This window comes from Triticum urartu, chromosome 1A (assembly GCF_056163025.1).
Source record: "Triticum urartu cultivar PI428250 chromosome 1A, HENAU_Tu73, whole genome shotgun sequence".
Classification (NCBI taxonomy): Eukaryota; Viridiplantae; Streptophyta; class Magnoliopsida; order Poales; family Poaceae; genus Triticum; species Triticum urartu.
In genome coordinates, this window is record NC_141873.1 from 117336102 (window position 1) to 117408190 (window position 72089).

Below are 72089 nucleotides of genomic sequence, written 5' to 3' on the forward strand. Positions count from 1 at the left end.
GAGAGTTGCACCATCCCGCATAGCAAGTTAGCGTCACTTCAGGCCCAGGGATTCCTCCCTCAGGCATGCATGGTCCCGGTCCGAGCCGGTCTCGCCACCTATAATGGCGGAAAACAAGCGGAGAACACCCCTAATCCTTCTAAAGGAGAGCGGGTGTGCCTCGTCCCCTATCTAATAAGGGGACTGGGATTTCCAATTCACCCATTTCTCCGCGGGCTTCTGGAGTTCTACGGAATCAATATGATACCCCCATTATCACCACGAGTATTCATATGCTAGACATATATCAAGTGCTCTCAAATCCATAAAAGTATTCAGCCCAATAACAACGAAATCTCAAAGGGAAAAACTCAATTCATCACAACAAGATAGAGAGGGGAAAACACCATATGACCCGACTATATTAACAAAGCCCGCGATACATCAAGATCGTGACATCTCAAGAACACGAGAGAGAGAGAGAGATTAAACAACTACCTACTGGTATAAACCCTCAACCCCGAGGGTGGACTACTCCCTCCTCATCGTGGTGGCCGCCGGGATGATGAAGATGGCCACCGGAGATGATTCCCCCCTCCGGCAGGGTGCCGAAACAGGTCTAGATTGGTTTTGGGTGGCTACAGAGCCTTGCGGCGATGGAACTTCTGATCTAGGTTAACCTCGAGGGTTTTCAGAATATTTTGGAATTTATAGGGTAAAGAGGGGTGCGGGAGGCCACCGAGGTGGGCACAACCCACCTGGGCGCACCTGGGCCCCTAGGCGCGCCCTGGTGGGTTGTGCCCCCCTCGGGGCACCCCCCAGGTGCTGCTCTGGCCCAAATGTGGTCTTCTGGTCCATAAAAAATCCACAAAAAGTTTCACGGTGTTTGGACTCCGTTTGATATTGATTTCCTGCAATGTAAAAAACAAGCAAAAAACAATAACCGACAATGGGCACTGGGTCAATAGGTTAGTCCCAAAAAATGGTATAAAGTTGCTATAAAATGATTGTAAAACATCCAAGAATGATAATATGTTAGCATGAATACTTCATAAATTATAGATACATTGGAGACGTATTAGCATCCCAAAGCTTAATTCCTACTCGTCCTCGAGTAGGTAAATGATAAAAGAAATAATTTATGAAGTGTGAATGCTAGCAAAGTGAACAAGTTGGATCAATGACAATTTCAATCACTTTTCCTAGCATATAACAACAATACTTTCTTATAAAACTTCTCATGTTAAAGTAGCAACCAAATCACATGTTTAGGTTCAAACAATGAATTCTCTTGAAACTCAACAACCAATGTTCTCAGTCACCAAGCAATTGTAATTCAAATTATTCAACATAGTTTAAGTAAGAGCTCCACATACTCAAACATCATATAGTCTTCTATGATTGCTAACACTCACCACATACACATGAGCAAAACGTTCCAACCGAACACATAGAAAGATAGGGGCTTATAATTTCGCCTCCCAACGTATTCACCTCAAGGGTGATGTCAACAATAATAACTCATGCTACCCATATACAACTGGATATATGTGCCTAGATCTTTCCTCATGACATGATGCTTGCCAAAAGAGAAAAATAAAAAGGAACAGAGAGAAGAACTTTGACTCTTGCATGAAAGTAAATACATAAAAGTAAAAGATAGGCCCTTCGCAGAGGGAAGCAGAGGTTTCCGTGAATTGCTTGTATGACCAATATTTTGATTGTCAAGCCTCAAAAGATTTCACTTTCTAAACCCAATGTGAAGCTACCACTAGGCATGGTATGATTTCAACTTCATGACATTCAATTTAGTCAACAATTTACTCATAGGATATAAGTGAAGCATAAGAGTAAATGACAAGCTACTCCAAAAATATATAAATGAAGATCATGAGCATAATATTTATTTCTCTCAAATTAATTTAAGTGAAGCAAGATATAATTTCTGCAAAAATACTAAAGCACACCGTGCTCAAAAAGATATAAGTGAAGCACTAGAGCAATTCCATAGAAAAGAGCTTCGTTGACGGGATGTGAATGCCGCTTACCTAGCCTCCCTGGCAACGATTTGAGGACTCTATTTTATTTAAAAACTTTCAGATCTAAGTATTTTATTAAAATAGAAAGCAAAATTAAAATAAAATGACATTCTAAGAATAGCACACATCATGTGAAGAAGCAAAAACTTAGGCTCAACTGATACTACCCGATAATTATTGAAGAAGAAAGGTGGGATGCCTAGCGGGGCATCCGCAAGCTTAGATGCTTGAGACTTCTTGAAATATTATATTGGGGTGCCTTGGGCATCCCAAAGCTTGAGCTTTTGTGTCTCCTTAATTCTTCTCATATTACGGTTTTCCTAAATCTCAAAAGCTTCATCCACACAAAACTCAACAAGAACTCGTGAGATAAGTTAGTATAAACCAATGCAAAAACCTTATCATTCTCTACTGTAGCAAATCACTAAAATTATTATTAAACATTGCATACTAAATGCCTCTGAATATTTAATACTCCTATACTCAAATAGAATCATTATACTCCTATCCTCAAATAGAATCATTAAACAAGCAAACATATGCAAACAATGCAAACATAACAGCAATCTGCCAAAACCATACAACATGTAAAGAATGCAAGAGTATCAATATTTCCATAACTCCAAAAGTTATGAAAATTTTCCACACTGTAGAAAAATTATCAGAACTCATTTTTCAAAAAGTTTCAACATTTTATCACATTCTGACTTTTCTAGGGAATTTTTGCAACAGCGGCAAACTTTCTGTTTTCAAACAGCAACATGTATACTTGCAAAATAAGCATGGCAAAGTCTATACTTGACATTTTTATTGAAATAAAAGATGCAAAAAATTATTCTAAATAACAACAGTCAAATACAAATAAAATAAAATGATGCTCCAAGCAAAACTCATATCATGTGACGCACGAAAACATAGCTCCAGGTGAGGTTACCGATAATGTTGGAGACGAAAGAGGGGATGCCTTCCGGGGCATCCCCAAGCTTAGTTGCTTGGATCTTCCTTGAATATTACCTTGGGGTGCCTTGGACATCCCCAAGCTTAGGGTCTTGTTACTCCTTATTCTCCTCATATCGAGATCTAACCCAAAACTTGAAAACTTCAATCACACAAAACTTAACGAAACTTTGTGAGATAGGTTAGTATGATAAAGAGCAAACCATTTCACTTTTGGTACTGTCAAAGACAAGATTCATAATTGTTCTCACACAATTCCTAATGTAGCACATCATTTCCACAATTTATATTGAGCAATATAAGCCATGGAAATTAGAAAACAAGCAAACTATGCATTGAAAATGGAATCTGTCAAAAACAGAACAGTCTGTAGTAATCTGTACTACAACCATACTTCTGCTACTCCAAAAATTCTGAAACAATAGAAAAACCTTGGAAATTTGTATATTAATCTTATGCAAAAAGAATCAGCATTTTATCACACTTCTGTTAAAAATGAGAATTGTTTTCCTGAGTGCAAAAGTTTCTGTTTTTTAGCAAGATCAAATCAACTATCACCGTAAGCCATCCCAAAGGTCTTACTTGGCACTTTATTGAAACAAAAGCAATGAAACATGATTACTACAGTAGCCTAATCACGTGAACACACAAAAATAGTAGGTAAATGAAGGAAATATGCCCTAGAGGCAATAATAAAGTTGTTATTTATATTTCCTTATATCATGATAAATGTTTATTATTCATGCTAGAATTGTATTAACCGGAAACTTAGTACATGTGTGAATACATAGACAAACAGAGTGTCACTAGTATGCCTCTACTTGACTAAATCATTAATCAAAGATGGTTAAGTTTCCTAACCATAGACATGAGTTGTCATTTGATAAACGAGATCACATCATTAGAGAATGATGTGATTGACATGACCCATCCGTTAGCTTAGCACTATGATCGTTTAGTTTATTGCTATTGCTTTATTCATAACTTATACATGTTCCTATGACTATGAGATTATGTAACTCCCGAATACCAGAGGAACACTTTGTGTGCTATCAAACGTCACAACGTAGCTGGGTGATTATAAAGATGCTCTATAGGTGTCTCTGATGGTGTTTGTTGAGTTGGCATAGATCGAGATTAGGATTTGTCACTCCGATTGTCGAAGAGGTATCTCTGGGCCCTCTCAGTAGTGCACATCACTATAAGCCTTGCAAGCAATATGACTAATGAGTTAGTTGCGGGACGTTGCATTGCGGAATGAGTAAAGAGACTTGCCGGTAACGAGATTGAACTAGGTATGATGATATCGACGATCGAATCTCGGGCAAGTAACATACCGTTGACAAAGGGAACAACGTATGTTGTTATGCGGTTTGACCGATAAAGATCTTCGTAGAATATGTAGGAACCAATATGAGCATCCAGGTTCCGATGTTGTTTATTGACCGGAGATGTGTCTCGGTCATGTCTACATAGTACTCAAACCCGTAGGGTCCGCACGCTTAATGTTCGACGACAATATGTATTGTGAGTTATGTGATTTGATGTACCGAAGGTTGTTTGGAGTCCCGGATATGATCACGGACATGACGAGGAGTCTCGAAATGGTCGAGACATAAAGATTGATATATTGGAAGGTTATGTTTGGACACCTAAAAGGTTTCAGATAGGTTTTGGCATTTTCCGGAGTACCGGGGGGTTACCGGAACCCCCCGGGGGGTTAATGGGCCTTCATGGGCTTTAGTGGAAGAGAGGAGGAGGCAGCCAAGAGGAGGGGCGCGCCCCCCCAAGCCCAATCCGAATTGGGAAGGGGGTCGGCCCCCCTTTCCTTCTCTCCCTCTTCCCTTTCCTTCCCCTCCTAGTTGGACTAGGAAAGGGGGGAACCTACTCCTAGTAGGAGTAGGATTCCCCCCCTTGGGGCGCACCCCATGAGGCCGGTCGGCCCCCTCCTCCACTCTTTTATATACGGTGGAGGGGGCACCCCATAGACACACAAGTTGATCTCTTAGCCGTGTATGGTGCCCCCTCCACAGATTTCCACCTCGGTCATATTGTCGTAGTGCTTAGGCGAAGCCCTGCATCAGTAACTTCATCATCACCGTCACCACGTCGTCATGCTGACAAAAATCTCCCTCGGCCTCAGCTAGATCTAGAGTTCAAGGGACGTCACCGAGCTGAACGTGTGCAAATCACGGAGGTGTCGTGCGTTCGGTACTTGATCGGTTGGATCGCGAAGACGTTCGACTACATCAACCGCGTTACTTAACGCTTCCACTTTCGGTCTACGAGGGTACGTAGACACACTCTCCCCTATCGTTGCTATGCATCTCCTAGATAGATCTTGCATGATCATAGGTAAATTTTTTGAAATACTGCGTTCCCCAACAGTAAAAGTGTTGGGTTGTCTCCCAACAAGCGCTTTTCTTTAATGCCTTTTAAGCTAGGCATGATGATTTCAATGATGCTCACATAAAAGTAGAAAATTGAAACATAACGAGAGCATCATGAAACACATGGCATGCACATTTAAGCCTAACACACTTCCTATGCATAGGGATTTTGTGATCAAACAGTTTATGGGAACAAGAATCAACTAGCATAGGAAGGCAAAACAAGCATAACTTCAAGATTTTCAACACATAGAGAGGAAACTTGATATTATTGCAATTCCTACAAGCATAAGTTCCTCCCTCATAATAATTTTCAGTAGCATCATGAAGAAATTCAACAATATAACCATCACATAAATCATTCTTTTCATGACACGAAAGCATAGAAAACTTATTACTCTCGACATAAGCAAATTTCTTCTCATCAATAGTAGTGGGAGCAAACTCAACAAAATAACTATCATGAGAGTGAAAATTATAATCATGATGGGAGTTTCATGGTTATCATTATTCTTTATAGCATACATGCCATCACCATAATCATCATAGATAGCAACTTTGTTATCATAGTCAATTGAAGCCTCATCCAAAATGGTGGATTCATCACTAAATAAAGTCATGACCTCTCCAAATCCACTTTCATCATTATAATCATCATAAATAGGAGGCATGCAATCATTATAGCAAATTTGCACATCAAATCTTGGGGGACTAAAAATATTATCTTCGTCAAACATAGCATCCCCAAGCTTATGGCATTGCATATCATTAGCATCATGGATATTCAAAGAATTCATACTAACAACATTGCAATCATGCTCATCATTTATACCAAACATTTTATTGAATTCTTCTTCTATCAATCAAGCACAATTTTCCTTTCCATCATTTTCACAAAATACATTATAAAGATGAATAATATGATGCAACCTCAATTTCATTTTTTTGTAGTTTTCTTTTATAAACCAAACTAGTGATAAAACAAAAAACTAAAAGATTTGATTGCAAAATCTAAAGATATACCTTCAAGCACTCACCTCCCCGGCAATGGCGCCAAAAAAGAGCTTGATGTCTACTACGCAACTTTATTCTTGTAGACGTGTGTTGGGCTTCCAAGCGCAGAGTTTTGTAGGACAGTAGCAATTTTCCCTCAAGTGGATGACCTAAGGTTTACCAATCTGTGGGAGGTGTAGCATGAATATGGTCTCTCTCAAGCAACCCTGCAATCAAATAACAAAGAGTCTCTTGTGTTCCCAGCACACCAAATACAATGGTAATTTGTATATGTGCACTAGTTCGGCAAAGAGATGGTGATACAGGTGCAATACTGATAGTAGATATTGATTTTTGTAATAAGAACAATAAAAAACAGCAAGGTAGCAATTGATAAAACGGAGCACAAACGGTATTGCAATGCTTGAAAATGAGGCCTAGGGTCCGTACTTTTGCTAGTGCAATCTCTCAACAATGCTAATATAATTGGATCATATAACCACCCCTCAAAGTGTGATGAAGAATCACTCCAAAGTTCCTATATAGTAGAGAACATATGAAGAAATCGTTTGTAGGGTACGAAACCACCTCGAAGCTATTCTTTCCGATCGATGTATCCAAGAGTTCGTACTAAAATAACACCAAATAATTTCAGATACATAATACTCAATCCAACACAAAGAACCTCAAAGAGTGCCCCAAGATTTCTACCGGAGAAACAAAAGACGAGAACGTGCATCAACCCCTATGCATAGATTACCCCAATGTCACCGCGGGAATCCGCGAATTGAATGCCAAAACACATATCAAGTGAATCAATATGATACCCCATTGTCACCAGGAGTGTTCATATGCAAGACACATATCAAGTGCTCTCACATCCATAAAAGTATTCAATCCAATAACAATGAAATCTCAAAGGGAAAAACTCAATTCATCACAACAAGATAGAGAGGGGAAAACACCATATGATCTGACTCTATTAACAAAGCCCGCGATACATCAAGATCATGACATCTCAAGAACACGAGAGAGAGATTAAACACATAGCTACTTGTACAAACCCTCAGCCTCGAGGGTGGACTACCCCCTCCTCATCGTGGTGGCTGTCGGGATGATGAAGATGGCCACCGGAGATGATTCCCCCCTCCGGCAGGGTGCCGGAACGGGTCTAGATTGGTTTTGGTGGCTACAAAACCTTGCGGCGGCGGAACTTCTGATCTAGGTTAACCCCAAGGGTTTTCGGAATATTTGGGAATTTATAGGGTAAAGAGGGGGTGCAGGAGGCCACCGAGGTGGGCACAACCCACCTGGGCGCGCATGGGCCCCCAGGCACGCCCTGGTGGGTTGTGCCCCCTCGGGGCACGCCCAGGTGCTACTCTGGACCAAAGGTGGTCTTCTGGTCCATAAAAATTCCACAAAAAGTTTTGTGGTGTTTGGACTCTGTTTGATATTGATTTCCTGCGATGTAAAAACAAGCAAAAATAGCAACTGGCACTGGGTCAATAGGTTAGTCCCAAAAAATGATACAAAGTTGCTATAAAATGATTGTAAAACATCCAAGAATGATAATATATTGGCATGAATACTTCATAAATTATAGATACGTTGGAGACGTATCACCGCTCACTGCTTGAAACCGCTGGCGAATCAATATGCCTGCTATAACTCCGGCTTGGACGTGGGGTTGAATGAATCCGTTCACGACCATATGAGTAAGCTACTTGTTGAGCCACCGCTGCCTGAAGAAGTTCTCCAGCCCTCCGTATTTCCATCGCGGCTGGAGGCTCGCCTTCAATGAGGAGAGCCGCCAATCGCGTAGCTACAGGAATCATATTATCCATAGGGTTAGAATAATGACACGACGGTGTTGGGACATGCTGAGGCGGAATCGGATTCAAACGAGGCAGGTCAACAGCACGTGGCTGAACCGGCGTTCCGGTCACAGGTGCCTCGACAACCCGGTTTACCACGGGCAGGCCATTGGTTCCTTAAGGAAATATGCCCTAGGGGCATAAGTTGTTATTTATATTTCCTTATATCATGATAAATGTTTATTATTCCTGCTAGAATTGTATTAACCGTAAACTTGATACATGTGTGAATACATAGACAAAACAAAGTGTCCCTAGTATGCCTCTACTTGACTAGCTCGTTAATCAAAGATGGTTAAGTTTCCTGACCATAGGCATGTGTTGTCATTTGATGAACGGGATCACATCATTAGGATAATGATGTGGTGGACAAGACCCATCCGTTAGCTTAGCATAATGATCATTAATTTTTATTGCTATTGCTCTCTTCATGACTTATACATATTCCTGTGACTATGAGATTATGCAACTCCCGAATACCGGAGGAACACATTGTATGCTATAAAACGTCACAACATAACTGGGTGATTATAAAGATGCTCTACAGGTGTCTCTGAAGGCGTTTGTTGGGTTTGCATAGATCAAGATTAGGATTTGTCACTCCGAGTATCGGAGAGGTATCTCTGGGCCCTCTCGGTAATGCACATCACTATAAGCCTTGCAAGCAATGTGACTAATGAGTTATTTGCTGGATGATGCATTACGGAAAGAGTAAAGAGACTTGCCGGTAACGAGATTGAACTAGGTATGAGGATACCGACGATCGAATCTCGGGCAAGTAACATATCGATGACAAAGGGAATAACGTATGTTGTTATTGCGGTTTGACCGATAAAGACCTTCGTAGAATATGTAGGAACCAATATGAGCATCCAGGTTCCGCTATTGGTTATTGACCGGAGATGTGTCTCGTTCATGTCTACATAGTTCTTGAACCCGCAGGGTCCTCACGCTTAACGTTCGATGACGATTTGTATTATGAGTTATGTGTTTTTGGTGACTGAAGTTTGTTCAGAGTCCTGGATGAGATCACATACATGACAAGGAGTCTCGAAATAGTCGAGAGGTAAAGATTGATATATTGGACGATGATATTCGGACACCGGAATGGTTTCAGAAAGGTTCGGATATATTTTGGAGTACCGAGGGGTTACCGGAACCCCCGGGGAAGTATTGGGCCTACATGGGCCTTAGGGGAAAGAGAGGGGAGCCCACAAGGGGTGGCCGCCCCTGCCCATCCATGGGAGTCCGAATTGGACTAGGGGAGGGGGGGCGCCCCCCTTTCCCTCTCCCTCTCCCTCTCCGTCCTTTTCCCCTCCGGTGAGAAAGGAAAAGGGGGGTGAATCCTACTAGGAGTGGAATCCTAGAAGGACTCCCCCCTGGCCCACCCCCTTTGGTGGCCGGCCTTCTCCTCCCCTCCTTTATATACGGGGGCATGGGGGCACCCCATAGCACATCAATTGTTCTCTTATCCGTGTGCGGTGCCCCCCTCCACATTTTACTCCTCCGATCATAGCGTCATAGTGCTTAGGCGAAGCCCTGCGCGGATCACATCACCATCACCGTCACCACTCCGTCGTGCTGACGAAACTCTCCCTTGACCCTCTGCTGGATCAAGAGTTTGAGGGACGTCATCGAGTTGAACATGTGCTGAACTCGGAGGTGTCGTACGTTCGATACTTGATTAGTTGGATCACGAAGACGTTCGACTACATCAACCGCATTAACCTAACACTTCCGCTTTCGGTCTACGAGGGTACGTGGACACACTCTCCTCCTCTCGTTGCTATGCACCTCCTAGATAGATCTTGCGTGATTGTAGGATTTTTTTTGAAATGGCATGCTACGTTCCCCAATAGTGGCATCCCCAGGTGTATTGAAGAGGTTCCTAGCCTCAAACTCTGTGGGTAGACGGGTCTGGTGCCTCCTCCTCATAACAGCGTTTGAAGTGTTCTGATCCAAGGTAAGCCGGAACGACTCTGCCCGAATCCGTTGTGTCTTAGCGTCCAAAGCGGCCCGTTCCGTTGCCATCCTAGCATTCTCAGCATTAAATTCCTCCTTGGCTTGAGCTACCTCATCTCGCAATTTCGCCACATCCACCTTATGTTGTGCTTGATTTTCTGGTGTCACCTCTGCAGCCAATAAGGCCGTCAAAGCCTCCAAGAGTTCGGATAACACTTAAGCTGGCGAGCACGCAGAGCTGCTCACCCCGGCCGTCGCTGCAGCCGATGAACTGGAGGTCATAGCCGCAACAGTCGTCGAATTAAGCATTGCTTGTGTGCCGGCCATGAAGATCGCAACTCCGTTCGGCGGCTTGTAGGGGTCCGGAATTCTGACGCCATCGAAACAGCCCCCAAGCCCACCATCTTGCAATTGATATATGGAATCCGTCTCGCTGGTTGAGGACTCATCACCAGAGTAGATGGCCGTCTCTCCACCAGACGCAGATCCTTCCTCAAGGTCCACTCCATGAGTAAAACCCATGAAAGCGTGCTTCATGGCGGGTTGAACCTTAGTGGTCATGCACGCTGAGCTGTCTCGACGATGTCGGTGTAGGTGTCCGGCTCAGGCTCCGACTCATCGATCTTGCCGATGAAGACGTGAATTCCACCGAAGGGGACCCAGTATCCGTACTCGATTGAGCCGGCTTCAGGGCCCCAGCCAGCATTGTCGATGTAGAGCTTGTCGCGACAGCTTTTAGTCATCCGGCCGATGGCGTATCCCTTGATCCCTGCGAAGCTGCCCTTCAAGAACTCGAAACCACCATGCATTGGCCCCACGGTGGGCACCAATTGTCGTGGACTTAGCACGGCAGATGCCCTAGCAAAAGGACTTAGGCGTGGAGCCATCGCAACTAGGTTAGCTTGAAGGGGTTAATCGGGACAAAGGACATAGAGAATTTACCCAGGTTCAGCCATTCTCAATGAGGTAAAAGCCTACTCCTGCTATAGGTTGTATTGCTTGGGTTTCGATTACCAGGGAGCGAATACACTTGACATAGTTCTCGATGAGTTGTTTCCTTGAGTCAACCTGCCGCCAGGTCACCCCTTTATATACAGGTTGATGCCCGGCGGCTTACAGAATCCCGACGGGCTCATACAAAACGTGTCCGGCTCGGTATCTAACTAAGCTTTCCTTACAACACAAGTTAAACATATGGCGGCTCATACCCGTGGGCCTCAAGTCGTCCCCGGGTCTTGGGCCTTCAATAAGCTTGCTCTATGAATCGCCATCTTCACTTCTTCTTGGACCTTATCGGGCCTCTTCGTCTTTAAGCCGCCAGTGGCATGACCCGGCCCCTCCTGGGCGGGTCATACCCAGTAGTTATATCCCCAACACACAGTGTCTCTGTGAACAGAGAACTAGGAGGGAGAAGGGGTTGGGTTGTGCCTGACATAGTAGGCAGTGGGCTTAGGTGCACAGGGGGTTTCCTCTATTTCTTTTTTAGTTTTCTTTTGTTTTGCTTTTCCTTTTCTGTTTATCTTTTATTTCTTTACTGTTTTCATTTAAAGTTTCTTTTATTTTAGTTTTATAAAATACCAAGTTAGCACCTAAATTAGTATTACTAATTAGGCCACTGCCACAATTATTTTGGCACACTACTAATTTAGTTATATTATTATAACTTTATAGAAGGCATTAAATTAATTGTTTTGCCCTTTGTTTTGGTTATTTTAGTGCATTTAAATATTGTAAGAAATGTTGGTTTCACCACTATTATTACTCATGAATTATTTGTCACATTTAGAACATTTTAGTTTTAATGTTTGAAAACTTTTATTGTTTAACTTTATTTTAAATTTGAATTCGGATGGGATTTGAGTCATCACGAGATTAACAATAGTAATCGTGGTGACGTGGCATCATTAGTAGAGGGTTACTCTGGATTAATTATCCGAGCGTTACACTTCCCCACTCCAATTTGGTCTCCCCTTAGCCTCCAAAAAGGCTAAGGGGTGCCACCTTTGTTACTCTCCACTACTTTGCCTTATTGTATTTTCTTAGGCCCTTTGATTTTTAAATAATTATAAAAGCCTCCTAATCATCATTAGGGCCTTTTATTATTAATTTAACATCTCCGAAAATATTTTCCACCTAAATATCAATACCAAGTAAACCCCGAAATGCTTCTAGTTCCTCTCGAAACTATTCTGAATATTAATGAAACTATTTCATAAATATTTTCCCATAACTCTTGCTCCACTAACACTCAGCAGATCGATTACCTTAAGCTTGTGACCCAGTAGGCTCGGTAAAACATAGACATGAACAAAACCCCTTTCGTTCAATGATCAATAGCGGAACCATGGACATCCATATCAATCCCTCTGAATACGCGAATGGCATTCAAGTGAAATCCGAGGTGAGATATATTTCATTTTGGAAGTTCAGTTATAGAGTGATCGGAAGTCATTATGTCAAGACCATACATGACTTGTCAGTGGCTGATCCCTTTGCAGAAATATTGAAGTGGCGAAACTAGTTGTAATAACAATTTGAACCCCTCATATGTTCATGTTCAGCTGATCAGCGCGGGCGTCTACAGCTGCATGACAAAGGTTCTGCATAAGCTAGATTTCATTTCTAATTATCAGTTTGAACCATGTAATCTTCAAATTTGAGCCTTGTAATTCTGGAATTTGAACCTTGTAATATTTCTGGCATTTGCGATACAATCATTGAAATGGCGTCATATGAGACTCATATATTGGTAGTACTATTTTGACTTTAATATGCAATGGACGATTAATATCTGGACCTTAATATGTAATTGACTTGATTTTATTTACCATTCTTGCATGTATTTCCCCTGTCGATCTCATCACAAACGATCTATATTGCGGCCTCGACAGTGATCTTCAACATTATTGCACACAATTGGCTTCTTTAACCATGTGCTCTATAGAGCACAGAATTATCGCACACGAGTGTCCCTGTTTACCCGTATGTGTAAGTTTTACCTCATCACACACGAGTAAACTTATTGTCGAATGAGTGTGCTGCTTTTAGTCATTCCACACACTTCATTTTTGCAAAGCTTTTGCAATAAACGCCCACAATTTGCCCCTCTTCGAGATGACGCATGGCCAAACGAGCCGGGCGGGAAACTTGCGCGGTTGCGTGCGGTAACCTACATGGTTGCACGGGAACAGACTCACCAACGATACATTGGCGCCTCTTCGAGCCCGCGCATGGCCAAATAAAACGTGTGTGAGGTGCTCAAGCGTGCACTGGAATCCTCCATCGGGAACGATGTGTCAAGACGTGCTAATTATAGGTCGTCCGGCCCCCATTTATTATAGTGGCCCTTTAACCCTTGTCTCTCTTCAACCTTTCGATCGCGCCCCAATATTGCAAGAAGCACACCCACGACGACAAATACAGAGAGAGTATCCTACACGGCTCCAATGATGCTCCGAGCGCCTGCCGATGACGAGCGCCAGTTCATCATGCGTGCCGTAGTGGACACCCAGAGAAGATTCACGGAGGTCTCAGTGGTGTACACCAATGACCCGATCTGGGTGGAGAACTCCATCCATACTATGGAGCTGTTGCTTGCTGCAGAAAAATACAAAGTGGTCAGATTCGACATCAAGTACACATCGCTCATGCTGGGTATGATCAAAAGGTCACCTTCATCCAGATGTGCGCTTGCAATCAGATCCTCATCTACCACTACAACATGGCCACAAGACCTTATGAGCGTTTTGCCAAGTTTGTCAACAACCATGACTACAGGTTCGCTACAATGGACACCACCAACGATTTAAAGGTGCTCAAGAAGTCGAGCATCGCCTGCCAGAATCTTGTCGACAACCAGAGCTAATACAGGATCTGGGGCAGCAAGAAGCAGAAGAAGGATTCACTAGTTCACCTCGCCAAGGCCATCATCGGCCCCTACTACAGAGACATGAAGGATGTCTTCAACAAGAACATGCTCCTGGATGGAGAAATTGGATGAAGATCACGTCGTGTACGGGGTCAAGGAGGCGTACACGAGCTACGGGATGTACAGGAGGATCGTTGACATGAGGAAGTGTCTCCTTCCCCAAGACAACGAGGGATCCGGCCAAAAGCAGAGCACTGGCAAGCGTCACAACAAAAAGTAGATGATCTGATGATCGTTTCTCCTAGTTTATTATGCATGTAATTGTTTACTTAGGTGTGCAAATGTTATCTGTAGTCAGTTATGTAATTGGATATTTATTTTGGTTATGCAATCATGTTGTTATAAGGATATATGTTGTTGTTCAGTAGACAGAGCATAGATATTGTGCAGACTGAGCAAATCACATCGCATACGGATTAAATGATGAAACATGTCAGTGATGATTTCATCGATCGCTGACTATTGTTTACCAGCAAGCATTTTTCCATAACACACACAACTTATTAGCAGGAATCGTCTAAGTTATTATCGGTCTTCCCACATAATTTTGATTACTCACCTGTTTGTCGGGTATCACACACATCTTGTTAAGCTGAATCGTTTGTGTTCTTATGGATCATCGCAAACAGGTCATCCAAGTGACCTGTATCCTGTCTATCGCACACATCTTGTCCTTGGTAATCGTTTGTGTTATTTTGGCTCATGCAAACAGTTCACCCGAGTGAACTATATGCCATTTATCGCACACATCTTAATCTAGGTAACCGTTTGTGTTTTTTGGCTCGTCACAAGTAGTTTGTATGGATCAACTGTATGCCACGATTTGACACACACAACTCTAATATGAATCGTGCTTGATGGATCAGCAATCGCAAACAGTTCATTTGTTGGCGATGATTTTATTATAGTACCGTTTTTGATTGATACATTGCACATAGTTTGATCGATTGGTTTCCTATACATGTGTCGTCTTAGGACCTTCCTGCAGTAATGTTAGATGCAATACTTATGGCACATCTGGATGTGCTTTAACAAAACTAAATTATTATTATACCAAACAAATTCACTCCCGTAATTTCTCACAAAAATATATTTGAATAATGATAGTGATGCTCACTACTGTTGATTGTTGAACATAATTCACCTTTAGAGTTTTTCCCGGGTGATCACTAGTAAGGCTAAGACACTGTTTACACTATTTTGACCAAAAAATTTGTATGATTCACCCTAAATTCAATGCTTGGTTTTGGTTGGCAGAAAATAACATACTGGTGCAAAAGAAAGTCAAGTTTATTCGATGACTTTTTGTAATTATTAATTATTTTTTCCAATTTCTGGGTGTATATACACACAGGAATTAAGGGGTATTTCCCCATTCTCGTGTCACTAAATTTGCCGTCGAAAATTTTCGGAGTTGCCACGTGCTCGTACCTAATGTTCGGTACTCCCTTCGTACGGATGCATAAGACATGTTACGTTGTGCATCGTGACTAAAGACGGAGAGGAAAACAAAAGTACTTAATATTTATTTGCTAATTAATAACATTGCATGCAATGAACTGACCACTGCATGTCATGTTAGGTAGTCATAAATCATTAAAAACATACACACCCCACATTTCTTATTGGTTGATTCCTTTATTAATTTCAAGAAATCAGAAACAAGGCGAGAGTTAATGCACCGCTTCTAAGTGTTTTGGGATTATTTGGTTTTCATAAGATAGACTTATGCACTGGTACGAAGGAAGTACAAAGTAGTATTTCAAAAATGAACACCAATGATTACTTGGGAATTTGCGGGAATACCAAGACTCGACACATCTCTAAACTCTTTTCCAGCGGCTTAATTTGCGGGTGTCTTGAGATTCAATAATTTTAGCTGTTCAACAGTACCTGTCGAGCTTGAACATTGTGGTCCATCAGCGATAAGTCAAGATTAGGGTACTAAAAACATCTCGCCGGTAGATGGCAGCGTTGTGGCTGGTAGGATACTAAGGAATCAGGACGTGTCAGTGGTGTTTGCGGCCTACCGCTTCCTGTTCCATTGCAACGAAGCGTTGGAGGCCGAGATTCACACGTTGATGCAAGGTATGACTGGTCATACAACACACTAACAAACCGGTCATTCAACACACTAACAAACTGGTTCTGGTTCAGTCTGACTCTTCTGAGGCACCATCCATTTTATCGGGGAATATGCTCACTCATATGGACATCTTGCTGAAGAAATAAAAGAGCTCATGGAGGTTAGGGAGTTTGTTAAACATAGGCTTAGAAGGGAACAAAATAGGGTTGCTGATCGGTTGGCTAGTTATAGCCGTACAGAGTACAGAGTCTACTACCGCTGTATGGATCCATAGAGGTCCTTGCATTGAGAACTTGTGCCTCTTGATTGTAACCCTGTTACATTGGAATAAAATTCCCTTTTCTCTCACAAAAAACATAATAAGTTCACATTTCTTCTCACCAATGCTGAATTTTGGTACTGATTCATGGCTTGGTCCATAACTGTAGTATAATAAGTTACAAATTGACCTCATAACATAATTACATCCACCACACAAATACAATTCTTGGACCATCAGCACCTAAACAAGCTCCCATCAGTACCAACCATAGCTGCCAGCTTAACATGATTGTTGAAGTTAATTTGCCAAGGAAATCGATGATAAGAGCTTGATATACAAATGAAACAACATATAACAACAACCAAAACTAATACATATGTGGAACATAAGAATTATACTATTTGTTTTTTACCTGGGGTACAACCATTATCACCAGAATGGCCACGAAGTGATTCCCGCTAGAAACCTTGAATATGTTCAGCTCATCTGTTTCATTGCATTGAACTCATCAAACACCTTAGAAAAGAAAGATGGCATGATATGTATGCCCAACTATGTTAACAACATATATTCTAATTCACATTCGATGAAACTATTAAATTACACCAGTACATCAGGAGGTAGTTACTCCTGAACTATAAAATTCAGAATTTAAGCTTCTAGTCCTGAATAAATGGATACAGTAAACATGTACAGAAATTGCCAAGTTATGTTCTCTATTGCCCAAACACTCGCCAAGACCGCCTCATCAAAGGATCAAGGAGATACTAGTAACTAGCCAAGTTAGGAGGAATGACAGCCATATCTTTCTTTGTTTCTTCAGATCCAAACGCACGCTAAAGGCCTTTCTTCCGGATAAAAACTAGTCTATCAAGCCCTAAAATAGTTACGCTGTACGTCAGATGTAGAAATACACATGTCACAATTGCAAGGACAAACATTACGGCTCCCCTCCTCGGTTTATGGCAAAAGATAAATTCCCTCTCTAATACATAATTAATTAATGGAGGCGGTATCCCAGAATAATCTCATACATAATGAAGATGCACTTGTGATGATTTATAAAATGGATTATGTTAACCTTTGAGTCCTTCATTTTCCATGTACATGGGATTTCCCACAATTTATGCAGGGGCTAAAATATCATACTGTTGAGCACCAGAATCAGCTCTTTCAGTCCTCAGTTTCACAGGAACAAGTTCATCTTATGACTACCGTAAAATTCAGTACATACTACTAACGCAAATTTCACTCTCCAACTAAGATTTTTAATGAGGCACTCTTCGCTACTAATATTATCAAGCATAATCAAATATCTCACAATATCAGCAGGCAATCAACAAGGTGGACCATCAACATGCATTTTTGGAACTAGAATGTGGCACAGAGAAATATGATCAACAACTAGGGAGTGGAAATTATGCTCTTCTATTACAAAGGGATAACAGTTAGTACTTAGTACTCCCTCCATAGTGATCTAAACACTCTTATATTTCTTTACAGAGGGAGTAGCATCTAAGGCCTAATATAAATAAAGGCTTGTGTGACTGACAGGCAAACAACAACCAATTAAAACAATATTTTTCTGCAAAACCTAAATATTGTACAAGGAACATCTTTACCTCTCGTGTGAAATAAACCCTACGCACACAAGGTTAGACAATTAAAAATACATAGATTATATTACCGGAAGTAAAAGGAATGCACCTTTAGTTTGAAATGGAATATCTCAAAAGCCTACCATACAGGGAGATTCAAAAGAATGATCATGGAACCTTGATTTAAATCTTTTCAACTTGCTGATTGCTGGACTATCAAGGAGATCAAGGAGAAGAGGGTTAACTCCTCTTGGTTTATGAGTTGAGTCGACCAAAAATTCAGCAAATATTGACAGTCGTTCTCATTGCAATGGAAATAAATCCATCTGGAAACTGCTAGGAGCCAAGCATTGCTCCAGACAACATGAAACACAGAACAAAAGTTAAATTACTCATGTCATCAGATGGATAATCACAATAATTTTACTTGTGACATTGGGGTAGAGGTGGGACGCAAATCCTCACAATGGCAAAGTGTTGGTATGGCACTAGCTAAGCATGTAATTACTGTTGCTCCCCAAAAGCTCGAGACATTGCCGTTCAAATAAATCCAAGTTGAATTCTGTGAAGTTGGCTAATGCCAACTAAACAAGAAAATTACGTGATGCACTGTAGCTGGACTTCTGGAGTGAGCAGAGATTTGGGAGCATTACTGAAGAATATATGTGATTCTAAAGAATGCACACGCAATGAAAAAGGGCTGAGAAAAACTCTGTCCTTGCCAGAATCTGTACCAGCCTCAAGGAGACACAGGCCTTCCACCAGCAGGAAGATACAATGCCCTAGGCCCGAATCCTCTGTAGTCGATTTCACACGCTGATGCCCACCCCGAATCAACCGAGAGCAGAAGCACAATAGTAGGGACGCTGTAATGTGTCGCGGCAAAGCCGAGGCCCCGATTCCTCCGCGGCTGAAGCCAAGCACCGACGAGGACACCCAACGCAAAACCGCCCGCTCGTGGCCGAAACCGATCGACCCTCGCCTCCGACCTCGATGTTGCTGGTAGTGGAGCTCGCGCTTCCCAGAAACTACAAGGAGGCTAGCTCGCAATACCCACGTCCAAAATTTCTTTTCCTCGCTACAACAACAACAAAACCTTTAGTCCCAAACAAGTTGGGGTAGGCTAGAGGTGAAACCCACAAGATCTTGCAACCAACTCATGGCTCTGGGACATGGATAGCAAGCTTCCACGCATCCCTGTCCATAGCTTGTTATTTGGTGATACTCCAATCCTTCAGGTCTCTCTTAACGGACTCCTCCCATGTCAAATTCGGTCTACCCCGACCTCTCTTGACATTCTCCGCACGCTGGCCCCCGATGTCATAACTCCCAGGGCCTCTGGAGCTTGAGTTTCACTTTCCCTCCATTTCCACCGCTGCCAGTCTCTCCACCTCTGTTGCCTTGTCTACCAGCTCTTTTCAGCAGTGGGATCATCGCCTTGGTTACTTGTGTTACTCTCGTCTCTCATCCTTAGTTCGGCATGGTCTTCTTGAAACTTGTGAGGCCTTAATGCTGCACTGACTCAAACCTTTACCCTCTGTGTTCACCTTAGGCACCCCTTGGTGATTGTCAACCGTATGTGGTCCTTTAGCTGATGCAAATCGCTTTGCTTTCCTCCAAAAGCTGAGTTGCGCTCCTCGCAACCTGGTCCTTGGGTCGTTATCGGTGACTCCAACTTGATCTAGCAGGCGGGGGCGGGTGAGAATAACGCTACCCTAGAAAGAAGATAGATGGGCAGATTTCACCGTTTCCTTGATGACCTTCGGCTTCGCGAGATCAACCTCATCAGGCGGCGCTACAGTTCGAGCAACGAGCGACGGTCACCAACGTTGGTGCAGCCAGACCAGTTGTTCTATTCAACGAATTGGGGGTAATGACATCCTAGTTGCTTTTCTGCGCGGATACTCCATGGCTTTAGATTTAGCCTGTACACCATGATTTTCACGCCTAGGGCTCACCAATCCCACTTCAAGGATATCTGGACAGATTTTGATGGCTTCCGCCAGGTGGTTGCTGATGCCTAGCATGTGTCGTTGCACCTTTGCCAACTCTAGCATATGGGTGTCTTGCTGAAGCATATGGACAACACATTGCAGTTGTGGAGCGACCGGCATATTGGCAGCATCAAGCTACAACAACTCATGGCTAAGGAAATCATTTTTTAGCTCAACACGGTGCAGGAGTCCCGACAGCTGTCCCAAAAGGAGTTTAATCTGCGCAAAGAGTTGAAGCTTAAGTTGCTTGGTTTGGCCTCCCTCAAGTGCATCATCCCCCACCAGCCCTCCGCTTCCACTAGCTAGCCGAGGAAGACGCAAACACGTGCTACTTCTACATCCATGTGTGCCACTGCCACTGCAAAAATCACATGGTTGCCATTTCCCGTTACAGTATTGTCGCCTTGACCCATGAGGATAAGGAGTAGACGTTGGCAGACTACTCGTCCATCATGGGTTGCGCTATCCCTCATAGAGTTGTTTTACCAACTCGCTTTGGAGATCTTCAAAGATGAGCTTGCCGTAGTCGTCCACCAGCTCTATTTGCTTATACCGGGCTGCCTCGTCAAGCCTAGCGATGCCCTCATTGTCTTGGTGCTAGAGAAGAAAAACTCAAACCATGTCGCACACTTCCACCTGATCTGTTTGCCGCATACCTTTGGTAGGCTTTTCTCCAAGCTGCTTTCTCTCCACGTCATGCCTCGGCTCCCAAAACTGATCAAGGAAAACCAGAGCTCCTTCATGCTCACCACTAAGGGCTTGCACATTAGACACATCGCAACCCTCATGCTCAAGGTTGACACTGTGAAGGCATTCGATTCAGTCTCATGGTCCTTCCTCCTATGGTCTCACGGCAAACCGGCACTGGCAGCTGATTCAACGAGTTGGTGTGGATGATTCTACCATAGACACCCTCAACAGGGTGCCCGAGAGGCATATTCTTCACCATCATAGCCTGTGGCAAGGTGACCCCCTTTTGTCTTTGTTGTTTCTTCTTTGTGCTGGAGGTGCTCAACGCCTTGTTTGTGCATGCGAAGAACATTGTCATGTTAGAGCCATCGTGCCAGCGTGGCGTCAAGCACCTCATGTTAGTGTACAATGCCGACATGGCCGTCGTCCTGTCTTCGACGTGCGGCAACCTGATCTTGGTGGCACGTCGAGCTTATGCACCAACTTCGACAAGTGTTCCTTTGCACCAATCTATTGTAGCATCGCCGAGATCTAAGTGATTAAGCTAAGCTTCGCATGTGCTTTCCCAGTGCTCCAGTGCACCTACCTTAGCCTCCCCTTATGCAAGATTCGCACGGTCCACATGTAGCCTCTTCTAGACAAAGTTCTCAACTGCATCCCCACTTGGATTGAGAATCTACTAAACATGGGAGGCTGGCTCATGCTTGTCAAATTAGTACTTCTCTCCATCCCAGTCTATCAAGCCATCGCCATGCAACTGCCTCTATGTTCACTTGCAGCGGTCGAGAAGTACATTCACGTTTTCCTTTAGAGCGGGACCAACATAGTCAGCGACGGGCAATGCATGGTGGCCTGGAGCAAGTTGTGCTTCATGTGGAACTCAGCGGCTTCAGGATCCTTAGGTACATCTCTCATTTGCTGGGTGGATTCCTTGTTGAGCAGGGGCACACTTCCTCAGTTCTCTTGTCCTGGTGCTCATGCTCAGAAGGGTGTTGCTGAGCGCAAGCAGCGTCACCTTCTTGAGGCGGTTCGTGCGTTGATGATTGTCGCCTCTCTTCCACCTCACTTTTGGGTTGAGGTAGCTTCTACCTCTACCTATCTCATCAACATTAATCCTTCCTCTAATCTATAGACTGACATTCCTCTTGAGCATCTTTTTGGTTGTTCTCTTGACCACTCAACACTTCATTTGTTTGGTTGCATTTGCTACATTCTTTTTGCCCCCCATGAATGCACAAAACTAACTACTCAGTCTGTTGAGTGTGTCTTCTTAGATTACAATGATGCAAGGGCTATCTGTGTTGGGATCCTGTCAGTCGTCGGATGCACATTTCTCGGGATGTGACTTTTGATGAGTCTCGTCCTTTATATCCCTATCCATCCTCTCCTTTGACCTCCCCCGTTGAGGATATTTATTTCCTCACTTTTTCAAATACACCTATCACTCAAGTATTGCCCTCGTCCACCCATCCCACCTTGTCTTCCCATACTACTGTTGTAGACCCCACACCTTTGTAACTTGTGGCTTCCCCACCTCGTTCATCACCTGAGGCTTCACCATTGATTCCCCCTCATCATCTTCTTTACTACACTGATCATCCGCATGTTGTGAATTCTTCTGATGAGCCACCTCCCTCGACTATTGTCTTCTTCTGTTGGCAATGCACCACCTCCAGCTTAGCCTACTTATGTCTTCCAAGCTCGCCCGCTTCTGCCTACTGACCACTATGGTTATTCTAGCACCGCTCTTCTCGAGACGACTTATCATGACGTTGTTACTCATCCTAAATGGCAGCATGTGATGGCATCGGAGATTGATGCTCTTTCACGCATTGGCGCGTGGGATCTCATTTCCCTTTCTCCTCGTGCTCGTCTCATCACTTGTATGTGGGTCTACAAGGTTAAGACTGATGGTTCTCTTGAGCATTACAAAGCTCGTCTAGTGGTGGGAACATGGTCATGACTACGATGAGACATTTGCCCCTATGGCCCACATGACCACTCTTCGCACACTTTTCACTACGGCTTCTCATCCTGATGACATGGTTTGTCGTCTTTGTCGCTCTCTATATGGCCTTAAGCAAACCCCTCGTGTTTGGTCTGAGCGTTTCATCTCAATAGTGATTGCGGCTGGTTTTTCAGCAAGTGCTCATGATCCTGCACTTTTTTCTACATTTCAACTCGTGGGCAAACTCTTCTTCTATATGTCGATCATCACCGACAACGATTCTAAGTACATTGCCTTTGTGAAGGCTCGTCATAGTGAGTTTCTTATGTCTGATCTTGGTCCTCTTCGCTACTTTGTTGAGATTGAGGTTTCTTCTACCTTTAATGGCTTTTTTATTTCCCAAGAGAAGTATATCTAGGATTTTCTTGCTCTTACTGATGAGCGCACTATAGGGCGTGTTCGGTAGTTGCCCATGGCTGCAAAATCCTCAACTCCACTGCCCAACTCCTGCAGCCAGCTTCCCATTTAAACTCCTGGAGCGATGGATCTGTTCGGTGCGGCAGCTTCTGGCAGCCAGCGATCGGCCAGGCCGAAAGGCCAAAAAGTGCATATTCGACCCGTTTTGGTTGGCCAGGCTTGGCATACGTGGGCTGCTTTCTACCGGGGAGACAGAGAATCGAAGCAGCCTGCGTGCTTCGGTGGTCGAGTCACGGCGGCGGAGCTTGATTCGCGACAGAGAAGGTGGTCGCTGACGGTGGCCGACGAGCTGGTAACCGACAGGGATGGAGGAGCTGGTCGGCGGCGGAGTAGACGAGAGGGCGAGCGGGGCGGGGATGGAGGAGCTGGTCGGCGACGGAGCAGACAAGGGTGAGCGGGGAGGGAATGGAGGAGCTGGTCGGCAACGGAGCAGATGAGGGCGACCGGGGCGGGGATGGATAGTTCATGGCCTGGGCTAGCGGCGGTGGTGAGCGCGGCCGCCGGCGGTCAAGGTGCTATGCGCCATCGCTGTTGCTGCTGCTTGCGGCGGCTAGGGTTCGAGAAGGGGGAAAATATGATGCGGTCGGGGTGACAAGGCGACTCGAGGGGAGTCCTGATCCGGTCGTTCTATCACTTGGCGGTGGCACATCCACGTAAATAATGTCAAACTCCTGCTTCCTAGTTTCCTCGGAGCCCCGTTTCCCCAACTCCGGGACTCCTTCGAATTTGCACTAGCGAATTAGCCAGCTTCTCAGTCCAAATGCCAGGAGTGAACGCGTTCGGCTGGACTCCACGCGTGGAGTCGAGGATTTGAGAAGCCAGGCGACTACTGAACACGCCCTAAGACTCCTATGATGCTCAAAGTCCACCTTTGTATCCACCTCCGCTCCCTACCAGTCCGGCTGGGCATCCATTGTCTGGTTGTGGGTTACTATGTGTGCTGCCTCGATCCCACATCTTGTCTTCCCTTATTAGGCAGCCACATCACCGCGCACTCGGGCACCACTATCGGCGAGCAGGAGCACGAGCAAGCGTCCTTTCGACCTTGTTCAGTCTGATGTCTAGGGTCCATCTCCCTTTGCCTTGGAAGGAGGTCATCACTAGTATATTATCTTTGTAGATGATTTCTCTGAACACACATGGATATATTTTATTTCTTCCAGGCCTGGGCCCATGGGCATGTAGTTCGTGCGACAGAACATGGCCAATTTCCAAGGGCCATGAAATTCCTAGCACAAGGCAGCCCATAGCAAGCAGCAGCCAGCAGGCCTGCTACTCAATATCCAGCATGGGCTCGTAAGCCGCCCCGCTAGCACTAGCATGTCTAGCCGTCCAGGCTGCATAGTCTCCCATGGAGCCCAGGCGTCGAGCAATCAAGGCATTGAGCCATCGAGGACATCAGGTCGAGTGGACGAGTCCTCTTCAACGCCGCCTCCTGCCCTCATCTCTTGTATGTTCGTCTCATCTCCTCTTTTTCCATTACGACGCTTGAAGCTCGGCGATCCTCCATCGGTCCACCCCCATCCAATTCAGCATGTGACGCTTCTACCAGCTGTCGGCCATCGATCCGTGAGTTCCGCAGATCGCATTCCATCTAGCAATTTTGATTTATGCCAATAGCTTGTTGTTAGTTCTGTTATTTTACATCTTTTCTAAACATTTTTCTAGATCCAAGTCATGTCTTCTCATGATAAAGAACATGAAACCGGTTACCAAAAGCGTTTGAAAAAAAACCTAGAGAAGTTGGGTCGATTACAGAAAGGAGCCATGGATAAGTTTGTTGCAGAAGAACCACGCGTGTCCTCTAATAATCAGTCATAGGATCAAGGCCTCATGGTTGATAATAATGTTGACCCTAATGTTGACAATGATCATAGAGATGAACAAGCAGAGAAAGAAGATAATGATGAGGTTGATGATGATCTTATTGGTAACACAAACATTGATATGGATAATAATGGTGATGACATCGGGACAATTGGTATTGATGTTAACTCAAATACTTCACCTGTTACAGATGTCGGTGCTTCTTTTCATGTTGATATATTTGATCCAAGAAATTGGGGTTCTCTTGATCCTAAGCAGATTGACATTTTAGCACAAAAGGGCCCTAAAAGAGACTCACAATTTCAGAAAGGTCCTAAGGATAGATATTCTAGCAGGTTTTCTGCACTATTCTATACTAGAATTATGCCAAATAGGGAGCATTGTGATAGAGATTGGCTTGTCTATTCTAAGGACCTCAATAGACTATTTTGCTTTGGTTGTAAATTATTTACAAAAGAGCATAGAAAAGGTCAGTTGGCAAACGAGGGGTGTGATGATTGAATACATCTTGGCAGTACACTTAAAGAGCATGAGACAAGTGTAGATCATGTTTTGAATATGACCACTTGGTATGAGCTCTGTACTACTAGATTGCAAAAGCAACAAACTATTGATAAAGATGCTCAAGGACAACTTGAGAATGAAAAGGAGCACTGGAGAAAAAATTTGTTCGAAATTGTTTGCATTATTAAATTTCTTGCCAAGCATAATTTAGCCTTTCGTGCTAGTAACGGCAAACTGTATGAAGACAACAATGGGAATTTCTTGGGTCTGGTAGAGATGTTGGCTGAATTTAACACAGTTATTCAAGAGCATGATTGTCGTATTATAAATGAAGAAACTCATGCTCATCATCTTGATCATAAGATTTAGAATGAGTTGATACAATTGCTTGCTTCAGCTATTAGGTTTGAGATTGTTAAGAAAATAAAGAGTGCAAAATATTTCTCGGTCATACTTGATTGTACCCTGATGCAAGCCACCAAGAACAGATATCTTCAATTGTTAGGTATGTGGATTCATCTTCAGGTCATGTTTGTGTAGAAGAACCATTTCTAGGATTTTTAGATGTATAAATGGTACGACTAGGCAAGGACTTTTAGAAGTGCTAGAGAATGAACTTAAGCTTCTTGATCTTGATATAGATAATGTGAGAGGACAAGGGTATAATAATGGGTCAGATATGAAAGGAAAACATCGTGGGGTACAAAGGAGAGTTTTGAATGTAAATCCTAGAGCTATCTATTTTGGTTGTGGTTGTCATAGCCATAATTTAACACTTTGTGATACCATCCAACACATAGATAGGAGTGACGCTCAAGTTAGTATCAGCTACACATTGGGAGAGTTGTGTGTGTTAAAGCTATCAGATTTCAATGTGCAGCCATTTGGGAGGCTATACTTTAGGTACCAAAAAAATTTATATTGATTATTATGTAATTCCTTTGGCTATCTCCAACTATAACATATATTTCCTATCTTTTCATTTTAGGTATCCGAAACTGATAATGATATAAAACGAGCAGCGAGGCAAAAGGTTTGGCAAATAATGAACCTGGGGAGTATGAATTTATAGTGGCAATAGTAATTTGGTCTGAGGTATTATATGTTGTTAATTTAGTAAGCAAACACTTGCAAGCAAAGGATATGCTTATAGATGTTGCTATTGAGAAAGTGAAAGGGTTGATTATTTTTTTCGAAGGGTATAGAGAAAGTGGCTAGTTAAAAGCACTAGTCGTCAACCCGTGCACTTGCACGGGCTAGCTTTTAACAATGCATTAGTTAAACCCTTAGGAAAAAAAGGTATGATGAATATAGCCTTATAGTTAAGCTGTTTAAAGTTTAATTTCTTCACACTACAGTTTGTTTTGGAACACATGCATCACATGATGCTTATTTCATTGTACACCAGATTCGACAAAAAATCTGTTTTTGCTTAGGCATCGTGAAGAAGAATCGATATTTATACAACTAATATAGCCTGAAAGATAAATGTTAGAAAATGCTAGTTTGATTCACTTAATATTTCTCGTGTTATTATTTTTAGGGCATTCTAATTACGGATATTTTATAAAGCATAGACTAATTGTATAAAATAATCATATCCAAAACACCTATGAACTTTGTTTTATTAATAGCAACTCTGTCACAATGAACAGCGCAGGAAAACCAAAAGGTTAGAACAGAACGAACTTACGCTTTGCTTCACATGGTGCAAACTTGAAATGTTTTCCATGTAATAGTATTATTTCTCTTTTCTTTTATTCACTAAGGCACCATCTAACTTTAGCCAGTGTCTATGCTACGGAGTTCTGGACCCTTTTTTCTGAGTGTCTATGCTACAAACTTGAAATGGAGTTCTGGACCATTTGACCCTGCAGCAACTCATTTTAGAATTGAAAGAGCATGTCCAACTGAGTTACCAAATTATCTTTCTCTCACAAAAGTAGACAATCTAAGATGCAATTTGACAACCGTTAGGACTGATTTTATTGAATTATTAATTAGAGAACCCTTATTATTCTACCGCATAACAGGATAATAACCTACTTAAGAAAAGTGCCATGTCATTTTCATATGGAAGGATGGCTCACATTTGTCACTTCCCAATAAGTGAAAGTTCCGCATAAAATATAAAGCTCATTGAGATGTATTTGAAAATATAACTAACCATGGGGTAAAATAGTATTCGATACTAAATGACAATGTTAACCAAAATAACATGGTAATTTTCTTAAATATAGTATTATTAATGAACGAAAAATAAAGTAGCTAGCAATATGTATATGAACCATGTCACACGTACAACCAAAAAACTTAACAAACCTGAGCTTTACATCCATGTTTTTGTCTTGACTAACACATGGTTTATTGATACATAATCAATCTATGTTTTCCCAGTGGAACTGAAGAAATATAGGAGGCGTTTGGTTCCACGTTGGTATAGTTTTCGATTTTTAGTGTCGGGAAGCTTTGCCTCTGATATTTCCTCCTGAATGCACGTTTTGTTTGGTTCGACCGCGAGGGAATGCGTAGCGGAGAGGATTCTGTATCCAGCCGTGACCGGACGTTTTCGCGGAAGCAAAGTGAAGCGCTGTATCCGATAGTATCGTAACACAAAATAGAAGGGCTGAACCAAACGACTTCTTCTGTCTTCTGAAAGCGCTGTAATCAGAAGCGAGACTTTTCCACCCAAGCAAACATGTCGATTGTACACAACGTACGATACGATCAGTTTGCAATTGATTATTGGATTTGTCGTCAGGCATGCCCAAACCTACACTGAAAAATCAGGGCAACATACATCAGTTTTCTTTCAGAAAATGGAAAGAAGCCTAATTACTGAATATATGCAAGAAAAATACCATATCAAATGTTTTTTCTACCCTACTCATATCAGGTATATTCTGTAGTGTACATTAAAACTTGATCATATCGCAATGTTTCATGTTGGCACTGTGACTACTGAGACTATTCTGTCCAAAATCAACACTTGGTTACCATGAACTTCATAGTGTTTCAACCTTATTAGATCAAAGTAACACATGGGGCGCTATACAAAATAATTCTAGATCTGAGAGGAGTAGGTGACTACCTTCTCTGATGTCGGAGGGACTCGTATCAGATCGTAGAAGAGCACTCCACAGAAGTTGATGCTGGCGGCTGCATGAAATTGGCGTCCGCTGCTGCATAAGTTCTTAACATGCACACCATGGAGAGACGACGGAGAGGAAGAGATGGCTGGTCAACCTTCCACCTTCCTAATATCAATCGGAGGGGCCTGCCTTCATCATGGTTAGATCTGACGATAAAAATATTGAACCCAGCCTGTGCCCTCTTAGGATTGACGTGAGAGACATGAAACATATATACAACATTGCGATTTTGATTTTAAAAAAACTGCTCATAAGAAATGGTGCATTTAGGAATTTATTGAATAAAAAATTACAACTAAACCACAAAGGACTCAAAGGCAAAGTAGCTAATTCAACTCTTACAATTGACTTGACCCATTCCAAATGCATTGGAATTGAATATTATGATAAAAAAGTGTTCTAAATAAAACTGCATCTGAATCTCAAAATCGTAGTATGAGCATAAAACATACCTTCGATAGTTCTTTTTCCATGCTCTGTCACATGACCTCGAAGTATTTAATAGCGACATCCAATGTAGCTATATACTGTGCACTGGGCAGAACATTGAACTGAAATGTGAAAAGTAAAGGAATGCTCAATGATGCCACTGTACGTAGCAGATATTGTAAAATAATAGTGAAAATGGACATATTTATCAAGAAGCAAAAGCACGTCATGCAATAAGTAAGAATATAGAGTACATGTGTTCGGTGGATTAGTTAATATGCTAGTTTAATAAAGTAGATAAATATAATCATTTATGGGCACTTGTCCTCGCTTTTAAGTGAAATACTGAGACATCATCTTTTGACTGTTGCGGTAGGCCTGCTTCATATAAACCCATCTCTTGTTTATATTCTTACTTTAAGAAAATACCAGCAATAAGATGAAAGTGATAATTCTGTTTGTCTTCAGAGTGGCAAATTTTCCAAAGGAAGACATAATGTTGTGTTTTTGTTACCTAAACCATATTGCATATACTTTCTGATACTATCCTAAGAATTATAAGCCCTGGTGTGAATGTGTTTTCTTATTCTTCTAAACCAAATTGCATCTTCTACCCTGTGTGCAGCTTACAGATCAAAGAAGGTATAATTGTTTTATCTAAAAATAATGCTGCTAAAAACACATTTCTGGTAAATGCTCCCTTCCTCTACTCCACCCTGATGTATGGATGCTGATGGATAGAGAGTTGCACACCTCTGCATCTAAACTTTACCATATCATTTGCACCATAATTTTTTTCCCAAAATAGTCGCCATGATGGACCTCAAAATCCCTAACCTGTCGGTGTGTGACCATCTCCATCTCCATATGGCTCCTTAAGCTTAGTTTGGGAGCTTAAGAAACAAAGACCACAACATGCATGGAGAGCATTCTCAATATGTAAGCAAAAAAGATTCTGTTGTAAATACTACGATTTTTCTTCACATCCTTCAAATATACCAACTTATATAACTATTCGCATACAGTAGCAGTGGACTGATTGAAACTTTATTTCCCAGTGTCCTCTAATTACAACTAATTGCATGGAGTAACAGTCAGATTTTTTTTATTAACTTCAAATTCTTTTGTCATGTGAACATAATGAACTACAGAGTATTAATCGGATTGGTGAAAAACTAATAGATAAGATGTTGCTTTGCAGCCAATGTTGGCTACTTAAAACAACTGTAATCGGATACATAACGCATACCTAGATCAGCACCAAAAGGGACCCATGACTCTTAGTCTCCTTATTGATCATTGCAGCAAGCAACTCTTTGGACATCGCATAAAAAAGACCAGATCGTCCACTCAGGGAAAGCCCCAACACCATCGGGACGACCAGTTTGCTAGACCTGGCTATAGTGACAGCATGGAAAGGGTCGGATTCTCTGTAGGAGGATGTAATCTCAGACTGAAATCATCTAGCTGCTCATGAAAAAGACGATGGACGCATCACAATAGCGACCCGAGGAGCAAAAGAAGGAGACATAGGCAGCAAGGAGAAGAGGAGGATGCAGGGGAGACTCTTGCCGAGGGTTTGGACTCAAGGCGGCAGAAGAGATTCTTGGGTTAAGACTCTATAGACGCTAGAGACATGGAGCTAATAAGAAAGATAAAAAAAGGTTAAGGTGGAGATTGATGGCCGGTCAGATTAGTAACGCATAACAGATAATCAGTAACTATAAGGTTTAGATCTGAACCGTAACATTGCTTAGGCTCGACTTTCAGATTTGTAAAAATCAAACGCTATGTCATATCAAGCATCTTTGAAGCTGCACTACTGATCACATCCTCAAGTGATCCTCAAAAATCATGAGTGGACATCTTCGCTCATAGTTTTGTGTGTGCAGCATAAACAGATGAAGCATAAACAGATCAAGCATCTTTGTGTGTGGACATCTTTCTTCAGTGAATTAACATGCTTTGCCAAAAGATGCTAATCATCCATGTGACCATGCCTCTGCAGCATAAACAGATGAAGCATCAATCAATAATAAATACTTGGACGGGGAATGAATTACTCCTTGTGGGAATTAGCAGTTTAGCAGACATTTTCTCAGCAAAAAGTTTAAGCTCACATTCTGCATATTAAATTGTAGTACACTGGGCAACAGAAAGCAATTCATTGTGTATTATTCATCACCGGAACATTTTTTTCAAAGCTAACTGAACCACGAACTATAAAAAAATTATATTGTCCTCTTCCAAATTCAATCCAATCGACAACTCCCAACTGTTAGTCCTAATTGAAGCAGCTGGTAACAAACAAACTAAACCATCATGATTCGAAAAAACAGAACTATGTAAATGACCATTGCAAAGCCAAATGATAGTAGTATTGACCTATTACCTTGGCAAACCTAAGTTTGTGTGTGCAGGAGATGATATTCTGCCCACTAACATTGCAATCTAATGGCACTCCACCTAGCACACCCATGAATCCATTCCACCCAATTTCTATGAGAGAACTACTGAGAAGGAAAAAATTACCTTGCCGGGTAGCCGACTCAAAACACCCGAATTTGCTAAGCGGACCGCGATCTTCTACGGTTACTTCCGCGCCACGGTGGTCCGATGTGTGAAGGAGCACAACAGGATCGCTGCAGGAGAGGAGAGCGCCATGTGTGGCAGTAACTGTGTACGTAATGTTCGTTGGGAGAGAAAGAATAGGAGGTGGGCACAGATCGACAAACAGGTGACAGTCCGCCTCACCTGAGTTCCCTCGACCAGCCACATCGCCACCACGCGACTGGAAGCACAGCCACCGCGACCGGAAGCACAGCCGCCGCAACCAGAAGCACAGCCGCCGCCCCGTATTGGTCAAAGACAGAAGACCAAGGAGAGAGATAGTTCATGGTGCCGGTGGGATGCGGTAGAGGGTTGATGCGGCGGGGAGCAACGGCGGATGGGGCAGGGAGCGACGACAATGGCCGTTGAGAAGGGTGGCGGCGCAATCCATGGCGCGATGTGTGGGATGGTTGGGGTCAGGAGGTTAGGGATAAGGATGACGGCTTCTTTTTCTTTTTTAATTGGACGGCTTCTATTTCTACAGCCGTGATGAAAGGACTATGGGCATTTAGATATTTTTTTGCCGAAACTAAGCACATAATTAAGCAAAAAATATGTGGGTTAATCTCCACCGTAATAATTCGGTCCCACCAGATGAACGGTCAGTAGTAAATTCTAATTTACGTGGTAATTCTTAGGGAGTCTGTAATTAGTATAGGTATAGATAGATTGGAGATAGCCAAAAAAATTGCACTTGATATGGTTATTAGTACAACATTTCATGAAAGACGAGAAATTAAGAGAAAGAGACATTTTGATGAGAACCCAGATGACAAAAATGTTGCCACACAGTCTGCAGAGGAATCATTTAGAAACGGTTATTTTACAACTATTCTTGATCAAGCAATTATGTCACTTACAAGCAGATTTGAACAATATGAGGTTAGCAGAAAGATTTTCGTTTCTTATTTACTTCCAAATCATTGCAGTCATTGGATAATGAGAGCTTGAAATCTTGTGATAATCTTGAGGCGGCCCTTAAAAAAGATAGTAAATCTGACATTGATGCCAATGAACTGCAGTGGAGTTGAGGTTACTTAAAGACTCCATTCCAAAGGATGATATGGGGCCAATTGAAATTCTAAAGTTTTTAAAGTGACATGATTGTTTTCCCAATGCAGGTATTGCATACATAGTTCTATTGACCATTCATGTGACTGTTCCATCAGCAGAAAGAAGCTTTTCAAAATTAAAGCTATTGAAGTCCTATATGTGTACTACAATGACACAACAAAGGGTTACTGATTTGGCCACAATAGCACTTGAGAGTGAAGTGTTGGAGAACATTGATTACGAGGATATAATTGAAGATTTTAATTCAAAGAACACTAAAAGAATGTTGTTATTCAAGTAAAGACTATGCAACCAAGCTTCGAATAGGTATGATTCTTGAATATATTTCTTGCTATGTAAGACATTATGATATATACACTACACCTGTTTAATTCTCTATTGTTGGATTGAGTTTCCCACAGGGACTCTAATTTTGCCGGCCTGACCCTGATTTCTCCCATAGTGAGGTCTTATCTATATATAAGCATTCTGTTGCCATGGTTCACACTCAGTTCTCTACGCCTATTCGCGTGTTCTATGCTGACTCTGCTGGAGAATATATATAGATGATTTATCTTGACACACATTGATATGCTTTATTTCTCCCCGTAGTGAGGTCATATCTAGATATGTCTTTTGCTGCCATGGTTCACACTCTGTTCTCTACGCCTATTCATGTGTTCTATGCTGACTTTGCTCGAGAATATATCTCCAAGCTGTTACATGTAGTCCTTACTGAGCAAGGTAATCTTGCACGGGTCTCTTGTCCTGGTGCACATGCTCAGAATGGCGATGGCGTGGTTGAGTGCAAGCATCATCACCTTCTTGAGACGTCTCGTCCGTTGATAGTCACTACCTCTCTTCCGCCGCACTTTTGGGTCGAGTCTGTCTCCACTTCCATCTATCACATCAATCTTCAGCAATCCACTGCTCTGAAGGGGTGGCACTCCTTTCAAACGTCTATTTGATTGTTTCCTGATTATTCGGCACTTCAATTGTCTGGTTATGTTTGCTATGTCCTTCTTGCCCCACATGAATGCACCAAACTAACTGCTCAGTCTGTAGAGTGTCTCTTCTTAGGATACAACGACGAGCACATGGGATATCATTGTTGGGATCATGTTGGTCCTCATATGCCTATTTCTTGGGATATGACTTTTGATGAGTCTCTTCCTTCTACCTTTGTCCATCTTCCTCGACCTTTCCGGTTTGGCAAAAAAGCAAAAAGATAGAGAAAAACAGATAAAATATGAAACTAAAAAACCAGTTGGAACGATCCCCAATCTGCGACCGCTTCGAGAAAATTGAGTGATTCTTCGTCTCGTGATGCTTCTTCGTCGACCTCTTCCATTGAGCCCCAGACTACGCTAGAGATTACAGGACGTTAGTGTCTGGTAGCTGCTTCTTTTGGTTCTCCATCGACAGGTTTTCAAGGTTTTGCTACTTACTGTAATGGTACCAAGAGACCACTTTACAATATCAGGTACACCTCCATGTATCCTTGGTCATACAACTTATGATTCTTCCAATTTGTCCTCCAATCCACCTCCAGATTCTCCTATTCATGTTCTTACTGCCGATGGTACTTCCCTCCCAGTAGAGAGTAAAGGCACTCTTTGGCACTTTGACTACACTCGTGGTCCGCATGTTGTGGATTCTTCTGATGAGCCATCTCCCTCGACTATTATATCTTCTTTCCAGCTCGCCCGCTTCTGCCTATTGACCGCTAAGGTTACTGTGCAGCTCTTCCCGAGACGACTTCTTACCGCGAGGTCGTTCATATCAAATGGCTGCATGTGATGGCATCGAAGATTGATGCTCTTGCCCGCATCGGCATGTGGAATCTCATTTCCCTTCCTCCTCGTGCTTGTCTCGTCACTTGTAAGTGGGTCTACAAGGTTAAGACTGATGATACCCTTGAGTGTTAGAAAGCTCGTTTAGTAGTAAGAACATGGTCATGACTACGATGAGACATTTGCTCCTATATATGGCCCACACGACCACTCTTCGCACACTTCTCAATATGGCTTCTATTCGCCGCTAGTCTATCTCTCAGCTTGATGTCAAGAATGCCTACAAGTAGCCACCACCTGGGTTCTCTTCCTGATGGCATGGTCTGTCGTCTCCGTCACTGTCTATATGGCCCTAAGCAAACCCCTCATGCCTGGTTTGAGCCCTTCGTCTCAGTGGTGATTGCGGCTGGTTTTTGGCAAGTGCTCATGATCCTGCACTTACAGTCCACCATTCAACTCATGGTCGAACACTTCATCTACATGTCAATCACGACGACTCTTAAGTACATTGCCTTCGTGAAGGCTCGTCATAGTGAATTTCGTATGTCTGATGTTGATCCTCTTCGCTACTTCCTTGAGATTGTTCATTATTGCCAAAGAAAAGTATATCCAAGATCTTGCTCGTGTTGCACTTACTAATGAGCACACTGTTGAGACTCATGTGGAGTCAACGTCCACCTTTGTGCCCACCTTTGCTCCATGTCAATCTTGATGGGCATCATTTGCCTTGCTGTGGGTTGCTATGAGCACTGTCTCAATCTTACATCCCGTGTTCCCTTGTTGCGCGACACCATAGCAAGAGCTCGAATAGTTGACGCGTACCTGGATTATGCACGGGACAAGCCGCTACCTAAAGCCAGGACCAAGGGCGCATAGTAGAACCTGGGGTGCGTAATCAAGTGCATGGCACACAACCCGCAAACAGGAGAAGAACACCAAGCCAAATCGGTAGGGTACGGAGAGTGCATAGGCACGTGGGATGCTGGATCAAGTCCCTTTGCTGCTATCGCTGCAAGTCTCAGACTCTGTTGCCTTGCCTACCAGCTATTTTCAGCACTCGCATCATCGCCTTGAGTCACCTGCGTCCATCTTCCTCGACCCATTCAATGGAGGAAATCTCTTTTTTTTTTAAATCCAACACTCCTATCACTCCCTTATCCATTCGTTGTACTGCTCCTGCTTCTTCGATAATTGCAGATCCAATGCCATCATCTCCTATGATTTCCTCACCTCGCTTATCACAGGATTCTACACCTTCATCAGTTGTGGCTTCCTTGTCTCCATCACCTGAGTTTATCACGATGATTTTTGCTCGTATTCTTCCATCTTTTCCTCACTTTTATATACATAGTCCGCGTGTTGTGAATGTGTCTACTGATGTGCCACTTCCCCTCCTAGCCTACTTATGACTTGCTTCCTCGTTCGCTTCCGCTTGTTAACCGCCTTGGTCTTCCAAGCGTTCGCGCTGATGTTCTTGAGCTGACTTCTTATCGTGATGTTATTTCATACCAAATGGCTCCTTGCGACGGCATAGGTGATTGTTGCTCCTTCAATATATCATGCTCCTTTGGGCTCATTCGATAGTCTGGAAGATTAGGAAGACTTGCTCCCGGAATTAAGTCAGTTCTATGTTGTATTCCTCTCATCGGTGGCAAGCCTTGTGGCTAACCTTAAAAAAAGCCTTGTGGCTCTCCAAGTATGTTTTGAAATTCTGCCAATAAACCACGTACCTTTGCTGGAATTTCAACAGTCGGGTGCTCTTCTCGTTTTACAACAAGTGCAAGACACAAATCTGCCTCCTTCAAGCCTTCCATAAACTCATGAGAGGTATGGGAGATAGTTAACATAGTTTTCCCTTCCTCCTTAGAGGTATTACCTTCGGTTTTGTTTGGTAAGATAATGATTTTTCTCTTGTTCCAAATGAAAGAGTAAGGGTTTTCCTTGCCCTTGTGTGTAGTATCCGCATCAAATTGCCAAGGTCTCCCAAGAAGAACATGGCTAGCGTCCATATCAACTATGCCATACAACACATTTGAGCGATAATGCTTGCCCAAGGGAAGTGGCAAGTTGCATTGTTTGGTGATCCTCATATGCACTCCTTTCTTGATCCACCCAATAGTGTAGGGGTTTGGATGATCATGAGTATCAAGCTTTAAATGGCTCACCAACTTTTGGGGGATAAGATTCTCGCAGCTGCAACTATCAATCACTAACTTGCATACCATTCACTGTGCATTTGCTCTCAAATATTTTCTTCCTTTGTTTGTCTTCAGGTTGTGGTGTGGAGCATAGGAGACGCTGAATCACACATACCACCTCTTCACCTTCTTCTTGACAAACTTCTTGTCCCTCTACATCTTTAGATTCATATTCTTCCTCATCGCCTTCACCATCATGGATAGTTGTGTTAACAAATTTCCTTAGTGGGCAACCGCTGGATATGTGTCCCTCTTCACCACATTTATAGGATTTTGGGCCTTCATTGGACTTACCCTTGCCTCTAGTTTACTTCTGGATGGGTCATTTTGCCTTTGGTGGAGCGGTCTTTCCTTCCACTATTAGGCTGACTCCTAGACATGCCTTCGGTATGAGGATATGGAGGATATGGAGCCTTAGTTGCCTTTCTTGTCCTCACAAACCTCTCGGCTTTTAAGGCTAGAGCTTGTGCTTGATCAACGGACCAGATTTGTTGCAGCATCATCGATCTTGAATAGCATCATTGAGACTATTGATGTACCTTGCAACTTGTTGATCTTCAGTTTCAGCAAGGTTGCACCTCACTTGTAGCCTTAGAAACTCCTCCGTATAATCTGAAACAGTCCTATTTCCTTGAGCACAATTTTGAAATTGGATAAATAGGATCTGGTCATAATCAGCAGGCAAAAATCTCCCTTTCAAGAGACTTTTCATTTGCCGCCAAGTTCTCACACGAGGTTCTCCTCTCAGCCTGCGCTCTTCTTGAACGTGATGCCACCATGCACCGACTCCTCCTTTGAGCTTGTATGCGACCAAAGGGACTCTACGATCTTCCGGAACCTCCATGACCTCAAAGAAAGTCTCCACTTCATATAACCAATCTAGGCACCCTTCAATATCAACATTTCCATTAAAAGTTGGGATCTCAGCTTTCACCTTGTATGTATCCCTTGCATATGTAAGGTTGGGTACTCTCCGATATGCATAGAGATCAGCTTCTTCAAGGGCTTCATCATATTCTTCACCTTCAGAAGTTCCAACATAAATTGGCCTTCTTGAAGCACATTGAACAGCATGTTGTTGTGGCGGTCTTGCTCCAAGATTACCTCTCCTTCTTTGATGAACATCTTCTTTAGATGAATCTCCTTCATTGGTAGCAGGGGGAACACCCTTTCTTATCATCTCAACTAGCTGGTCAAGTCTCTGATTAAGATCTTCACGCAGCTCTTTGATTTGTTGTTCTGCAGCATCCATCCTCTTCTCCAATTGCTCCATTACTTGCTGCAGCTTGCTCTCGAAGAGAACAACAAGAACTATAGTATGGGTTAACGAGGCTCTGATGCCACCTGAAGCAGCACAAAGATTGTGGAGGAGCAACTCCACCTTGCCGCTACAATGTGTACAACACAAGTGTTGAAGGAACAGCTTCAACGTGCTGTGCTAGATATCGCTCTAGAGGCGGATGTAGGCCGATAGGGCAGCAAGAGTTCAGTCCAGAACTCCTAGGGCACAAGATCTACTCCAAGATCTTAGATAAGAACAACAAGTTCTATTACAGGTAGTGGGTACATAGTCTGGTACAAAGTAGGTGAGGACCTCTATTTATAGGGCTACGGGAAGCCTTCACATACTTCTACTTATAGATGGAATACTCTAGAAAACATTATGTAAGTTTCACCATTCTACTCATAGCTACTCACAACTAGAAGACTCTAGAAAACAGTGGGTAGGGTAGAAAAGAAAACAAAAGAAATACTACACTAGAGTGGAAGCATATAGAAGTAGTCAAACAAATCTGACATACGGTTTTTTTCCTCATCAGATATTGTTTCTCTTCCTCCTTGTGTTCGTCCCATCACTTGGTGGGAATGTTATGACTCACTTTGACTTTTTATATATTTCTTCTTTTGCTCATGTAACTCGACTCACTACACTCATGGTCCGCATGTTGTGGATTCTCCTGATAAGCCATCTCCCTCGACTATTATATCTTCTTTCGTTGGCAACGCACCGCCTCCAGCTTAGCCTACTTATGGATTTCTAGCTCGCCTTCTTCTACCTATTGACCGCTATGGTTACTGTGCAGCTCTTCCCAAGACGACTTCTTGCCATGAGATTGTTCATCCCAAATGGATGCATGTGATGGCATCGAAGATTGATGCTCTTGCCCGAATCGGAACGTGGAATCTCATTTCCCTTCCTCCATGTGCTCATCTCATCTCTTGTAAGTGGGTCTACAAGCTTAAAACTGATGATACTCTTGAGCATTACAAAGCTCCTTTAGTGGTGAGAACATGGTCATGACTACGAAGAGACATTTGCTCCTATATATATGGCCCACGTGACCACTCTTCGCACACTTCTCAATGTGGCTTCTATTCGCTGCTATTCTATCTCTCAACCTGATGTCAAGAATGCCTACAAGTAGCCACCACCTAGGTTCTCTTCCTAATGGCATGGTTTGTTGTCTTCGTCGCTGTCTATATGGCCCTAAGCAAACCCCTCGTGCCTGGTTTGAGCGCTTCGTCTCAGTGGTGATTGCGACTAGTTTTTGGCGAGTGCTCATTATCCTACACTTTCGGTCCACCATTCAACTCGTGATTGAACACTTCTTCTACATGTCGATCATCACTAGCAACGACTCTAAGTACATTGCCTTGGTGAAGGCTCGTCATAGTGAATTTCTTATATCCGCACGGTTGAGACTCCTATGGAGTCAACGTCCACCTTTGTGACCACCTCCGCTCCCTACCTGGATGGGCATCCTTTGCCTTGCTGCGGGTTGCTATGAGCACTGTTTGACACCATAATCGCACACTCGAGCACCACCAATGGTGAGCAGGAGCTCAGACAGTCGACGCGTACCTAGATTATGCACGGGACGAGCCGAGGACAACCCACAAACAGGAAAAGAACGCCGAGCCAGATCGTCGGGGTACGAAGAAGCAAGTTGGATGTCGGGTCCCTCTACTGCCAGTGCCGCCAGTCTCTTCCTCTGTTGCCTTGTCTACCAGATATTTTCAAGAGTGGCATCATTGCCTTGCGTCACTTGTGATCTCTCATCCTTAGTTCGACATTATCTTCTTGGCGAGTGCTCATTATCCTAAACTTTCGGTCCACCATTCAACCCATGATCGAACACTTCTTCTACAAGTCGATCATCTCTGGCAACGATTCTTAAGTACATTGCCTTGGTGAAGCTCGTGGTCGAACACTTCTACATGTCGATCATCACTGGCACCAGGATCATCACTAGCAACGTCTACCTTTGTGACCACCTTCGCTCCCTACCAGTCTTGATGGGCATCCTTTGCCTTTCTGCGGGTTGCTCCAAGCACTGTCTCAATCCCACATCCCGTGTTCCCTTTATGTGTGACACCATAACCGCACGCTCGAGCACCACCAATGGTGAGCAGGAGCTCGGACAATCGACGCGTACCTGGATTATGCACGAGACGAGCCGAGGACACGCGCTACCAAAAGTCAAGTCCAAGGGCGCACAGTAGGAGAACCCGGGGTGCTTAATCAAGCACGTGGCACACAACCCGCAAACAAAAAAGGAACACCTAGCCAGATCGCGGGGTACGAAGAGTGCACAGGCAAGTGGGATGCCGGATCAAGTCCCTGTATTGCCAGTGCCGCTAGTCTCTGCCTCTGTTGCTTGTCTACCAGATATTTTCAAGAGTGGCATCATCACCTTGGGTCACTTGTGATCTCTCATCCTTAGTTTGACGTGGTCTTCTTGGATCCAATTCCGATGATCTCTCTAATACGTTGTCCAGTTACCTCATCTCTCATCCTTGTTCACTCTGATCTCGAGGGATCTTCTTCTCCCTTTGCCTCCGCTAGTGACTTCTCTCAACACACCTGGATATATACTTTATTTCTTCTCGTACTGAGGTCTTATCTATAAGCCTTTTGCTGCCATAATTCACACTCAATTCTCTACGCCTATTCATGTGTTCTATGGTGACTCTGGTGGAGAGTATATCTCCAAGCTGTTGCATGGAATCCTTGCTGAGCAGACTTTGATTCTCTTATCCTGGTGCTCATGCTCAAAATGGTGTGGCCGAGCGCAAGCATCGTCACCTTCTTGAGACGGCTCCTCCATTGATGGTCACCGCCTCTCTTTCACCACACTTTTGGGCCGAGTATGTCTCCACTTCCATCTAATCAACCTTCAGCAAAGCAATCCATTGCTCTGCAGGGTGGCACTCCTTTCGACCGTCTATTTGATTCTTTCCTGATTATTCAGGGCTTCAATTGTTTGGTTGTGTTTGTTATGTCCTTGCCCACGTGAACGCCCCAAACTGACTGCTCAGTCCATTGAGTGTGTCTTCTTAGGGTACAACGATGAGCATAAGGGATCATGTTGGGCGTCGGATGCCTACTTCTCGAGATATGACTTTTGATGAGTCTCATCCCTTCTACCCGCGTCCATCTTCCTCGGCCTTTTCAATGGAGGTGATCTCTTCTTTTTTTAATCCAACACTCATGTGACTCCCTTATCCATTCATTGTAATGCTCCTACTTCTCCCATAATTGCAGATCCAATGCCATCATCTCCTATGATTTCCTCACCTCGCTTATCACAGGATTCTACACCTTCATGAGTTTTGGCTTCCTTGTCTCCATCACCTGAGTTTATCTCGATGATTTATGCTCGTATTCTTCCATCTTTTCCTCACTTCTATATACATCGTCCGCATGTTGTGAATGTGTCTACTGATGTGCCACTTGCCCTCTCGGCCTACTTATGGCTTGCTTCCTCGTCCGCTTCCTTCTGTTAACCACCTTGGTGTTCCAAGTGGTGGCACTCGTGTTCTTGATCTGACTCTTATCGTGATGTTATTCATACCAAATGGCATCTTGCGATGGCAGAGAAGATTGTTGATCTTGAGCGCATCGGCACGTGCGATATTCTTTCTCTTCCTCGTCGTGTTCGTCCCATCACTTGGTGGGAATGTTATGACTCACTTTGACTTTTTATATGTTCCTTCTTTTGCTCATGTTCCTTGACTTTACTAGACTCATGGTCCGTGTGTTGTGGATTCTTCTGATACGCCATCTCCCTCGACTATTATAGCTTCTTTCGTTGGAAACGCACCGCCTCAAGCTTAGCCTACTTATGCTTTTCGAGCTCGCCCGCTTCTACCTATTGACCGCTATGGTTACTGCTTAGCTCTTCCCGAGACAACTTCTTGTCGTGAGGTTGTTCATCCCAAATGGTTGCATGTGATGGCATCATAGCTTGGTGCTCTTGCCCGCATCGGCACGTGGAATCTCATTTCCCTTCCTCCTCGTTCTCGTCTCATCACTTGTAAGTGGGTCTACAAGGCTAAGACTGATGATACTCTTGAGCATAACAAAGCTTGTTTAGTGGTGAGAACATGGTCGTGACTACGAAGAGACATTTTCTCCTATATATATGGCCCACATGACCACTCTTCGCACACTTCTCAATGTGGCTTCTATTCGCCGCTGGTCTGTCTCTCAGCTTGATGTCAAGAATGCCTACAACTAGCCACCACCTCGGTTCTCTTCCTAATGGCATGGTTTGTCATCTCCGTCGCTGTCTATATGGCCCTAAGCAAAACCCTCATGCGTGCTTTGAGCGCTTCGTCTCAGTGGTGATTGCGGCTAGTTTTTGGCGAGTGCTCATTATCCTACGCTTTCGGTCCACCATTCAACACTGGTCAAACACTTCTTCTACATGTCGATCATCACGAGCAACGACTCTGAGTACATTGCCTTGGTGAAGGCTCGTGGTCAAACACTTGTACATGTCGATCATCATTGGCACCAGGATCATCACTAGCAACGTCCACCTTTGCGACCACCTTCGCTCAGCCTTGATGGGCATCCTTTGCCTTTCTGCAGGTTGCTACAAGCATTGTCTCAATCCCACATCCCGTGTTCCCTTTATGTGTGACACCATAACCGCACGCTCAAGCACCACCAATGGTGAGCAGGAGCTCGGACAGTCGACGCGTACCTGGATTATGCACGAGACGAGCCGAGGACAGGCTCTACCAAAAGTCAAGGCCAAGGGCGCACAGTAGGAGAACCCAGGGTGCTTAATCAAGCACGTGGCACACAACCCGCAAACAGGAATGGAACACCTAGCCAGATCGGCGGGGTACAATGAGTGCACAGGCAAGTGGGATGTCGGATCAAGTCCCTCTACTGCGAGTGCCGCTAGTCTCTGCCTCTGTTGCCCTATCTACCAGATATTTTCAAGAGTGGCATCATCACCTTGGGTCAGTGATCTCTCATCCTTAGTTCGACACTGCCGCTAGTCTTTGCCTCTGTTGCCCTATCTACCAGATATTTTCAAGAGTGGCATCATCACCTTTGGTCACTTGTGATCTCTCATCCTTAGTTCGACACGATCTTCTTGGATCCGTCTCCGATGATATCTCTAATACATGGTCCAGTTACCTTATACTCATGGCGAGACAGTGTCTCAGCATCCTTTAGACTTTGTTACTTTGATCTCGAGGGATCATCTCCCTTTGCCTCCGCTAGTGACTTCTCTCAACACACCTGGATATACTTTATTTCTCTCAACAGTGTCTTATCTATAAGCCTTTTGCTGCCGTGGTCCACACTCAATTCTCTACGCCTATTCATGTGTTCTATGGTAACTCTAGTGGAGAGTATCTCCAAGCTGTTGTGTGGAATCCTTGCTGGGCAGACTTTGGTTCTCTTATTCTGGTACTCATGCTCAAAATGGTGTGGCTGAGCGCAAGCGTCGTCACCTTCTTGAGACGGCTCCTCCATTGATGGTCACCACCTCTCTTTCACTGCACTTTTGGGCCGAGTCTGTCTCCACTTCCATCTATCTCAACAACCTTCAGCAATCCACTGCTCTGCAGGGTGATGCTTCTTTCGATCGTCTATTTGATCGGTTATTCGGCGCTTCAATTTTTTGTTTGTGATTGCTAGGTCCTTCTTGCCCCTCGTGAACGCACCAAACTGACTTCTCAGTCTGTTGAGTGTGTCTTCTTAAGATACAACGATGAGCATAAGGAATATCGTTGTTGGGATCATGTTAGTCGTCGGATGCCTATTTCTTACGATATGACCCGCGTCCATCTTCTTTGGCCTTTTAACTGGAGTATATCTCTTCCCACAATTTACCTGACACTCCTACCACTCCTATTGAGCCCTGAACCAGTAGTTGTACTGCTTATGCTTCTCTGATTATTTCACATGATTCTACACCTTCATCACCGGTGGCTTCCTTGTCTCCATCACCTTAGTTTATCCCCCGATGATTCCAACTCGTATTCTTCCAAAAAAATTCCTAACTTCTATATAGGTCGTCTGCATGTTGTCGATGCGTCTACTAATGTGCCATCTTCCCCGTCTCAACCTACTTGTGGCTTGTGTCCTCGTCCACTTCGGCCTGTTGACCGCCTTGGTCTTCCAAGCGTTGGCGTTGCTGTTCTTGAGCCGACTTGTTGCGATGTTGTCCATACCAAATGGCACCTTGTGATGACACAGGAGGTTGCTGCTCTTGAGTGCATCAGCACGTGGGATATTGTTTCTGTTCCTCCTCATGATCGTCCCATCACTTGGTGGGACTACAAGGTTAGGACTCACTCTGATGGTTCTCTTGAGCATTAGAAAAACTTGTCTTGTGGGTCATGGCTTTCAGCAGGAGCATGGTCCTGATTACGATGAGACTTTTGCTCCTGCAAAACCGTATGCTTGTGGCCTCTATTCGCCACTGGTTCGTGTATAGGCTTGATGTTAAGAATTCCTTTCTTAATAGTGAGTTGCGTGAGGAGGTTTACATACAACCACCACCTGGGTATTCTACTCCTTACGACATGCTTAGTCGTCTTCATCGCTCTCTCTATGATTTTAAGCAAGCCTCTCGTGCCTGGTTTGAACGTTTTGCCTCTATGGTGGATGTTGCTGGTTTTCAGCGAGTGCTCAAGATCCGACGTTGTTTGCCCTCCTTTCTGCTCTTGGTAGGACTCTTTTTCATGTTGATGACATGATCATCACCGACGCAAACCGTGAGTATATTGCCTTTGTGAAGGCATGTTATGCAGTTTCTTATGTCTTATCTTGGCTCTCTCTGCTACTTTCTTGGGATTGAGGTCCCTCCTTGCTCAAAAATAATAATCCAAGATCTTACTCGTGCTACTCTTACCGATGAGCGCACTGTTGAGACTCCCATGGAACTCAATGTTCACCTCCCTTCTACTGATGTTGATTCATTGTCTAATCTAACACTTTATCGACATTTTGTTGGGAGTCTTTTCTATCTGCCTGACACTCGCCCGGAAGAAGAAACAGACTACAGTGCCCCCCGTTCGAGTGCACCTCTTCCCGCGGCGCCGTCGCTCCACTTTCCTACTCTACCCTCCACTATATGTGCTACTGATGTTGATCCATTGTCTAATCTGACGCTTTATCGACATTTTGTTGGGAGTCATGTCTATCTGCCTAACACTCGCCCGGAAGAAGACACCTCTTCCCGCGGCGTCGTCGCACCACTTCCCTACTCTACCCTCCACTATATGCCTCTCACATGATGTTGCTAGAGCCTTCATCCTCTCAAGTGGGATGAACGGCCGAATGGGACAATGCCACCATGGATGTTGGCATTCCCTCTGTTGGATTGTGAAGTGTTTGGGAGTGAGACTAAGAGAAATACGGGAAAGGAGATGGTGCCTAGCGTATTAGCGGAATGAGACCTAAACAGAATTGTTGAGATGAGTTATAGGCCCGCTACCAAAATGGTTGGTGTATTCTTCTCCAAAGTGGGACACGCGTTTGATGCAGACACGACCGAGTGGGATATAATGATACTCTATCAAGCCCAAATGATAATCTTCTTTTCTTACCCTGCTTCCAAATAATAATGACCCAAACACTAAACATAGCATTGACCATAATTCTTTATACTCCCTCCATCCCAAAATTCTTGTCTTAGATTTATCTACATACAGATGTATCTAGTCACATTTTAGTGTTAGATACATCCATATCTAGACAAATCTACGACAAGAATTTTAGGACGGAGGGGGTACATCACATCATATCCTTAGAATCTACTAACATCCAAGGCAAATTTGAAAAAAAAGAGTTTGCGAATTAAATAAATGTTCACAAATTCAAAAAATATGTTTGCGATTCAGAAAATGTTTGCCAATTCCAGAAATGTAGCTTTGACCATAATTATTTATACATCACACCATATTTTTTAGAATCTACTAACATGAAAGCCGATACAAAAAGAATAAATCTACGCATGTAATTTACATGTACCATTATAATTATATTGTTTTAGAAATTCTAGGTAGGTTTGTCTAGACCCATGTCTATACTGTACAGCACCTTCTATACTCTACAACAATGTACGTTTGGTGTGGGTTAATTTATCACCATCGTCTTGACGGTAATCTCTATTCCCAACCTAGGGGTGTGCATTACACGACGGGGAAAAAATCTCAGAACTTCGCCAATAAGTAACTCAAATAAACAGTTGTGTATGTGATTTCAAAAGAAAGATATAAATGGCAAGGTGTTTAACAAATCTGCATGCATGTTGTATCGTGCTTATTGAGTGAACAAAACAAATATCAGGATAGAAACTAAGAAACAGAATGCATACCACCAGGAACACAGCCACCACTAGCTCTGTCTCAGAATAGTTTGTGATAAAAGCCCGCCATGCTAACTCAGCAGCTTCCTCAACTGACATGTTGAATTTGTAACTGAAATGTAAAGCACAAACATAAGGGATGCAACTTCAAGATAATATGAACTGTGAGCAAAGCAACATATAGATGTATAAAAAAAACATACCCCTCATCCAAGATACCATAAGCATACAAAGAACTACAGAACCGGCTGCTTCCTTTGAGCCTTGCACCCTTGCTATCAACATAGTACCAAGACCAGACCCTAGAAAAAGAGCGGAATTGTTAGGCATAGACCTAAGTACTGCTTAATGACACTAAAATATGTCAAAAGGCCACTCGCAGTTCCATCAAATCCAACAATCATTGTACCGATTGGAAGTACCACCCCACGGTATGAAAATAAAGGATATTAGCCAACAGTCTTTAAAGAAACAGCAATAGAAATCCTTCGCTTATTGATGAGCTGATGGAGCTCATCAAGCTCATGAACCTCTGAAGGAAGAAACTATTGTTATTCCTACTATCTTTACTATTAAAGGGGAGTGCGGTTGTGATGGTAGGTTGTGGTACGTCGATTCGCATGTTCATGTGTCGCTTCCTCGCCTCCTCTCTCAAACAAATACTCATCAACGAGTGGACCCGCCAGCTCTGTTCCCTGCCTCATCGACTCGCTAGCCCCAATCTGATTTCTTCTTCCTCTCTTGTTAAGAGCGAGCACGGCCACAGCTAGGGTTACTATCGCGTCCAGCCGTTACCGCCTCACACCGCTGCCCGGGTTGCTATCTGACACACCAACCAAGAACTGCAGTGTCGAACACGAGCCTAGGTCGCCCTCGTTTGTAGATGCAAGATGTAGCTCGCCATCTTCTATGTCACGTACGACCTTCATCTCTACCTGCTTCCCAACGTATCGAACAGAGGCACCGTGGCAGGACTCAAGGTGCAGCAGCTACTCCAGTTGTACATGAGCCATGGGTTCAAGAGAGGTTCTTGGAGTTCTCATGGTCCCTGGTTGGGCGGCCGCCGAAAGGGTGAGAATCGATTTGTTAAGGCTTCCCTGGTATTTGTCTTCAATACCAATGTATTATTTTCTCACCAGTAAGCTTTTGTCTGCTCACTATTTGTTTCTTGCACTATATGGCCAGATCTAGCATCTTCATTTATCCATGATTTTTCTTTAAAGTCCACCGACTAAACATACAAGAGCTTGGCAATTCTTTCTGGCTGTAGCTAAAACTTTATATTAAAATGAACTTTAGGTTTGTTGGTTTCTTGTTCATAGAACCGGCAGCAAGAAATAAGGCTAGATTAGCCACAGCAACATCAGCCAAGTTTATGAGCATGTACCTGGACCCTCCTGTATGGCAGTTGATCCACCTTACATGAAGATTAAAGTCATCTACATCAATATATTAATTTTGCTCCTGGTATGCATCTCTTGGAGAAATCTTAGGGCAAATATTTTCTTATTTTGCTTTCTTTAGAAATCTTGGAGAAATTTAGCGTAGGCACCTTCAGTTCTATAACATAGTTGAATGTAAAAATTACTACAATAAGCATTGTATCACAACAGTGGGCTAATTCTGTAAAGAAATGCAATGATGTAATGTTTCTTGGTTAAACTTCAGTTATATATTATACTTAGTAATGCAAATTCAAGAATTAAGTTTGCAGGCATGTCGTCATTGTAGGCCTGATAGATATTTTGCTTTTCTGTATTTACGTGCATTAATAGAGTTACTAATACTGTTTCGATATTTCGTTAGTAGAAGACTGGATTGTGTCTACAACCAATGCGCATCAATGCGATCCAAAAATAGGCAATTCGAGGTGGATTTCACTTGTGGTAGAGAGAAGCCACACAGTTCAGATAGCAACGCGGGACTTTATGGTCACAGATAGATTGTCGTGGAATAACTCAATTGATGGGATGTAGGATTCACATAGGTGCAGATTGCCGAGTACCATGCAAATGAAATGTTGGTTGCAAAATTAATGATCTGCCTCTTTGTCGAGGTAAAATTGATAAGAGTTATAAACTCGAGAAATATTTTTTCCATCGATCTTTTAGTCTAGCAAGTAAAAAAAATTTCCGTCATTCTTTTAGCTCGATGTAAACAATATAATTGTTTGTGCAGCCACAAGTATGCTACCTTCCGTTTCATAAACAGATGTCCTACTACCAAATATTATGCAGTAAAAAAGATAGCTCGATGTAAACAATATAATTTGTGCAGCCACAAGTATGCTACCTTCCGTTTCGTAAATAGATGTCCTACTACGAAACATGGAGTAAAAAAGATGTGAGTTTGACTACTACAATATAAAAGATGGTTCACATTTGTAAGATAAATGTTATTTTTGATTTATCATGTTCTGGGTTTATCATGACTGTAAATTACGGAACTATTTCTGACCAAGAGAGAGATATGTGAAACTCATGATTTAGCTCATTTAAATATCACAAAATTATTTTAGGAGAGACCATCTAGCGTACTCAATTGTGGCATTGGCCGTGCTATTATTTTATGAGTTTATTTTGATGTCTGCTTATTTATTTTAAAATTAAAATCAATATTATGGGTAGCAGCACATTCACTGGTGATGCAAGAACATTCCAGCTTTCCTAAAGAACAAAAGGTTCCATTATTTTGTGAGTATATAAAATTGTTTGCTTGCATTGTATATTAAACTTCATGTGAATTTGCATCACTTGCACCCTAATCCTTAGCTGATATATACCTATACTAACTGCCAACCCCAAGAAAATTCACACGCTAATTATTAAATAAAAATATCTGAATCATGATTATTTTTTGTCCATACAAGATAGTCAGAGTGTAATCAACTGTACATAGACCCTACATTATTAATATATGCAGATGAAGAATACAAGACTTGCACTCAGTCCTGCTCGGTTCCTTTCGTTTGTGCCACATCCATTGGAAGTGAGTTTTTAGCTGTCTTTCTTTGTGATAAAATGTGAAAGATTCAAATCCAATGTTGATATCTTCTTTCTAGAATGATGCTTTGTTGGTCTTTTTCACCTATTGTCTCACATGTTAAATATCTAGAGCATACTTAGATTTGCTATTTCTGTATTTTGTTTTTGTAGACTTAGTACAAGGAGTAAGGACACAGAGAAATAATATTTGAAAGGTGCAGGTTGAAATATAATTGACAAAAAACATATAAGGAAAAAGGTCTTACTAGAGATAGTCATTTATGATGTCAAATTCTCTCCCCTCACGATTCTTGGCTTGTTGCCTTAGGCTGATGACCCACCTAATAAAAATAACTAATAATTTTTTTTTCTCTACATAAGGTCTAGTACACTATTGAAGGATACATGTCTTGACGGAGAGATAAAACTCACATTATGCGTTGTAATTCAAATTATTAGTTATTTTTAAGAGAGAGAGGACTAGTTCTTGTTAATTTTGTCAGAGAGATGGAGAGACAAACATGGAAAGATAGGAGACACACAAATGGGAGAGATAGAACATCAGGGGGACTTCGGTGCTGCTTCTTGATCTGCTAGGTGCGTGAGGAGGTAAGAAACAGGGACATAGAGGAACATTGGGCTTAAAATTTATAGAAATTCGAAGATTGACAGCTGGAAGCCATGCTGCTTTCTGTTCCCATCGAATTTTGTGTGCGCAATTCGGTCGGGCATTACGTCAAACATGTGGAAGGCATAACATACATGTATTATGGTTCACTACCCATACACAGCAACTCCAGCGGCATGCAGCAATCAAGAAATTTAGAGCAATGGCATGCAGTAATCAGAATATTTAGATCAAAAGAGGGAATCAAGTCATGACCAAGAAAACAGAGCAATGATGATGAAACTTACATCTCGCCGTGGCTTCATGCTTGGAGATGAGGCGTGCAAAGAAACATCGAGAGGAGAAACGCTGGACGTCGCTGAGCTGATGCAATTGTTTCCCACAGGGCTCAGTTTGTCCATCGCTCTTGTATGAGGAGCCGGCAGATAGCGGCGTAGCGCCCCCACAGCCTGCGCTAGGAGAGAACATGGAAGAGCACAGAGCCGTGGACATCGAGGGGAGGCGGCAGATTGGACGCACGACTCGATTGCGGATCTGCGGAAGGGCGGCGTCCCGGCCCACCCTGTCGAAGCCGGCAAGCAGCAAGAGCGCACCGCGAACGCAGCTTGTCCCGTGAGGAGGACTGCAGACCGGCAACCTGTCGTGGCGCCGCCGCGATCCGGTCTGATCCGGGATTTGGATCGAGCGACTCGAGTCCTTTTTCTATAGGTGGTGCCTTCGGCTGGCGGAACGGGCAAAGAGTCCATGTCGATGACGGGAACCATGGGAGCGGGCTTGAGCAGAGTTCTTGTCGGAGCAGGTTCGTGGCGGCGGTGGGGACTGGGAGGAAGGAGGGGATCAAGGTTGCCGCCCGCGTTGGGGGCTTTTTTCTTTAGAATCCTGCGTTGTGGGCTAGACACGAGCGGGCCGATGTATACAGCAGCTAGACACGAGAGAAGGCCCAACTGGATCGCAAGCCCAGCCAAGCGACAACCGAAGGGGACGACCAATTGTAAGGAACTTCCTATATGACGGCCGTTCGTATTTTCAAAATTTAATCACTTTTTAAAAAAGAGTAATTTCAAAAAATCTTCACTTTTTAAAAAGATTAATTTCAAAAAATCTTCACTTTTTAATAAATAAATTCAATACATGTAAATTTAGTGTAGAATTGTAAAATTTGTTCACAATTTCAAAAAAAACTAAAAATTAAGAAAAACACAATTTAAAAATGATCACATTTAAAAAAATCATGCATTTTCAAAATTCACGTGGTTCAAAATTTTTTTGAACATTTCTTGGAAATCATGAACAATTTTTCAAAAGACAAATAATGTTTGAAAAACCGAACATTTTTTGAACAACATTAACAAAATTTTGAAATTTCAAACTTTGGCTAGCGACAGTCCTTAACCAGTGAGAGGTCTATAATTTGATTCCTTATGCGTGCAGTGCTTTTTGTGAATTTCTGTTGCGCTATAATATCAGCAGGGCGAACGGGCGTGCACGCCAATGGGTCGGCCCAGTCGAGGGGTCAAATAGGAACTTCCCAGTTATAATGCAAGCCCAGTCGAACAACAACGAAAAAAGTAGTCGTTCGTGTCGCCTTTTCCCTCTCTAGGGTTTGTCTCTTCTCTCGTTGCTTCGCCGATGTTTTAGTTTATCTTTTCTCCTCCCATTTGTTGTCTTGTTCGGGTTAACCAGGGGTTGCACTACAGTACCAACAGGGCGAACAGGCGTGCATGCCAACGGGTCGACCGAGTCAAGGTGTCAATTAGGGGCGCCCCGATTGTTACGCAAGCTCAGCCGAACGGCAACGAAATAAGTAGTAGTTGGTGTCGCCTTTTCCCTCTCGCTAGGGTTTATCTCTTCTCTTATCGCTCAGTCGGTGTTTGTGTTTATCTCTTCTCCTCTCATTTGGGGTCTTGTTTGGGATGACCAAGGGGTGGTCTTGTACGACTTCCCGGCCTTTGTGAGCTATGGTTTGAATTATGAGGAGGGATGTCAGCGGGTTTATTCGATCTTTGGTAAGATTGGATTGTGGTAGCTGCTCTCATGGCATCGGATGATTGGGCTTCATCGTTTGAATTGTCAGAAAAGGAAAAACATGAAGCCATGATGCCAGATCTAGATCTTTTGGAAAATAGGCCAAACAACCAAGTTCAAACACAATATAGGTACAAATACACCAACATCAAGTCTGTTGGGGCACCAGCTCAATAATAAGCCCACACTCACAAGTTAAAAATAGAGGGTACACTAATCCAGATTCGACGAAGCTTGTGGCGTCAGGCGCTGAGCAAGAGAGTGAGTCTAACTGATATCGTCGCTGGTGTTGTGCTCCTTTTGCTTACTGAGGACCTTCCATTTGATAAGTCCATTTAGTGATCCGGTAAATGAGCATAAAGAACCCTGAGTGATCGAACCCACGTGAGGATGGCGCCCTTTAAGGAAGGGTTTCTAACAAGCTTCTGTAAAAGAATTAAATTCCATCTTTTGACCAGATCATAAATCAAGCTGACACTAAAAACACTTATAATAAAAATAGGCATGGGTATGAGAACTTATTCTTACAACCATATGTTTGTGTTGGGATCATTATGATATTAATTTGTGTCCTAGAAGTCATCCATCGAGATGTGCTTGCTACGTATGGAAGTGGGGGTGTGTGAAAATTACGTCTTGGCCGACACGTGTCCTACATCAAGAGTCAATTGTCCAACCGAAGGCCTTATTCGTCGCCCATGGTTGCCCCGATAATTAAGATAGAAATAATCAAACAAAATCATTGGTCGTTTAAAGACTACACCTCTTGTATCCCCAGAGATAGGATCTGTATTACCATACTAAGGGTCAGTTCTTTTGTCGCCTTCTAAAATAAGCTGGAATAAGCCGCCCCTACCCAGCTTATTTGAGAAGCCCAACCAATTATATATTTTTAAAATCCTACTCATTAAGACTTGACTAGTAGGCTTCTAAAAAAAGAATAAGTTGGGTAGGGGAGCTTATTCTAGAAGCCCCAAAAAGGCACAAAAAGAACTGGCCCTAAACCTTTCTGTCACTGGTGTTCAGAATAACACATCACGGTCTCCCTGACCTTAGTCTCTCTGTGGCTCGCTCTCCATGATCCTGGGTACGTGCATGGATGAAGAACGCTAACGAGACAAGAGACAACTACGGAACAACTTTATACTACACATACAGAAAGTTAATTAAAAGTACTTCCATTAATTCTCCAACAAATACATCGGGTTGAAAGGCCCTTGCCTCAACCCATGACCTTACCGAACTACGCACACATGGAGATCAGATCACACGAAGAACTCATTGAAGAACACATCATAAAGATCGATTGATTGATTGATTGGTAATATGTCTTACAATAGGTGTCAGATGTGACGCACGATTAAAAGTATGGCTAGATGGATAAGAACTGTGGTGGTGATGAAGGTGGTAGCTATGGAGACTGAGGTATGTCTAGACAGAGTATCTTGTGCTGGATCATCCACATATCGTATACGGGAGTACTGAGGAATCTTGCTTGGTAAGCTTCTCTGGTAGCTTGCGGCGGAAAACTGGGTTGCTTACACCAGAAGCTTCTCTTTGTAATATGCGTACTGAATGCCATCTATACATCATCTTAACATTCCTGTTGTTGATTACTTTTATGAAAAGGATTTGCCTGTTATCCCTCTTGCTGAGTACTGAATTTATAGCATATTGTAGCTTGCTTTCGGGGTATAGCATGCTTTAAATTGTACTCATAGCAGAATCAAACCTTGTATATGAACCATACCTTTGACTGATAATATATTGTTGGTCTTGCGCACCACTTGTCTTCCGACTGATTTAATCATTACTGATGTGAAGATCACCATTGATGTAAACTTGATGTTAATAACCACTCTAGGATATCATTTTCATTCAGACTAGGTATTCCTAATACAATGCTGTCGGCTGAGAAGTCCATAGTGCTTAGTTGAGCTTTCAAATATTTGAACTCCTTGTTGATTATTTGGGTTCGGTGTTGATTGATGAGCAACTTGCATAAGGGGTAATAAGGTAACACCGAGGGGCCAAAGAAAACAAGCCAAAGAAACAAATAGAACAAAAGTACACAAGGCAATCAAGATCACATAGAAGTAATATCATATTTTACCTAAATACAACAATAATGTGCATGCATATTTAAGCACACAAATCTCACAAGAACTCTGGTTCTACGATGTAATATGTTGTGGCGGTGTGCACGAATGTGAATCCACGTGTGGAAAGGTTGGTGTAAACAAAGCTACACCAAGCGTTGGCTTAACACCATGTAACGCCCAGGTAATCAAGCTACAGTAATTCCATGCTAATGGTGCCACGTCACCACGGTTACTGTTGATAATCTACTGTTAGTTCAAAACCGAGTCCAATTCAAATTTAAAATAAAATTAAATTATAAAAGTTTTTGAAAGTTAAAACAAAAATGTTCGGGCAGTGCCATAAATTGCATATTTAATTATGGTGTAATAAACACATTTTTATATAGTGCCAAAGTATTTTAAAATGGATTAAAACAGAAAAGGAAATAAAAGAAAGAAAGGAAATACAAAAGAGAAAACAAACTAACATGAAAGAAAAAAAGGAAAAGCCCCCCCCCCCCCGCTGGGCCTTTTGGCCCAGTTGGCCATCCACGCGGACCCCCAGCCACCCGAATGGGCCGGCCCACCCCGCGCCCCCACTCCCTTATCCTCTCACTCTACCGGACCCCCACCGACACCCCCACACCCCCCCGCGCGAAATATCTGCCCCCCCTCTCTCCCCCGACTGGATCGGGATCGAGAGGAGGAGGTCGCCACGACGCCCGATGCCGCCCCGTGCCCGGAGCCACGTCGATCACGCCGCCCCCGCGCCAGGACACCGTCGCCGGCCTGCCTCCCCGTCGCTCGGTCGTCCCCGACTCACCACCTCGACCCCCACTGCCACTCCCCTACTCCCCGCCGTGAGCCTCTCCTCTTCTCCCCTGCACGTCCCCGCGCACGCGTTCGCGCTCGCCGCGCGATGACCTCGCCCCACCTTGGCTCGCGGCCACCACGGCCATGGCCGCGCCCGCTCGACACCACGTGCGCCCACTGCCTGTTCTCTACCGCACGCCGCGCCGTGGCAGCACCCTCTCCCCTGGCTCCGTACGCCGACGCACGCATCCGAGCGCCCGCAGCCGTGCTCACTGCAGCACCGCGAGCCACAGCCACCCCTGGCCTCGCCCGCACCTCTGCTCCGTCGTGCCGCCTGGCCTTTCGCCCGCTCCGACTGCTCGCCACCTCGCCGGCCATCGCTCGCCCTCCTCGCACCGCAGCTGACCATCGCATCCCCCACACCATTGCCCCGCGCCGTCCCACTGCGCCTCGCTACTCCGGCCACTGCACTGTTGTTGCCGCCGCGCCCGCTTCCCCCTCCGTTGTTGTCCCACCAGCCACTACCTCCCCTCGCGCCGTCGCTTGCCCTGCGGCCGTCGCCCGCCACCGCAGTCGTCCCTTCGTCGCCTCCCGTGGCCTGGCCGCCGGCGCCGGCGTGCGCCGCGCGCGCCCAGCGCCCTCGGGCCTGCACCGGCACCCCTGCACACGGTGCCCGTCGCCCGCTGTGCCCGCTCGGGCGCACGCCCGCACCCGAACGCCCGATCCGCCAGCCCCTTGGGGCCTATGACATGTGGGGCCCAGCCCCAGAACGAAACGATAAAAAATTAATTAAAATTAAATTAAAATTTTAAAAAATAAATAATAAATAAATTATTAATTAATTAATTAAAGAGTTAATTAACTTAATTAATTTTGATTAATTAACCTAATTAACTTGATTAACTATTGTTAATTAATAGAACAGTCAATGACAGTAGGGACCCACTGGTCAATTTGACCAGTCAATGGTCAATGCTGACTAGACTGTTGACTTTGACTGGTCCCACCAGTCAGCCTCTGTTGACTGGGTAGTTGACCAAGTCAACCGGGCCTACTGGTCAGCCACACAAGCCCTTCTGTGGGTACACTTCTGTGTACCCATAGCAATTTAACATTTAGTTTTTGAATTAAAACAATTTAGAAAATTATTTAAAACTTTGAAAAATCATATAAAATAAACCGTAGCTCAGATGAAAATACTTTCTACATGAAAGTTGCTAAGAACGACGAGACGAATCTGGATACATAGCCCGTTCGTCCGCCACGCATCCCTAGCATAGCGAACACGTAACTTTCCCCCTCCGGTTCATTTGTTCGAAAACGCGAAACACCGGGGATAATTTCCCAGATGATTTCCCTCTTCACCGGTACCACCTTGTACCGCATTAGGGCACACCTAGCATCACGCTTTGTCATGTCATGCATCGTCATGCATTTGTTTGCATTATATTTATTGTTTCTTCACCCTCTTTTCTTGCTAGACACCGAGACCGACGCCGCTGCTACCCAGTACGACTACGGTGTTGACGACCCCTCTCTCTTGCCAGAGCAACCAGGCAAGCCCCCCCCTTTTGATCACCAGATATCGCCTACTCTTCTCTATACTGCTTGCACTAGAGTAGTGTAGCATGTTACTACTTTCCGTTAATCCTATCCTGATGCATAGCCTGTCCTTGCTACTACTGTTGTTACCTTTACCTGCAATCCTAATGCTTAGTATAGGATGCTAGTTTATCATCAGTGGCCATACATTCTTGTCCATCTGCCATGCTATACTATTGGGTCGTGATCACTCGGGAGGTGATCACGGGCATATATTATATACTTTATACATGATACATGTGATGACTAAAGTCGGGTTGGCTCGAGGAGTACCCGCGGTTGATTCACGAATTGGGGGCTGGAAGGACATACTTTCCCGACAGCCCTCTGTGTGGATCTTTGTGGCGAAGCGAAAGGGCAGGTTGAGACCACCTAGGAGAGAGGTGGGCCTGGCCCTGGTCGGCGTTCACGGTTATTTCAAGATAACACGTTTAACAAGATCTTGGTATTTGATCTGAGTCTGGCCACTCGCCTATACGCAGTAACCATCTACACAGGGACAGTTATGGGCACTCGACGTCGTGGTATCAGCCGAAGCCTTCGTGACGTCAGCGAGTGAGTGGCGCGCGCCGGATTGGACCGTAAGCCTGCTCTTGTATTAAGGGGGCTAGTTCTGCTTCCGGCCGCGTACGCAACGTGCAGGTATGCAATGGGCGATGGGCCCAGACCCCTGCGCCATAGGATTTAGACCGGCGTGCTGACCTGTCTGCTGTGCCTAGGTAGGGCTGCGACGTGTTGATCTTCCGAGGCCGGGCATGACCCAGAAAAGTGTGTCCGGAAAAAGGGGATCGAGCGTGTTGGGAAATGTGGTGCACCCCTGCAGGGAAATTAATCTATTCGAATAGCCGTGATCTTCGGTAACAGGACGACTTGGAGTTGTACCTTGACCTTATGACAACTAGAACTAGATACTTAATAAAACACACCCTTCCAAGTGCCAGATACAACCGGTGATCACTCTCTCACAGGGCGACGAGGGGAGGATCATCGGTTAGGATATTGCTACACGATGCTACTTGGTGAACTTACGATCTACTCTCTTCTCCTGCTGCAAGTTGGAGGTTACAAGAAGCGTAGTCTTTGATAGGACTAGCTATCCCCCTCTTATTCCGGCATTCTGCAGTTCAGTCCACATATGATACCCTTATTCCATTTGATACCAATGCATACATATGTAGTGTAGCTCCTTGCTTGCGAGTACTTTGGATGAGTACTCACGGTTGCTTTGCTCCCTCTTTTCCCCCTTTCTATACTCGATTGCTGTGACCAGACGTTGGAGCCCAGGAGCCAGACGCCACCGTCGACGACGACTACTACTACTCGGGAGGTGCCTACTACTATGTGCAGCCCGCTGACGATGACCAGGAGTAGTTTAGGAGGATCCCAGGCAGGAAGCCTGCGCCTCTTTCGATTTGTATCCCAGTTTGTGCTAGCCTTCTTAAGGCAAACTTGTTTAACTTATGTTTGTACTCAGATATTATTGCTTCCGCTGACCCGTCTATGATCGAGCTCTTGTATTCAAGCCCTCGAGGCCCCTGGCTTGTAATATGATGCTTGTATGACTTATTTTATTTGTAGAGTTGTGTTGTGATATCTTCCCGTGAGTCCCTGATCTTGATCATACACGTTTGCGTGTATGATTAGTGTACGGTCGAATCGGGGACGTCACAAGTTGGTATCAGAGCCGACTGCGTGTAGGAATCCCCCTTCCACACTCCTTGGCCGAAGTCGAGTCTAGACATTACAAAAACTTTTACTAACATGGTTGTGTGCCTTACGGGCCCACGTCGCCATCTGGGTGGTATTATGATCTTTTACTCCTCGCTCCTTACTCTGGGACTCTGAACTCTCTCCTACTCGGGTTAAACGATTTTACTAACTCTAACATTAGGATCCCGTGACCACGTTCACCCCAAAGTTGGATAAGCCCTAGTTATTCTTTAGAGTAGTATTTGAACATTATCCACATTGTCATTTGACTCCTGTGAAAACATCTTTGTTTTCAGATGGAACCCACGAGACAGGTCGTGCGCCACACGTCGACCATTGGTGCCTCAGGATCACCTGCTGTGTTGGTTGAGATGATGACCTATCTGGGTTATCGCTGGCACCCTGAGTACACTGTCTATGAGGAGTACCAGGACTTCAACCAGGAGCAGTACCATGCCATCGTCCACCTCTACTCTCGGGAGTATGACTCCACTACCATGCTGCACACTACTCATGGTGTTGGAGTGACTATCGACATGGCGATCCACAGTGCTGCTTATGCTGCTTTGAAACGTCTTCGTGGAGAGTATCAGGAGTTGGACACCTCCCCCTTCAGGCACATTGCTATCGCATTCGATGTTGGTGCGGAGGGATACTACACTGTTGCCTACTCCACTGTCACCCGAGAGCCCTTCTACCATCAGAACCTGGTTCTGCATGCTGATGGGTTGGATAGAGCTAACCGAGCTCTTCGCCACGAGTTGTACACCACCCGCCAGCACCTGAATCGTGCTCTGACGCTGTTGCACCCCTCTGTCTGATCTGGTGATTTGTCGCGTTTTGCGATCTACCCTGCCAGGCCCGTGATGCCCCAGGGCGTCGGCCGGCCAGATGTGGGAGGCTACTCTCCCGCACTTGGTCCTCTCCTGCCACCTACGCATCGGGTTCCGCACCAGAGTATCTGCGGACCCCAGGCTACTCGCGTGGAGGTCATCCCTTCACGTCACTACCAGCTGTCAGGCTACACCTACCTCCACAGTTCCTCCTGGGACTGATGTAGGCTTGCTTGTTAGTGATAGATGCATTCGTCGCGAGCCTGCGTGCCGCCTATGATGTTCTTAGTCTGTGTACTAAACTCTGTGTGCCGAACTCTATGCATGATCACTTTTGTAAGATATGCCAACTACTATGCAGTATCTATCGTGTTCCTTTCATTATGCATGTTTCATCATGAATGATTCTTGTCCTCGCAATTTCTCAAATGCTGAACTACTCCTGTTATATATTAGCAGGATGGTTAGACCAGGTGGTCGTGGTCGTGGTGGCAATGCCCCACCACCGCCTGAGTACATGGCTAGTATGATCCAACAGCTTGAGATGAATCGCCAGTTCATGGAGAATATGATGGCTCAGTTTCCTCGCCCCAATATGAACCAGCAGCCAACCCCAGTAACTCTGTAGGATTTCATGCGCCTGAACCCAACTATGTATCGAAGCTCAACTCAGCCTCTGGATGCTGATGAATGACTCCGTGACATCACCTATGAAATGGAGTCTGCTGATGTAGCCCCTGCCAGCTATGTCACCTTTGCTTCCTTCTTCCTGAAGGGACCCGCAACTCAATGGTGGGACAGCCACAAGTGTACTCTGCCAGTTGGAACAATCATCACATGGCCAGACTTCCAAGCTGCCTTCCGTGCTCGCTTCATTCCTCAGGGAGTCATGGACCGGAAGAAGCGCGAGTTTCGCAGCCTCACTCAAGGCAACAAAACTGTGGAAGCTTATCAGTGGGAGTTTCTGGATCTGTCCCGCTATGCTGAAGAAGACATTGCAACTGATGCATGCAGACAGGAGAAGTTCCGTGATGGCCTTCAAGCTGATATCAAGCTCGCACTTCTAGTGCGCGACTTTGCCGATTTCGCCACCTTGGTGAACAAGGCCATCAATGTCGAAACTGGTCTGCAGGAACACCAGAGCTCTCACAGACGCAACTGTGACACAGGCTCATCTTCGGGCCCGTCTTCGCAGAAGCGTAGGATATGGATTCCCAACAGCATGTATCAGCCAACTGCACCTGCTCCAAGGCAGTCCTATGCTGCACCGCGTCTGCCTCCCCCACCAACTAGGCAGCCAAGACTTCCAGCTCCACCACCCCAAGCTCCTGTTCCCACTCCCAATAATGGTCTCTGCTACAAGTGTGGCCAGCCAGGTCACCATGCCAGAGACTGCAATCAGAATCAGAATCAACTGGCCCTTCCCGCAGCTGGCCATGGAAACAACCAGCCTCGCAACAACAATGCTAGGTCTTATGGTTGTGTTCATGCCAACCACGTTGACCTTAATGAAGCTCAAGACCAGCCTGCTACTGTGATGGGTACACTCCTCGTAAATTCAGTACCTGCATCTGTTTTATTCGATTCAGGAGCATCGCATTCATTCATGTCAGAAGATTTTGCATACAAGCATGACGTTAAATGTGAGGAGATGGACACTTCGGTATTGGTAAAAAACCCCGTGGGACAATGTCAAACCTCACTGGCTGGCATCGACGTCCCCGTGGAAATCGAAGGGCTGGAATTCTACGCCTCTCCCATTGTCCTGAAGTCGTCTAACATCGACCTCATTCTGGGAATGGATTGGTTGAAAGCGCATACTGCTTCTATAGTTTGCGCCACTAAGGTCGTCCATCTGCTACACCCTTCTGATGAGATAATAGCTTACCAAGCTCATCTAGTTCAGAACACCACGACTTTATGCCTTGAATGCGTTGAACGCTGCACCACTCGAGGGCATTGAAAACATCCCAGTCGTTTGTGAATTCCAAGACATCTTCCCAGAAGAACTTCCAGGGATTCCCCCTGCTAGAGCTGTCGAATTCATCATCGACTTGAAACCCGGCACCACCCCTATAGCTAAACGACCCTACAAGATGCCGCCGCATGAACTCATTGAGCTTAAGGAGGAAATCGACAAATCTCTTGTCAAAGGTTTCATTCGCCCTAGTTGCTCTCCTTGGGGAGCACCTTCTCTCTTTGTTAAGAAGAAGGATGGGACAAACCGATTAGTCCAAGACTACCGTCCTATAAACCAAGCTACCATTCAGAATAAATACCCTCTTCCTCGAATCAATGATCTTTATGATCAACTGGCTGGCTCATCAGTGTTCTCCAAACTCGACTTGAGGTTGGGTTACCACCAGATCCGTGTTCGTGAAGAGGATATCCCAAAAACCGCCTTCGTGACTTGGTATGGGTCATACGAGTACACCGTCATGTCATTCGGCTTAACGAATGCTCCCGCCACCTTCTCTCGTCTGATGAACTATATATTCATGGATTACCTCGACAAGTTCGTCGTGGTTTATCTGGATAATATCCTTGTATTTTCCAAGAACAAAGAAGAACATGCTGAACATCTTCGTCTTGTGCTGGCAAAGCTTCGAGGGCATCAACTGTATGCTAAGTATTCCAAGTGTGAATTCTGGCTCCCCGAAGTAACCTATCTTGGGCATGTCATCTCCAAGGATGGTATTGCCGTCAACCCTGAACGAGTTCAGGCTATTCTCGATTGGACTCCTCCGAAGAATGTCAAGCAAGTCCGAAGTTTTCTCGGTCTCGCCAGCTATTGTCGTCGATTCGTCGAGAACTTCTCCAAGATTGCCAGGCCTCTGATTAATCTATTGCATAAGGGTGTCAAGTTCGAATGGACAGACAAGTGTCAGAAAAGTTTCCAGGCATTCAAAGACAAGTTGACTTCTGCCCCAGTGCTTGCTCTACCTGATACTAAGAAGGACTTCGTCATTTACTGTGACGCTTCCCGTCAAGGATTAGGTTGTGTCCTAATGCAAGAGAACAGAGTGATTGCTTATGCCTCTCGTCAACTGCGCCCTCACGAAGAAAACTACCCAGTTCACGACCTTGAGCTTGCTGTTGTCATTCATGCACTGAAGCAGTGGCGACATTACCTTCTTGGTAATCGTTGCGAGATCTTCACTGACCACCAAAGTCTGAAGTATCTATTTACTCAGCTAGATCTGAACCTCCGTGAGTAGAGATGAATGGAGACTATTGCAGACTTTGACGTGGGTATATCCTATACCCCCGGCAAGGCTAATGTAATGGCTGATGCCTTGAGCCATAAGTCTTATTGCAATCACCTCCAGGTTCACAAAGTTCAGCCCTCGCTTGTCGAAGAATTTAGAAAAGCTGAACCTTCATATTGTTCCCCTTGGTGCACTCGCTCCCCCTCCCCCGGAGTTCCGCAAGATGAATCTTCATGTTGTTACTAAGGGTTCTCTAAATACCCTGACTGTCGTACCAGATCTCGTAGCTAGTATAAAGACTATTCAAGGTTATGACTCTGAAGTCCATAAGATTAAACGCTATCTAGCAGAAGGAAAGCCCTCATTCTTCACTATCGCTGATGATGGCGCCTTGTACTTCAAAGGCCGCCTAGTGGTACCATGTTCGAAGAAAAACCTGGATAAGACTAAAAGGGTTATGAAAGAAGCTCATGATACGCCTCTGTCCATCCATCCTGGTAGTACAAAGATGTACCAGGATATTCGTCAAAGATTCTGGTGGTCTAATATGAAGTAGGACATTGCTCATTATGTTGCTGAGTGTGACGTTTGCCGCCGTATCAAAGCGGAGCATCAAAGGCCTGCTGGAACTCTGCAACCTATCTCTATTCCTGAATGGAAATGGGACCATGTTGAAATGGACTTCGTCACTGGATTTCCCAAATCGCAGAAAGGTAATGATGCTATTCTTGTCGTCATTGACCGGCTTTCTAAAGTTGCACATTTTCTGGCGGTCAAAGAGACAATCACTGCTAGTCAGCTTGCTACTCTCTACATGTTCAGAATTGTTTCACTTCACGGTATTCCACTGGTTATCAGTTCAGACCGTGGCAGCTTATTCACTTCAAGATTTTGGGCAAGTTTCCAAGAAGCTATGGGAACTCATCTATTGTTCAGTACGGTGTTTCATCCTCAGTCGCAAGGAAAGGTTGAACGTGTCAACCAAGTTCTCGAAGACATGCTTCGAGCTTGTGTAATTTCCTTCGGCAAGAAATGGGAGGAATCTCTTCCATATGTCGAGTTCTCTTATAATAATAGCTATCAAGCTAGTCTGAAGATGTCCCCCTTCGAAGTGCTATATGGACGAAAGTGTCGAACCCCTCTGAACTGGTCAGAAACTGGGGAACGTCCACTCTTTGGTCCGGATATTATCCAACAGGCCGAAGAACAAGTTCGCATTATTCGCGAGAATCTCAAGACTGCTCAGTCACGTCAGAAAAGTCAGTATGACCGTCATTACAAAGACATGGTCTATCAACCTGGCGAAAAGGCTTATCTTCGAGTTACACCAATGAAGGGTGCTCACCGCTTCGGGATCAAGGGCAAGCTAGCTCCTCACTGTATCGGTCCCTTCACTATTCTCGAAAGGCGTGGGAAGGTGGCATATCAACTGGAGCTTCCGCCGAACCTTTCCCAGGTTCACGATGTGTTTCATGTGTCACAACTCCGCCGCTACTTCAAGGATCCAATCCGAGCAATGGATCATGAAGTGCTCGAATTGCAACAGGACCTATCCTATAAAGAGCATCCGGTATGCATTCTTGACCAAGCTGAATGCCACACACGTCAGAAGGCGATCAAGTTCCACAAAGTCCAGTGGTCGAATCACTCTGAAGACGGAGCCACTTGGGAACGCGAGGACCGCCTGCGTGATGAATACCCCGCATTGTTTCCTTCTACCTCCTAAATCTCGGGACGAGATTTCTTGTAGTGGAGGAGTTTTATAACGCCCGGGTAATCAAGCTACAGTAATTCCACGCTAATGGTACCACGTCACCACGGTTACTATTGATAATCTACCGTTAGTTCAAAACCGAGTCCTATTCAAATTTAAAATAAAGTTAAATTATAAAAGTTTTCAAAAGTTATAACAAAAATGTTCGGGCAGTGCCATAAATTGCATATTTAATTATGGTGTAATAAACACATTTTTATATAGTGCCAAAGTATTTTAAAATGGATTAAAACAAAAAAGGAAATAAAAGAAAGACAGGAAATACAAAAGAGAAAACAAACTAACAGAAAAGAAAAAAGGAAAAGCCCCCCCCCCCCGGTGGGCCTTTTGGGCCAGCTGGCCATCCACGCGGACCCCCAGCCGCCCGAATGGATCGGCCCACCCCGCGCCCCCACTCCCTTATCCCCTCACTCCATCGGACCCCCACCGACACCCCCCACACTCCCCCCTGCGAAATATCTGCCCCCCCTCTCTCCCCCGATTGGATCGGGATCGAGAGGAGGAGGTCGCCACGACGCCCGACGCCGCCCCGCGCCCGGAGCCACGTCGATCGTGCCGTCCCCGCTCCAGGACACCGTCGCCGGCCTGCCTCCCCGTCGCTCGGTCGTCCCCGACTCACCACCTCGACCCCCGCTGCCACTCCCCTACTCCCTGCCGTGAGCCTCTCCTCTCCTCCCCTGCACGTCCCCGCGCACGCGTTCGAGCTCGCCGCGCGGCGACCGCGCCCCGCCTTGGCTCGCGGCCACCATGGCCATGGCCGCGCCCGCTCGACCGCGCGTGCGCCCACTGCCCGTTCTCTGCCGCATGCCGCGCCGTGGCCGCGCCCTCTCCCCTGGCTCCGTACGCCGACGCACGCATCCGAGCGCCCGCAGCCGTGCTCACTGCAGCACCGCGAGCCACAGCCACCCCTGGCCTCGCCCCGCACCTCTGCTCCGTCGTGCCGCCTGGCCTTCCGCCCGCTCCGACTGCCCGCCACCTCACCGGCCATCGCTCGCCCTCCTCGCTCTACAGCTGGCCACCGCATCCCCCACACCATTGCCCCGCGCCATCCCACTGCGCCTCGCTGCTCCGACCACCGCACTGTTGTTGCCGCCACGCCCGCTTCCCCCTCCGCTGCTGTCCCGCCAGCCACTACCTCCCCTCGCGCCGTTGCTTGCCCCGCGGCCGGCGCCCGCCACCGCAGTCGTCCCTTCGCCGCCTCCCTTGGCTTGGCCGCCGGCGCCGGCGTGCGCCGCGCGCGCCCAGCGCCCTCGGGCCTGCACCGGCACCCCTGCACACGGCGCCCGTCGCCCGCTGTGCCCACTCGGGCGCACGCCCGCACCCGAACGCCCGATCCGCCAGCCCCTTGGGGCCTATGACATGTGGGGCCCAGCCCCAGAACGAAACGATAAAAAAATTATCTAAATTAAATTAAAATTTTAAAAAATAAAAATAAATAATAAACAAAATATTAATTAATTAACTAAAGAGTTAATTAACTTAATTAATTTTGATTAATTAACCTAATTAACTAATCAACTTGATTAACTACTGTTAATTAACAGAACAGTCAATGACAGTAGGGAGCCACTGGTCAATTTGACCAGTCAACGGTCAATGCTGACTAGACTGTTGACTTTGACTGGTCCCACCAGTCAGCCTCTGCTGACTGGGCAGTTGACCAAGTCAACCGGGCCTACTGGTCAGCCACACAAGCCCTTCTGTGGGTACACTTCTGTGTACCCATAGCAATTTAACATTTAGTTTTTGAATTAAAACAATTTAGAAAATTATTTAAAACTTTGAAAAATCATATAAAATAAACCGTAGCTCAGATGAAAATACTTTCTACATTAAAGTTGCTCAGAACGACGAGACGAATCCGGATACGCAGCCCGTTCGTCCGCCACGCATCCCTAGCATAGAGAAAACACAGCTTTCCCCCTCCGGTTCATTTGTCCGAAAACGCGAAACACCGGGGATAATTTCCCGGATGATTTCCCCCTTCACCGGTACCACCTTGTACCGCGTTAGGGCACACCTAGCATCACGCTTTGTCATGTCATGCATCGTCATGCATTTTTTTGCATTATATTTATTGTTTCTTCCCCCTCTTCTCTGGCTAGACACCGAGACCGACGCCGCTGCTACCCAGTACGACTACGGTGTTGACGATCCCTCTCTCTTGCAAGAGCAACCAGGCAAGCCCCCCCTTTTGATCACCAGATATCGCCTACTCTTCTCCATACTGCTTGCACTAGAGTAGTGTAGCATGTTACTGCTTTTCGTTAATCCTATCCTGATGCATAGCCTGTCCTTGCTACTACTGTTGTTACCTTTACCTGCAATCCTAATGCTTAGTATAGGATGCTAGTTTATTATCAGTGGCCATACATTCTTGTCCGTCTGCCATGCTATACTATCAGGCCGTGATCACTCGGGAGGTGATCACGGGTATATACTATATACTTTATACATGATGCATGTGATGACTAAAGTCGGGTTGGCTCGAGGAGTACCCGCGGTTGATTCACGAATTGGGGGCTAGAAGGACATACTTTCCCGATAGCCCTCTGTGTGGATCTTTGTGGCGAAGCGACAGGGCAGGTTGAGACCACCTAGGAGAGAGGTGAGCCTAGCCCTGGTCGACGTTCGCGGTTATTTCAAGATAACACGTTTAACGAGATCTTGGTATTTGATCTGAGTCTGGCCACTGGCCTATATGCACTAACCATCTACGTGGGGACAGTTATGGGCACTCGACGTCGTGGTATCAGCCGAAGACTTTGTGACGTCAGCGACTGAGCGACGCACGCCGGATTGGACCGTAAGCCTGCTCTTGTATTAAGGGGGCTAGTTCTGCTTCCGGCCGCGTACGCAACGTGCAGGTGTGCAATGGGCGATGGGCCCAGACCCCTGCGCCATAGGATTTAGACCGGCGTGCTGACCTCTCTGTTGTGCCTAGGTAGGGCTGCGACGTGTTGATCTTCCGAGGCCGGGCATGACCCAGAAAAGTGTGTCCGGACAAAGGGGATCGAGCGTGTTGGGAAATGTGGTGCACCCCTGTAGGGAAGTTAGTCTATTCGAATAGCCGTGATCTTCGGTAACAGGACGACTTGGAGTTGTACCTTGACCTTATGACAACTAGAACCGGATACTTAATAAAACACACCCTTCCAAGTGCGAGATACAACCGGTGATCGCTCTCTCACAGGCGACGAGGGGAGGATCATCGGTTAGGATATTGCTACACAATGCTACTTGGTGAACTTACCATCTACTATCTTCTCCTGCTGCAAGTTGGAGGTTACAAGAAGCGTAGTCTTCGATAGGACTAGCTATCCCCCTCTTATTCCGGCATTCTGCAGTTCAGTCCACATATGATACCCTTATTCCATTTGATACCAATGCATACATATGTAGTGTAGCTCCTTGCTTGCGAGTACTTTGGATGAGTACTCACGGTTGCTTTGCTCCCTCTTTTCCCCCTTTCTATACTTGATTGCTGTGACCAGACGTTGGAGCCCAGGAGCCAGACGCCACCGTCGACGACTACTACTACTACTCGGGAGGTGCCTACTACTACGTGCAGCCCGCTGACGACGACCAGGAGTAGTTTAGGAGGATCCCAGGCAGGAAGCCTGCGCCTCTTTCGATTTGTATCCCAGTTTGTGCTAGCCTTCTTAAGGTAAACTTGTTTAACTTATGTCTGTACTCAGATATTATTGCTTCTGCTGACTCGTCTATGATCGAGCTCTTGTATTCGAGCCCTCGAGGCCCCTGGCTTGTAATATGATGCTTATATGACTTATTTTATTTGTAGAGTTGTGTTGTGATATCTTCCCGTGAGTCCCTGATCTTGATCGTACACGTTTGCGTGTATGATTAGTGTACGGTCGAATCGGGGGCGTCACACACCAGTTGCATCTGGACGGGCTTAGAGGTGAGGACAGACTTGGTGATCATGTAGCGAGACACGAATGTCACGACCACATCATCATCAAGCGGACGGAAGGGGAACCGTACTCGTCCATGGAATGGGTGACAGGGTAGGATAGCGGTGAAAAACAAGGCTTGTTGTATTGCCCTTTTTTGATAACAAAGATCACTAAGGGTTGCTTACGCAGCGAGTCGAAAAGCATGATTCGGGATAGAAACATGTCTATCACCAAAACGATAGGGGTGGCTGGCTGAAAGATACTGGCGCGATACCTGAGCACAAATCCTGCAAGTGTTTGTTGGGGAATGCGGCATTTCAAAAAAAATTCCTTCGATCACGCAAGATCTTTCTAGGAGATGCATAGCAACGAGAGGGGAGAGTGTGTCTACGTACCCTTGTAGACCGAAAGCAGAAGCGTTTAATAACGGGGTTGATGTAGTCGAACGTCTTCGCGATCCAACCGATCCAAGCACCGAACGTACGGCACCTCCACGTTCGGCACACATTCAGCTCGGTGACGTCCCTCGAACTCTTGATCCAGTTGAGGTCGAGGGAGAGTTCCATCAGCACGACGGCGTGGCGACGGTGATGATGAAGTTTACCGGCGCAGGGCTTCGCCTAAGCACTACGACGATATGACCGAGGTGTGTAAATGTGGAGGGGGCGCCGCACACGGCTAAGAGAAACTTGTGTGTCCTTTGGGGTGCCCCCCTCCCACGTATATAAAGGGGGGAGGAGGAGGAGGCTGGCCTAGAGGCGGCGCGCGCCATGGGGAGTGTAACTAGGATTCCCAATCCTAGTTGGAGTCCCCTTCCATCCAAGAGAGGGAGAAGGAGGGAAGGAGGAAAGGAAGAGAAGGAAGGAGGGTGGCGCCACCCCCTCCCCTTGTCCAATTCGGACTGGGCAGGGGGGGCGCGCGCCACCTCTAGCCGGCCCTCTCTCTTCTCCACTAAGGCCCATGATGGCCCATTAACTTCCCGGGGGTTCCGGTAACCCTCGGTACTCCGAAACTTATCCAAAACGACCCGAACCATTCCGATGTCCAAATGTAGACTTCCAATATATGAATCTTTATATCTCGACCATTTTGAGACTCCTCGTCATGTCCGTGATCTCATACGGGACTCTGAACAAACTTTGGTTCATCAAATCACATAACTCATAATACAAATCGTCATCGAATGTTAAGCGTGCGGACCCTACGGGTTCGAGAACTATGTAGACATGACCGAGACACATCTCCAGTCAATAACCAATAGCGGAACCTGGATGCTCATATTGGCTCCTGCATTTTCTACGAAGATCTTTATCGGTCAAACCGCATAACAACATACGTTGTTTCCTTTGTCATTGGTATGTTACTTGCCCGAGATTTGACCGTCGGTATCATCATACCTAGTTCAATCTCGTCACCGGCAAGTCTCTTTACTCGTTCTGTAATGCATCATCCCGTGACTAACTCATTAGTCACATTGCTTGCAAGGCTCATAGTGATGTGCATTACCGAGAGGGCCCAGAGATACCTCTGCGATACACGGAGTGACAAATCCTAATCTCGATCTATGCCAACTCAACAAACTCCATCGAAGACACCTGTAGAGCATCTTTATAATCACCCATTTACGTTGTGACATTTGATAGCATAATCTCATAGTCTAAGGAACATGTATAAGTCATGAAGAAAGCAATAGCAGAAAAACTAAACGATCAATATGCTAAGCTAATAGATGGGTGTTGTCCATCACATCATTCTCTAATGATGCGATCCCGTTCATAAAATGACAACACATGTCTATGGCTAGGAAACTTAACCATCTTTGATTAACGAGCTAGTCAAGTAGAGGCATACTAGGGACACTATGTTAGTCTATGTATCCACACATGTACTAAGTTTCTGGTGAATACAATTCTAGAATGAATAATAAACATTTATCATGATGTAAGAAAATATAAATAACAACTTTATTATTGCCTCCAGGGCATATTTCCTGCAGTCTCCCACTTGCACTAGAGTCAACTAGTAAATGCGCACGTGCAACACACGTGTAATCTTAATTCGGCTTGAAGACACACCTGAATTTTCTTTACAAAAGTAGCATCAAAATAAATTGTTTGTGTAAACACCATCAACGGCAGGTCCATGTCTTCCTACAAATGGGTTAAAAATTGTACTAATCCAACAGAGAATCACCCCCTGATTCCCTTCCTTACGTATATCGTGGGGCGGTTCGTTGTGGCAGTTTCCTTTCTTATGAAAGGTGTACGTAAGGAAGGGATTCATCAGGGAGAAAAAGGATTGATTAGCAGTAAACGCGTTTAGCGCTAAACGTGTTTAGTTGCTCACCATTAAGACAATAAGAACTGTCGGATTAATGTTAATGGATGGCCGAGATCTGTTGGATCTGCCCCACTTGGTCTTTTTATATTGGTATAGATAATATAGATTACATAGTAATGATTCTAACACCCATGGAGTCTTGGTGCTGATCATGTTTTGCTCGTAAGAGAGGCTTAGTCAACGGGTCTGCAACATTCAGATCCGTATGTATCTTGCAAATCTCTATGTCTCCCTCCTTGACTTGATCACGGATGTTATTGAAGCGTCTCTTGATGTGCTTGGTTCTCTTGTGAAATCTGGATTCCTTTGTCAAGGCAATTGCACCAGTATTATCACAAAATATTTTTATTGAAACCGATGCACTAGGTATGACACCTAAATCGAATATGAACTCCTTCATTCAGACTCCTTCATTTGCTGCTTCCGAAGCAGCTATGTATTCCGCTTCACACGTAGATCCCGCCACGACGCTCTGCTTGGAACTGCACCAGCTGACAGCTCCACCATTCAATATAAATACGTATCCGGTTTGTGACTTAGAGTCATCCGGATCAGTGTCAAAGCTTGCATCGATGTAACCGTTTATGACAAGCTATTTGTCACCTCCATAAACGAGAAACATATACTTAGTCCTTTTCATGTATTTCAGGATGTTCTTGGCCGTTGTCCAGTGATCCACTCCTACATTACTTTGGTACCTCCCTACTAAACTAATAGTAAGGCACACATCAGGTCTGGTACACAGCATTGCATACATGATAGAACCTATGGCTGAGGCATAGGGAATGACATTCATTTTCTCTCTATCTTCTGCAGTGGTCGGGCATTGAGTCTGACTCAACTTCACACCTTGCAACACAGGTAAGAACCCTTTCTTTGACTGGTCCATTTTGAACCTCTTCAAAACTTTATCAAGGTATGTGCTTTGTGAAAGTCCAATTAAGCGTCTTGATCTATCTCTATAGATCTTGATGCCCAATATATAAGCAGCTTCACCGAGGTCTTTCATTGAAAAATTCTTATTCAAGTATCCTTTTATGCTATTCAGAAATTTAGTATCATTTCCGATCAACAATATGTCATCCACATATAATATCAGAAATGCTACAGAGCTCCCAGTCACTTTCTTGTAAATACAGGCTTCTCCAAAAGTCTGTATAAAACCATATGATTTGATCACACTATCAAAGTGTATATTCCAACTCTGAGAGGCTTGCACCGGTCCATAAATGGATCGCTGGAGCTTGCACACTTTGTTAGCATCTTTTGGATCGACAAAATCTTCTGCTTGCATCATATACAACTCTTCTTTGAGATATCCATTAAGGAATGCAGTTTTGACATCCATTTGCCAAATTTCATAATAATCATAAAATGCGGCAATTGCTAACATTATTCGGACAGACTTAATCATCGCTACGGGTGACGGTGTCCTGGACTAGGGGGTACTCACCACGTCGTCTCCCTATCAGTTGGATTGGGCCGAGGACCCCCATGGTCGTATGCTCATGTGCCAATTCGGACAGCCGATGTATACACGAGGAAGATTCCACAAGACTTGGTGATCAAGACAATGACTCCTCTCCACCGGTGTATTCGACTAGGACTCTTGTTATCCTAGGCCTCTGGTACATTGTATAAGCCGAGACTAGGCTAGTCGGTAGATTATTATAACATTACTCATCATACCTGTAGGGTTTAGACCACAACATATGATCTCGAGGTAGATGAACTCTTGTAACCCCTATACTCATCAAAGTCAATCAAGAAGGAAGTAGGGTATTACCTCCATCAAGAGGGCCCGAAC

The 72089-nt window shown here is 44.6% G+C and overlaps 1 protein-coding gene across 32 annotated transcripts; it reads right to left on the reverse strand.

Moving 5' to 3' along the window:
- Positions 1–27712: 27712 nt before the first annotated feature.
- Positions 27713–50826, reverse strand: LOC125532440 (uncharacterized). 32 transcript variants are annotated; one of them, XM_087515243.1, is made up of 6 exons: positions 50266–50826; positions 46570–46668; positions 46376–46478; positions 29113–29211; positions 28600–28785; positions 27713–28286 (listed from the first exon to the last, which is right to left on the reverse strand). In XM_087515243.1, coding segments are annotated over exons 1-4 (276 nt in total). In that variant the 5' UTR covers positions 50268–50826; the 3' UTR covers positions 27713–28286; positions 28600–28785; positions 29113–29139. The 32 variants fall into 32 exon arrangements, 3 of the variants coding, with proteins under 3 accessions (XP_087371369.1, XP_087371366.1, XP_087371362.1); XM_087515240.1 differs by having other exon boundaries at positions 28600–28806; XR_015599305.1 differs by adding an exon at positions 49617–49691 and having other exon boundaries at positions 27758–28286; positions 28600–29211.
- Positions 50827–72089: the final 21263 nt, after the last annotated feature.

What these genes read in the sequence shown, in the direction of transcription:
- LOC125532440 (XM_087515243.1), bottom strand. An exon ending in TATGGTATCTTGGATGAGGG is followed by an intron (nt 46,479 to 46,569) that starts GTATGTTTTTTT and finishes TTTACATTTCAG; the next exon opens with TTACAAATTCAACATGTCAG. An exon ending in TGGTGGCTGTGTTCCTGGTG is followed by an intron (nt 29,212 to 46,375) that starts GTATGCATTCTG and finishes TTCACATTTCAG; the next exon opens with TTCAATGTTCTGCCCAGTGC.